The sequence below is a fragment of the Carex rostrata genome, chromosome 19 (assembly GCF_964058835.1).
Source record: "Carex rostrata chromosome 19, lpCarRost1.2, whole genome shotgun sequence".
Taxonomy (NCBI): domain Eukaryota; kingdom Viridiplantae; phylum Streptophyta; class Magnoliopsida; order Poales; family Cyperaceae; genus Carex; species Carex rostrata.
The window spans coordinates 9341363-9411081 of NC_135936.1; the positions used below are offsets into that span (position 1 = coordinate 9341363).

The following is a 69719-nucleotide window of genomic DNA, read 5'->3' on the forward strand; positions in this document are numbered from 1 at the left end:
AATACGAATTTTCATGTATATTTTCAGTAGAAAAATAAAAAAAATTTAAAATTTTCTGTTTTAAAAAAAAGTAAAAAAAGTAAAAAAATAAAAAAATAAAAAAAAAATTTGGGTTCGGTTAACGGTTCAGCGAACCAACGAATCCGGTTAACCGTTAACCGGACCCATGGTTTGGGTCCGGTTAACGGTTAACCGAACCATTTCAAAGGGTCCGGTTAACCGTTAACCGGAAATTTGGTCCGGTTAACGGTTAGCCGGTTTGGGTAGATTTAAAATTTGACAGCCGGTTCGGTTAGTTTTTGAAATTTAATTTAATTTTTGGATATAAATAAAAAAATCGGGGGAAAATTTGTACTCTAAATAAAAATATAAAAAAATGTTTGGTAATCATCCTTTATAAAAAAATTCGTTATTAATTTCAAAAACTTTTCGAATCAGTATTTTTTTTAAAAATTAAATTATAAATCATATACTTTAATACTTTATCGGACCAAAGACAAGATAACAATAAAAAATATTATATTTATGAGATTGTAAGTATTATAAAAAATATTATATTTGCATAACCATTAATCAAATTTTTTTTCCTCTGGATAAAAGAATTCACTATTCTGATAGTTTTTTTTTTTTTTTCTGTCGGTTATTTTTATAAGCCAAACACAACACTCCCGGCCATTCAAGTATTATCTTATTCATGTTTAAAGATACAATAAAAATTGTTTTGCAAAGTTTTCACAAAAAAAAGAGGTTAATAATAAGGCTGTGTTTAAGTGAGAACTGACATTCATACAAATGTCTAACAGTAATGACAATGCGACATTCTCTTTGTCACTGTAGAAACTTATGATTCAATTTGAACATAATTTAAGCTGAATTTAATTTTGGGAAGATGGGTGTAGTGTCACACATGCACATTTGATATTTGTATTTAAAAAAAAGAAAAAAAAAGAGAGAAAAAAGTCTGATATGTTCCAATTAATTGTTAATATATACAGGCCTTGAGATCCGGGGATGGGCATGAAGGCATGAAGGCATGAAGGCATGATTGATGCACACCCTAATTAATTATTCACTAGATTTAGGCATCTGATTAATTAGTTAGCTAGTTAGCCATCTGATCTTGGGATGTTACATGGGAAAACAAATTTGCCCAGTAACATTAATTAATTAATTAATTAAATCTGTTCATGGATGCATTAATTTCTGAAACACATTTAATATCCTATTCAGACTGATGTTCGCTCAGAGTCGTTTGATTCACTTCAAGATTCGTGCGGATCAAGTGTTTCGGAATCTGACGGTTCTGAGCAGGCATATGAAGGATTTTGGATGCGCTCCACTTCCCAAGTACCGAGCTCCGCTAAATAAAATAAACACCTATATATATTGTCTCTAATTGAGATTCGTGCATGCAAGAATTTTATTTTATTGTGACATTCCAACTAATTTTATGAGCAAGCAATTGCTCTATCCATCTAACTTGCTAGGCAACATTTATTAATTAATTTGGAACTTTTGACTTAAAAAGTGGAAAATGGAAATTAAATGCACTGATATTTTTCTCCATTGAATTTGAACCCATATATATTGGAAATGTTTAATGTAATTAAGACTTGTGAAGGAAGCGCATTAGTACGGTTCTATCTATACTTTATTTTGTGGGCCTGTTTGGATGTAATTCCGAAAATACTGGTCACGTGGGAAAAAAAAAATTCACTTAGACTGAATTTTTTTTTCCCACGTAAACAGTAAATTTTAGTTCAAACTTTTTTTATTTCCGTTTCTATTCCCATTGCCACTGTGCAGCCGAACAGGGCCTGTGTGTCCTTCAAGTTTGGGTACATGAAAGGGACTCCCTCTTTTGTTTTCTTTCATCAAATTTGTAAATCTGAGGCAAATTAGGAACTGTGAAAAAGCTAGCTAGCTAGCTAGGTGAAGAACATAACATACATACATACATACATACATACATGCATACATATATTGAATTGTCATTTTCATGGAAGGCCTACAGCGACTGTGATCGACGTCATCTATAATGAATAACATCAAATAGCTAGTACAAGAAAAAGGATATTGAATAAGACATGTATTCAATTAATAATGATGATAACTAGTGAGGTTCCCATTTAATATTAATATGGTAAAATTCTGTATTTATTTTATTTTATTTTATATATAAGGTTTAATTGTATAGATAAAGGCAATATAAAGCTGTAATTTAAACACCTTGTACATCCAAGCAAATTAAGCACCAGTATGAGTATGTGCTGTATTAGACTTTTATTACATCTTAACTGAGCTCATGAAAAAGACTTGTCACTCTTGTTTCAGTTTTCAATTTTTGCAAAATGTGAAAAGTATTTTTTTGGTGGTCGATTAATTATATATGACGCGCGCTTGGGAGCTTTGCATGATATTTCAGACTGTCGGTTTAAAAGATGCTCAAGTTATTCAATTAAACAAGGAAAGAGGAGAATTGGATTGAATTCTAATTCTGCCGTGATTTGCGCATAGGTTACATCAATAAGGTTCTCAACTTGACTAAGATTTTTTTAATAAAAAGGACTTTCTTTTTTTCTCATGCTTGCAAGTGCATGAGATGTATTTATTTATTTAGAACTAACTATTCATCAATTTCACGTCAGAATCAGCGGTCATGGTCACATGGATTAAAATAAAAAAAGAAAAAAAAAAGAATTATAAAATCATTGGTAAAATCTTACTCAGTTTGGGTACATTACAATATTACATTATTGAAAACAACCAAAACCATCACCAGCTGGCTTTGATAATGACAATTAATTGGACAATTGGTGATTCTGGCTTTTTAACCTTATTTGAACCTAGCTACTAATGTTTTAATGTTATATGTGCAAGAGAGAGGTCGCATGTTCCATACTCAGCTGGAAATTATGTTCTCAATAATAATAATAATAATAACATAGTTATGAAGATGTCAAATTTAGAGCTCCTAACTTAACTTGATGTTCAATCTATGTTTTTTATCCTCCAGTTCAGAAATCATAACCAATTATTTTGTTTTGATGCTATGAAAGGACATTCAATATGAACCTTTTTCTACATTCTGTTGAGTTTCCAAGTTTTGTTCAAGTGTCAATTTTCTGTTAAGGTGTCAGTTTCCAATACGCTGATTCATGGAACGTCTGCTTTCTGTTTGTTTTTTTTACCAAACAATTGTACTCAAATTGCAACACACATTCACATTTCACATTTCACATTTCACAGTTTCAGTTTCTTTTTTTTTGAAAATCTTAGTAGAAGCTACTAAGTACACAGTTTCAGTTTCACACACAAAAATTGAATGAATAGTCGAACAATAAGGGGGCCCAAATCGTGATATTTATAAGCCCGTCGGAAAAGATTTGTAATATTTGGGCTCAAACTGCAGCCGTTTATTTTTCATTTTTCTCTATCCGACCCGACCCGGCCCATTTTTGTTGAAATTCCTTGGAACTAGTTCATGTAATCAAGTAAATATACAGTTTTATAGTCTTCTAATCAACGACCAGAGCCTTAACCTTCTCAGCCCACTTTTGATCCACCTATCTAACGGCATGTTGTAATTTTGTATGAGTGACCAGGCCGGGATTTGCTATCGGAGTTGTTTGAGGTTTCAAGTAGTTGGGCTGGATATCGGGTTCTATATATCCGGCCCAATATAAACCAAACCCCGCACCTACTACAACTCTACAAGTGAGGTCGCATCATTCCTCGTACCCTATTAACCTCCCTACTTAGCCTACCAACTTTTATAATCGAAAAGACGAATTTGCCCTTATCGAAGATATTTAATCCTCCTCCATTTATAGAGGATATCCCCATGAAAATTTCATTGGAATTTTTTTTTTTTTTTTTGGGGTCTTGTCCTGTTAAGAAAACAACCGTCAAATAAAAAGGTACAACTTCAAATCTACACGTTAAAAATAGTTTTTTTTATTGGTCTTATTGTTTCTTAAAAAATGCATAAAGCAACAATTTTGATATGATAATTCGAAATCTTCAAGTAATTAAACAAATAGAGGTACTCTATAAGAGGTATATTGTACAAGGATTTCATTCAAGTAGATTGGATTTTAATTTTAGAAATTCAACAATAACAAATTTTTCTAGTATCAGAAATCGGCACTTCAAGATTACGAAAATCGAACTGTTAATTTAGGTATAGAAAAATTTAGTATAGAATTTGGCTAAGTAAATTTTTTAATTTTTTTTAATAAAATTATCGTTGAATTAGCTTCATATGATAGTTTTGACCTGTTTCTCATGATTCACTTGTGGTACCAAACATTTACCTCAATTTTTTTATTATTTGAAAAAATAAATTGTATAAGAACAAGAGGTTGAAACTTTTTGAAAAAAATGGATGTCCTACACCTCAGGTATTGTGTTTCTGGAATCGCCATGGCGATCCAAGCCCTCTCGCCCTCCATTACCCCACTCCATACACATCTCCTTTTTATCTATTTTCTCTATCTGAATCAGTGCTTCTGTCTGATGAATCTAGCTACCGTTCTCGGTGTTTCCGCCTAGTAGATCTGGCCACTGCCCATTACTCCGTCGTTGTTTGAGCCAGTGCTTCTATCTAGCGAATCTGGCCACCGTTTCTTGGTGCTTCTGCTTCGTAGATATGGTCATTGCTCTTCGCATCATTCTTTTGAGGATTTTATTCTCCAAAACAAGCAGTTTGTTTTTTTCTTAGATTCTCCTGAGTTTTTCTTCCCTCTTTGATAATGGAAGAGTGGGTGTAACAAGTTGTACATATAGCTACTTACTTTATATAATGTTTGTGCTGGAGTTTGTTTATGTGCTCTCTTTCTTCTCCTCTTTTTCTCCCTCTCTCTTTTGCTTTCTACAATGGCGGCTCTTCATTGGGACTTCTGAGTGGTGACTGTCCCGGTCTAGTTAATTCAGTTCCTAGTTTGATTTGATTCAGTGTCTCCATTGGGACTTCTAAGTGGTGACTGTCCTGGCCCAGTTGATTTAGTTCTTGATCTGGGTTGATTCAGTGTCTTCTACGATGAAGTCTGTTAGCAGGATAAATATGTACACATATGAAAACCATCACTAGATTCATATTATTTCCATTAAGCAAGAATGACTAAAATTGTGTCTACATGATGCACATACTATTGTGTGTTTTTAGTTTGTTTACAATTGAGTGTTTTCTAAGATATTTTTTGTTTAATCTTATAAAACAGCTAATTTGTAACTCTTTAAATTAATAAAATCGCCTACGAATTTTACTGTAAAAAAAGAAAAGAAAACTTTTTGAAAAATGAAGCCTCCAAGAGTAATTTGTTATTTAACCTTTTGATTTCATGCAGAATGGACTTTGAAAAAAAAATATACAAAATGTAATGTTTGGATTGCAAGTAGATCAAAACGAACTAATTAAATTTGTAACCTGATTTGATCCGACCAAATTTAAAATTAGAATTATTAATTTCTATAAAGAGCTTATGTTTATTTAAACTAGATCAAAATAAATTAGTTAAATATATTATTTAATATTAACTAGACGAAATCTAAAACATTTGCGAACTTCTATAATGAGATGAAATTCATTTTAATTTTTGACATTGTGAGTTCTGTTTATTCCTGTACTGAAAAAAATACTTGACAGTATTAGAGGAGAATACTGATCGATACGGAGAGATAGTGGTAAAATCATATTTGTATTTGCTTTTAGTTTTCGGATACATATTAGGTATTAGAAGAATACAAATAAAATCAGATACTTATTAAAAAAATATATAAATATTATTAAAAATATTAAAGTTCATTATATTTATCTAATTTAATGATGAATAATATAATTTTTTTATAATATATATTAAACACGGTATATATTTACTATATAGAAAATATAATTAAAACTTAAAATCATATTGGTATCCGTACAAATATATAAATATTAAATATCTATATTTAATTTTTAATATAAATAAAATACGGATCGGATTATCTTTTATTCTGTGGGAGAAATTATGGGATAGGGACAGTTTTGTAATTTAAGAAAGTAGGCCATTTTAATTATAGGCTAAGAGACTATAGCTTCTACATCTCTGAAACTCTTGGAGTTTCTAAATAACTGTTAACTAATTTTTAGAAATTTTGTTTATGAAAGTTTCTAAACTCCAACATTCCTGAAATTAAAATTAGAGTTTCTTAATTGCCACATCAGCAAATAAATTACAAGAGAAAATAATTTTGGCGAATTATTTGGCCATGTCAGAGTTTATAAACGATTTCTTATTAAGAAACTTTGGAGTAAAGTTGCTAAATAAGAAATCCATCTGCATCCCTGAAATTGGTTTAGAAACTGCCACATCAGATTAGAAACTCCACGAGTTTCAGGGATGTAGGTCATTTTTGTCATCGATAGCATACAAATACAACATAAGCAAAATATAATCGTGGATGTGCATGGCGGCGAAAAAGAACGATTCAGATCTATGGGTCCCGGAGGAGTTCATTTTAACTAAAATTTTGACCTTGAATAATAATCATTGAGTTAGTCTACGGTATTATGCATATTACGATTTGTTACCGTGCTATGGCTCTATATTCGAGTTTTCAAATCCTAATGGTCGATCCGAACCGTTCATCTTGTTCTCCATATTAATATGTGTTTGGAGACCAAATTTTACATTTTTTGAAATTTTTTTACTATTTTTTTAGATTTATTGAAAATCACTGTTTTTGGATGGTCCAGAATTTTCAGATCAAGTGATTTTCTAAATATCTAAAAAAATAGTAAAAAAATTTCAAAAAATGTAAAATTTGGTCTCCAAACACATATTAATATGAAGAACAAGATGAACGGTTCGGATCGACAGTTAGGATTTGAAAACTCGAATATAGAGCCGTAGCACAGTAACAACCCGTGATATGCATAGTACGATAGACTCACTCATAATCATTATAGAGATTGAGTACATGATTGTTTTCTGTATATGTTATCATTTGTTAAGTAGGTGATTGCAGAATTGCGGAAGAGTGGTTTTCTAGTTATTATAAATATTTTTAAATTTTTATAGTCATTCTACATTACGCACATCTATATTCGTCTAATTGTGTTTTTCTCTAATCATGTATGATGTATCCTATTTGATGGATATGTATTTTCATACTCCTCTTAAATAGAGAGGATATATGTTTGACCTGTCTAAATCACACTTTAAAAAAAAATATATATATTCTTTCATATTTTCTGCAAAAAAAATTAACATATTTGTCGTGTTGTTTTTCTTTACATGTATTTAGTATTTTAAAAGAGATACTTATTTGTGTCTAAAATTTAATAAAACCAATTTTTATTTATAGAAATTATTTATTTAAAAAAAGAATTTTTTCTATAATAGAATGTTTTCTTTCCAAAGCAAAGTCTAGAAAAGGAGAATTAATTTTTAGCCACACTCTCAATAGTCAATATATATATATATATCTAATTTCTAAAATTTATACATTATTTTCAACCGGATTGAGCTCTCTATATATTTCCATTTTAAATCACAAAACAGTAAACTCTAGTATATTAATATCATGAAACATAAACCATAATGGTAATGTAGTAAATGATGTTGCCATCTCTAATTATAAATTATAAAGATGGATCGAAATGAACGACCCGAAAAAGTATGAGGGTGCAAACTGCAAAGGCAGACTTTGGTAGAATAAAATAAAAAACCCTTGGAAACTCCGTCACCTTTCCTTTTATATTTTCTTACTTCATGAATCTATGTTGCGTTTGGTGGTGCATCACACCACTGCACCTGAGAGGCTGAGACCTGACTAGTGACTACGACCGTTTTGTAACTTGACCCGTTACATATAGTACTTTTGAACTAGGTCGCAGAGAATCAGATAATCGCTGAAAGCGTACATAGTTTCAGTTCAGAGTTGAGACGCTAATAAAAGCTGCAAAAGGTCTCCTTTAAATTAAAATTGTCAGGAGAGAAACAGAGACATCAGATCAGATCAAAACTCTAATTCCAAACAAAAAAAAAAGGATCATAAAAAGAAAACAATGGCGGCGACGCTGAAACTTACCCCGACCAGCCAGTGGCTCTCAGGCGGCGCAGGGAGATCATCGGATTTCCAGCGATCCTCTGTTCGCACGCCTGTCCGGAGATCCACCGCCGTCGCTCCGATCCGCGCCTCTGCTTACTCCGACGAACTCGTTCAGACCGCGGTATGGTTTTTTCTCATTCTCTCAGCCAAATTCTGGCAAATCGGTCACTTGTTCTTCGTCTATTCTCTGATCTGGTTTTCGTTCAATGATAAACTGAAGAATTATTAAGTGAAAAGGTGTGACGAATTATCTAGTCATATTATTTCTCTAGATTACGAACTAATTATTTAAGATAGGGGTTGGTTGGGGTTTTGTTTGAAAGTATGAATAAAAATCTTTTATTTTACACAATTTTTCCAGGTTTGATGGATGGAATACGAGTGTATTAGTTCAGTAATTCTATAATATTTTTTATGACTATTTCTTATTTTCTTAATTTTTTTTAAGTCTACCTAACTTATTGCCACCTACCCACTACAAAGAAAGTGACTACTGGTCTATGGAAAACACATTTTGTGATGATCAAACTGCGATATTAAATTTCAGTGAAACAGGTCCCCCTCAGGCTCAGCTGTTCTTCCTTCAAACACGAACTACTAACAATAGAATAAAGTCGATTAGAAATAAAGAAATGAATAATATAGCAGAACCCATCAAAAGTCTGAGTAATGTTTTGGTTTCTTAAACAATGTACGTTTCTTGTCTTATTTTTCATTCGCCTACTCGTGGGGTTTGTCTTATTTTCATTCTACAAGTGCATCATATTCATATTTCTCTTAACAGTTTAATAAATCCTGTCTGAACGTTACATTTTTTTTTTTACTTTCTATAGAAATCAATTGCCTCTCCTGGCCGTGGCATCCTGGCCATTGATGAGTCAAATGCGACATGCGGTAAGAGGCTTGCCTCAATTGGGCTAGAAAACACAGAACCAAACCGCCAGGCATACAGGCAACTTCTTCTGACGACACCTGGACTTGGCGAGTTCATCTCTGGTGCCATTCTCTTTGAGGAGACCCTGTATCAGTCTACCACTGACGGCAAGAAAATGGTTGATTGCTTGCGGGATGCGAAGATCATGCCTGGTATTAAGGTCGACAAGGTAATTCCATTTCACTCATCCTTAGAAGTGGACATTATTTTTTCTTTGTTCACACCAAAAATTTACATAATTTCCAAAGTAGCACTAGAATTTGCATTGTTTGCAACTAATACTCGTTTTGACCTAACAACTGGGTTCCATTTTCAACCATTGGAGAAATATTGGGTGTCATATCCATGGAATAAAATATAAGGATGGGGGGCTATGATTTAGAAATATTGGATAGATATAGTTTTCTCTTCTAATTTTAAATTTTCGGAATGCAAGGGCTTGGTGCCATTGCCGGGGTCAAACAATGAGTCATGGTGCCAAGGATTGGACGGGTTGGCTTCAAGATGTGCTGAGTACTACAAGCAAGGTGCTCGCTTTGCCAAGTGGTTAGTTTGCATCACTAGTCTATTTTGTTTTCTTAATTGATGGACTAGTTACTGGATGGGTCTATCATGTAATTTCTATTGCTAATGGATAGCACCACTTTTTTTAATAATACAGGAGGACAGTGGTGAGCATCCCTTGTGGACCCTCTGCTCTAGCTGTCAAGGAGGCTGCATGGGGCCTTGCTCGTTATGCTTCCATTGCTCAGGTACATATTATTGTTGTTATAATCATTGTTAACCTTTTTTTTGTGGTCAAACTTGCATGATAAGTTGTGTAAAACATTGTTTTAGGATAATGGCTTGGTGCCAATAGTGGAACCTGAGATCCTGTTGGATGGGGACCACACGATAGAGCGGACCTTTGAGGTGGCACAGAAGGTGTGGGCTGAGGTGTTCTTCTACCTGTCCCAGAACAATGTTTTGCTAGAGGGCACTCTTTTGAAACCCAGCATGGTCACCCCTGGTGCCGACCACAAGACTAAGTCATCACCTGAAACCATTGCTAAATTCACCCTCAAGATGCTCAAAAGGACCGTACCACCTGCTGTGCCTGGCATCATGGTATTTGTCGATTTTTTTTTTTTTTTTTTTTTTATATAAAACTTGATTTCTTTTCCCTCCCATGATGTGATCTTAACTATGAAATATAGGATTGTGACGTTTCCTTCTGTATCACTAAAATTTGATCATAACTACCTAGAACATGTTTCAAATAAAACATGGCTTATTTCATTTTTAACCGGTGCCTGGTTTTAAGTGGCACGAGGCCAAATGTGATTGATAAGATTGTAACATTATGAATTTCCAGCAAATTAATTAAAATGAAATACAAAAACCTCACATGAACTAGTTAAAATTGTGTGATATTAACTTTACAACATCTGAAATCAAAGTCGTGGTTATTCTTATGCAGTTCCTTTCGGGAGGCCAATCCGAGATGGAGGCAACACTCAACCTGAATGCAATGAACCAGTCATTGAATCCATGGCATGTCTCTTTCTCTTACGCGAGGGCCCTACAGAACAGCGTTCTCAAAACATGGCAAGGTCGTCCAGAGAATTTGGAGGCGGCTCAGAAGGCTCTTTTGGCGCGTGCAAAGGCCAACTCTCTAGCTCAGCTGGGCCGCTACACCAGTGAAGGTGAGAGCGATGAGTCTAAGGCTGGAATGTTCCAGAAGGGGTACACCTATTAAGAGAGCTTGAGCTGGTTAATTTTTGTTTGGTTAGTTGCTAAGAGGAGAAGTTTTTTTATTGCTGGTGTTCACTTAATGTTATATTTTTTATGATAATATAATGACTTGAATAAGTATCAGTTGAGAAAAGTGTGCTTGCCAAAAGAAAGACTAGATCTTTTCATTATTATTTAGATTTGCTAGCCGTGAGAAATTACGTCCTATATAGCCTCCTTATAGAGTATAGACTGTAGTCTCGATTTTGGAATAAGGGAATTTTTTTTTTCCAACATTGATACCAACCTTGTTTTACATTAATATGCGTGCATGGTAGAAATTAGCACTGAAGAAATATAAAAGAATGAATCTATCGAGCTTATTGCAACATAATAGTTAACTTTTGCTGCTATGATATTATCAAACTAGCTCTGAAGTTCACAACTTTAAATGCACATGTGCATTAGCTTACAATGCCATTTTGGCATGTCGGATATTTGAAAAGCAAATTTGGATGCTACTTGGTATAAGATTAAATCTAATTTGAGGAAAAAATGCGATTGAAATGCACTACATTAAAAGTTGAGAACATTTCGCGATCAAATCCGCATCCAAATAACATGAAAATTTGCAACTTCGCTTTAGTAACACAATTTTGAGTGTCTCTATGGTAATACGCATATTACGGTCTTAGGTGTAATACGAAATCTGAGCTCTTGGATTTTTGTCAAAATTCGTGCTGTGAACTTCGCTGGATCAAGCACTAACAGAGCGATTTCGTTGAAGTTTGAAATGGTTCGTCTTCTTATTTGTCTCTAGCGCGAAAAACCCTTCCTCGACCTTTCTCCCTCATAATGGAATTGCGTCGTCACGCTCTCTCACGCGCGTTCAACTTGAATCTCACCGACGCTCCCTCACCGAATCTGTTCCGACAGCCGAGATCCCGAGGTCCGCGACGGCTCCCTTTCTTTCTCACTCCCTCTGTCGAAAGGCTGCTCGACCGGCTACAGCCTCCTCATCTTGCACGTTCCGATCTGGTAATTGCTATCAATCCCTCTTTACCTTTCTCACTCTATCGCTGAAAACTATTAATTTTGGGAGAAAGTTTGATTTTGCCACAAAAATCTCAAATGTAGAGATATAACCCTAGATTCTATCATTATTTCGTTTCAGTTTTTTAACCATCATTTTCTATAATTTATGTAAATATTTTCTATAGTTTCATAACCAGTGGATTTATGAAGATACCCAGAGAATTATGTAATTAAGCATTTTATACCTTTTCACTAATTCTCTTGAAGTTTAGTGTTAATGTAGAATCTGGAATCTGAAATTGAGTAGCCATGGTGGATACATCTGGGGTTTAGTATAATTTAGAGTATGGTGTCATTTAATTTTTTTAAGGTTTAAGTCTTGAATTGTTGGTACTTGGTACTGGGTTAAATGAATGAGTACTGGGTTGAAGGAATGTGTAAGGTGAAGAGTGAAGACCCTTTATGGGATGGTGTGTCACGGTCTTATAGAGAGACTATTTGTGCATTTCTTGTGTATTTTCAAAACAATTTTTCTTATTTGTTGATTGTTTATTCAAATTCTTGTCTCTAATTGAGTTTTCTACCTTTCCTAAATTTTATTGGTTGCCTAGGTTATCTGAATCTCTTGCGACAAGGGACTTCTCGGCCAATGCAAGATCATCACGAGTAGGTGATTGTGATTCCAGGTTTGATGATGATCGAGTGGATGAGGTCGAATCAGCTCTTAGAGATACCGTATCACTCATAATTGAGGTACCTGATCATGCTTGTGCACCTTTTATATTTTGGGGATTCTCTTAGCAAATAAGACAAAGTTTATGAATTTTGCATATTAAAGTTAGTCTTGTAAAAGTAGTATATCTAATTAAATATTGACGTTTCTGCCTCTAATGTATGAGCTCTTTCTATAATATCAAACTGAAAAATAAACTTAACTGGTGTTACTGTGATAGTTGTAAGGGTTGCAGTTTGTTTGTGCTAAATACTAAAAAAATCCACACAAATTGGTTCAGTTTTTACTTAAAACTAAGGAAAAAAAATACAGGGCTAAATTAGTCATGTTTGTTTCACTTTAAGTTCTTAATGATGGTGTGGTACTTAACTGCTATTTGCTTCATCTTAAGTTCTCCTTTGGCAAATAACCTGAAGATTTTTTTTTTTTTTATATATATGTTGAATGATTTTGCAATAAAACATAGAATATAAAGATTTCTTTTGCATATTGTTGAATATTGTTCATGAATAAACCAAATAATTTTGGGCGTTTTAATTGTTTTTACATGATTCTAAAATAAAGCTATATATTGAGCTATAAGTGAATTTTCATTTCCATAAATTATTAAATGCTAATGGTACATGCAAGTATTAGTGTCTAATTGAATTATACTGTAATTTTAATTAATTGTGCAAGATTTTATATTTTTCATATATATTCAAAGATCAATCCAGTATTTGAGTTGGTGTACTTGACAATGCATTACTGGGGCATTTTGGTTAATGATTAGTGCACAGTTAGATATAGTGTCATTTGGATTTCTTGTATTTTTTATTTATTTGCAACTTATGTTAAAAGAATATCACTGTAAAGACTTCCATCTCAGATTTTTATATGCAGTTCTATGGAGATGCCACGGCAAGAGCGATATCAAGATCAGCAGCTCAAGTTTCAACACGGAGAATACAACAAGGATCATAAATGAAAGAGGGTGTCAGTGAAGCTTGTTTGCTATCAAGAAATGGTTTGACATCTGTAAAACTTGTTTACTCGAAAGAAGGGTTTTCTACGTGTCGAATAGCTGAATAGAAACGAGGGAGTGAGAGTTCAAAAAGTGTGAAGACACCTGAGAGGAGGGATGTCTCAAATTAGATTGTGTGGTTCTGTTTATAATATATTTTGTTGTAATTTAAATTGCTTATTTTCTCTTTGATTTTGGACATTTGATGGATATATATATACAAGCTATTTTAGTTGTGAATTACAAATGGAGATTTTTTCTAACTTAGAAATATTTATTTGTTAGGATATTTGCTTATATTTTTGTTTCCAATGTGTATATATTTTTTTTTTCAGTGTAATTTTGGAACTTCTTTTACTGTTTTACAGTGTATAGCCTTGTTAGTGATGTTATTAAAAGTGAGAACTTATTTTTGTATGAGGTGTACAACTTTTAAAATGAATATAATTTTGAACATTGATGTCATTTTGGACTTTTGAGGACAAAAGAAAATTACGAGCAATCAAAACATTATAATAGCTCATTGTGTAGTACGGCATATTGTATTTTGAAACTGTTTTGGAATCCATTTATTCGAACCATACACGACGTGGATTATGCATCACATTTGGTACCCTTACTACATGAATCATCATAAGAGTTGAAAACATTTACACAATTCATAAATATTGCTCCACATATATATTTTCACAGAATCACACCTATATATCAGACTTTATAACTCTACAAAAAAAAAAAAAAAAATTTGGTTCTTACATTAGATCATAGGCCCTTTTACAAATCATCCACCAGTTAACACATGTTGTATAAAACCATTCCTATCCTAACATTGTAATCTACCCTTATAAGTAAGTGCATAAGCAATCTTGATCCCCTTATCCTATCTGTTGCAGTAGACGCCTTTCAGACCATTCATCTCTCTTAGCATTTTCCAAACTTGAGAAATTTCATTGTATGCTCTCCAATCTTGAATATTTGGGTGGTCGGTCATGACATAATCCACAATTTCTTTTGAATTTGATATCACTACTCCCTATCCCATTTGCATGTTTACGCATCAGAGCACACCATTCAACAAAAACTCTTGCTTTGCTTGACTAGCACTGACATTCTTAGAGACCGATTCAATTATCTCCCTTTTTTAACTAGGTACAATCCCATACGCGCTTCACCCATTACTGACCACGAACCATCAATAAAACACTGAAATGTGTTATCAGATATGCACAATTTAGCATTACAAACAAGAACCCTCACAAATGCTTGGGTGTTAACAAAAAAATAACCACGACAGTATCTACATTATCACTAAACTCCAACAAGCAAGTTGCGCTGTCATATTTACTCTGATCGTGCTTTCAAAAGATGCTAAAAGATATAATCAGTCAAGACAATTAGTGAAAAGATATAAAATGCTTAATTACATAATTCTCCTGGTATCTTCAATTTTGCTCATAAAAAATTGTTATTTCACCTTCTTTTTTTCACCGGTACGGTTATAAATCCACCGGTTAGGAGCCTAGTGCTGCTAATGGGATAAAATTTAAATAAAAAACGGATGGTTCAAAACTGAAACAAAACAAGGATAGAATCTAGGGTTATATCTCTACAAAGTTAAGATTTTGTGGCAAACGAGATTCAAGTCGAGCGTGTGCGAGAGATTGCCTCCGATGCGATTCCATTCTGGGAGAAAGGTAGAGGAAGGTTTTACTGTGATAGAGAGAGAAATAATAGACGGAGGTTTTCAAAAGTTCAACAGAGTTGCTCCATTAATGCTTGATGAAGTTCACAGCACGAATTTTGACGAAAATTCAAGAGCTAATCTGAATGACAGTTGAAAGTGTAATACGCGTGTATTACCATAGACTCGCTTCACAATTTTTGTGCATCGATCGATAGACAATTGGATTAGCTAAACACTAAACAACTAACATCACCTCAATGGCAATGGACGTGAAGTCAATCGGGGAATCCCAGAGTTGCGTAGAGCCTGTATAGAGACGCAGCTCTAATTTTGCAACATAGTTAAATTGAAGTATCAAGGGCTAATTCTGCAAGATAGCATATGCGAGTATCGCATATGCTAATTTGCAATCATATGATTTAACGAGGCCAAGCATATCATCACTAGAGATGATTGAAGGTGCCTTATATTCAAGACATTGATGCAAAATCCAAATAATATAAGCAAGTCAATACTAAAAAAGTATATAATCCAAACAAAAAAAACCCCGTAGGCCAAAACATACATTAGTAACACAAAAGACCAACCAAGATAGATACCCAACACAACTAGTTTCAAAAAGTGCCCCTAAAAATCCAAAATGAGCAAACCCCTAAAATCAACAACTGTTTTCATCGAACTGTCACGATATCATCAATCTTCAAAATCATCCTCACGCACTCGGTGGCAAGTGTAATGGCACTGGTACTAACAAGCAACGGCTGAACCACATTCTCTTCTAAAATATTGGTAATCTGACCCTTCCTGACATTGATGCCAGCATACGTCTCGCCACGTGCATGGCGGTTGCGGAGCTCAGTGACAATGACAACCGGATTTAGACCTGCATTCTCAGCCAGGGTGTATGGAATCACTTCAAGTGACTCAGCAAATTCCTTGATGCAATAGCTCTCCATGCCCTGAAGCTCTTTGGCCCATGCCGCAAGTTGAAGTGACATTTCTATTTCAGGTGCACCTCCGCCGGCTATTAGATATTTCTCGTTAATCAAGCACCTAAGAAAAAAGTACCATAAAAAATAAAACCGAGTGCTTTTTCTGGCAAATGACGCCTGATTTATTGCTCAAATTAACTGAAACTATAATATTGCCTTACTGAAATGTTGAATCAGGCAAAACACACAAAATCACAAAGAAGTGGCTCATATTATAGTTGGAACGAACAACCTGATCAAATTTGTATTAACTAAACCCTAAATCCTCATCTAAATAACCAATTCGTACTAACTTGGAATAAACAGCCTGATCAAATTGATTTCATTTTAGGCTTTTAGCTTTAGTTTGAGCTCCAGCAGAGAAGTGGCTCATCTCATCTCAGGAGTGGGGCTATTACTCAACACTCAACAGTTACAGTATAAAATATTTCTTACTCCCTACTGATCCATTGATAATAACGGGAATTTGGCTGTTGCAAGTAAAAGAAAACAAAATCACTTCACAAAACTAACCTGACAACACAAAGAGCATCATGCAAACTTCTCTCAGCCTCATCAATAACAAGCTGGTTTGATCCCCTGACAACAACGGTAGAGGTACGTCCCATGTTCTTAATACCAGTAACCCGAACCACCTTGCTCTCCCCAACTGACACCTCCTCCACTACATCAGCAAATCCCAGCTTATCCTCCCTAAAGTGCTCTATGTTTGCAATCGGCAAACAATTCAAGGTCTTGGTAATAAACTCGATATCATCCCTCTCTATATCCTTCACCACCAAAATCTTTGCCTTTGCAAGATAATGCAATGACAACTCAGTAACAGCATCACGAAGTATACTTTTTTGGATCAGAAGGACGTTACATCCGGTGGCTTTAATCTTTTTAACCATACCGAGTATATAGTTCCTCTCCTCACGCAAAATCCTATCCATCTGTGTGTAATCTGACACTACAACACTCTGTTCAATATCAGTCTTTGGTGGAGAAATCTGGAATTGAATAACTGCAATCTTGGCATTTTCAACCCGAGTTGGCCCACCAGCGACATGACTGGCCTTTTTATCGAACACTAGCCCCTTGATGAGTTCGGTATCATCAACTGTACCACCCGGCTTTTTGATTACTTTAATATCCCTAAGGTCGACGAGCGAAGGGTTATTCGGGTCGAGGATGGAAAGAACGGAATCGACGGCAAGAGGAGAGAGAAGGGAGGAGTAGTTTGATACGACCTTGGAGTTTAAGGCGGTTGAGGCAGATTTAATCAAAGTGTCACGGTCAGAGAGGTCAACTGGGATGGAGATAGATCGAAGGATGGAGACAGCTTTTTGAGCAAGCTTGTGAAGGGAGTCAGCAACAGCAGTGGGGTGAGCAGCTGCATTGGAAAGGAGGTGCTGGGACTGGCGCAGGAGGGCACCAGCGAGTACGACGACTGAAGTGGTGCCATCACCAGCTGCGGCATCTTGGGAGCGGGAGAGATCAGCTAGCATGCGTGCAGCAGGTTGGAGTGGCGCCATCTGTGAGAGAATTGTCGCACCATCATTTGTGATGATGACCTGGATTTTGGAATCAGGAAAGGCAGTTAATGTTTGAAACACAAACAAATGCTTCAGAATAAACAATTGCTTCTGTATTGGGTTTATTGTGGGGGGTTTCATAATGCTTAAAATTCTTTGAATAAAGGGTGGAAAGACAAACAGGATAAAGGAAATTCTAGATGTACTTTTTAGCCTCATCAGTATGAGTTCATGTACTATAACAAGCTTGAACATGTGAACACCTATGCTGCAGTTGCACTATTCATATCAGAACCTGACCACAGTATCATTTCTACTAAAACTTTGATAAACAGATTACAACATTTAGCCTCCAGCAATAAATTCAGCCCCAAAGTTGTAGTCAGTTTTAAGTCCAGAGACGAAAGCTTTTTCCAAATTTATCTTGGTTTCGATCTATATCATCATCTCGCACAGATCCAGGTCATCGCTGTACCAGATCAATTCAACAAAAACAACACTGTGAAATTGAAAGAGTTGGAGCATACCTCGTTCGAACTGGGGGTTATTATCATCTTATCCATGCCTCTGGGGCCAAGGGATGTACGGACGGCGTCGGCCACGGAGCGCGCCGCCGAGATGTTGGCATGGCGCACATCGTCACGGCGCTTAGTGTCAGTGAAGGTCTCAGTTTTAGACGAGTGAGCGCGGGCTGCGGGAGGAGCGGAGACAACGGCCGCCATTGATGAAGAGATGTGCAAAACCCTAGAGAAAGCTCGATCGATCGAGAGAAAGGAGGAGATCACTCTTCTGGTCTGGCCTCTGGGGGTTGTAGGAAACTAGGAATGAATGAAAGGGTGGAAGTCTCTGGATTTCAAATGTCAGTCTAAAATTAGCGTCCGTCTAAAATGGGCCGGATGGATCAATCTTTCGGCCCATTTAGAGCCGGATTAAGGTACCATTTTTATTTTCTTGACTCAATAGAATACTGAATAGCGCCTACGGGCTTCTCACCAAAAAAAAAAAAAAAAAAAAAAATAGAATACTGAATACCACATGGTCCACATTTCCTCTGGATTTTTTTCTTCATTTTTTAATGTTCCTAAACTGGCACATTTTTTATACAACTGAATACAAAATTGCGACCTTTTGGTTGGTTTTGGTTTATTAACTAGCAACTCAAAAGAGGAAATCACAAGACAAGATATATTAATTGAACATGTCAGAGTGAAAAAAGTTAGCTTGGTTGTAGTAGGTTTTAGAGAGGAGCAGGATTTCAATCAAGTTCACTTTTGCTTATTAGCACTTTACATGAAGAGAGACAACTGTAAATTGCTATGCTGTGCAATTGATATTTCAGGAAAATATAAAAAGATAAACATATTAATTCAGGATTGATCTGATTACACTTTTGACTTTTAAAGTGATTCTTCAGATCAAATAGAAACAAATAATTGATGAAGAGAAACACAAAAAAAGATTGAAAATGAAGCTATAAATAATCTACTCTTCGTTAAATAGCAGCTGATATGTCCAAAAGCTGCTGCTACTCCACATTTTGTGCTTCTCTACACACTTCATGCTATATATGTGGAAGCACTTCAGTCGTGGTGAATAAAAGCTTCTACATTTTAATCAAGGGATGTTTTGGTCATTGGAATTCTCCTTGGAAGAGTTTTCTTGGCTAAGGAGATGTCTTCTCAAATCTTCTTTTGTTATTTCCTGGTGTGATTTATCTTTTTTCTCCTCTCTCTTACCCCATATAACAAAGTATAGTCCAATTACAATTAAAACGGAACCAATAATCCTGCAAAACAGAATAAAAATATTGTTTATGTTCAACCAATCTTCATTTTACATTTTTGTCAGATTTATCTAATTTAATTTTCATACCCTCCACTGTATAACTGGTCACCAAGTATAAGAGCAGCCATAATAGCAACCATGACAGTTTGAACAGGCTGAAACACAGCTGTGAAGAGAGCCCCCCCTTTCTCAATGCACCATATTTGCAGAGACAGTGATAATCCTGATGCTACTAATCCCTATAGGACAAAAATCCCACAGGTACCAGTTAAAACTTTGAAACTTCTAACAATAAATTGTTCAATCTATGAGGGTAAAGTGGCTTAAGAGTTTATTACAGCATAGAGAATAGTGAATAATTCTCCACCGGATCGAACTTTCCATCTCTCAACGTCATTCTCCAAAAATGAAGCAATTATGAGGAATTGAATAAGACCAAACAACATCGTTAGGGAAAGTGATGAGAGCTTGGCCGGGTACCGCTTTAGGACTGGTACCTGTAATTCCAAATTATTTCACCATAGGTTTCAGTGTAAGTATCAGCAAAGGACACTGAAAAGATCATGTAAAATTCACAGGGTATAAATGAAAAAGTGACATGTGGCTGACCTGTAGGACCATCCAGGCAGACCAAGCAACACAATTTCCTATGATAAAGATACAACCCAAAGTCCAGTTCAAAGTTGGGTTTGAAGAAGCAAAAATTGATCCCAAGATCTTGTTGTGAGGTAATTGATAATTTAGTAGAGGTAGCCCTTTGTAGAAAGTAATAGTAGTAGCTCCTCCTATGCTAACTATTGTGCCAATCACCTTTGCTACTCCATATACCTTGCTTATGTCAACTTCTTCAAGCCTATAATAAAAGAACAAATTGGGTTACACTATTATGCCCAACATTGCAAAAAATTACCAAGCTTATTTTAACTGCAGTTAGCTGTACTAGTACTGCAGTCTCAGAATCATTTTTGTCTTGAATTTTGTATGCAAATGCAATAATACGGTGGTGTTAGTTGAAGTACTAATACATGTCGATCGTTACAGACTCAACAGGCTTTCAATTTAAATAGAACTCAATCGCACCATTGAAAGTTCTGTTATATTACCTAAGAGCAGCAGCCAAGGCGAAGGTGATGGCAGGGACGGTGTTTTGAATTGCTGATGCATATGTTGGAGACAGATAGTACAATCCTAGTAGATAAAACCCTTGGTTTGCAGTTATCCTAAAGATCATAACAAAATTACAACAAAGTTAAGAGGTTAATTCACCATAATTGAGTTTATGTACATTAATGTTATCATGAACAAAACCAGTAAATTACTACATACCCTATAAATGCCAGAAGAAAGAATTGAATCAACAGGGTGAAGGTAAGGGGTGGCCTGTCTTTCCTGTAAATAAAATATATGTATGGATGTTAGATATATATAATAACAGAACCCAAGTTTTGCATATGAAAATACTCAAAAGTTCTACATAGAAGCTAAGTAATTAACAGCAGGATATCTATTTTCTATTTACCATACTGCTAAGTAAGATCATGGTCACTTAATATCATAATCTAAATCTAAAAGACTGAAGCCTCAAAAAATTTCTTTCCATTTTAAAGTGCACTTAACATTTCCTGATAAATAAATGTCAATGCATTGCTTGTGGGGGGACCAAAAAGGAGGGAAAGTGTAAACTTACTTCTCAAGGAAATAGGCAAATGGAGAAATCAAGGCAAGAGCAATTATGTTTCTATATACTGGAAATACAATATTGCTAACACCCATATCGAGTGCAGTTCTCGAGACTATATGAAATCCAGCTAGACATAGTTGCAAGAGTAACACTGCTATTAGAAGTTTCAATTTGGAGAAGGTTGTTTCTCTTTCCATGTCTTCTTCCTTTTGAAGTACAGGGAAATTGAAGATGATGGACTTTGAGGTTAGTTAATGCATGAAAGAGCAACCTCTTGTGTTATATACTGCGTGTAGTAAGTATTTAGTGCAATAAACAAATCATAGTTTCAATTGTTTGTTTGCAACTACCACACTTCATGCAATTATGTTGTTAGTTAGTTTGAAAAACTGTCTGGGAATATACATCAATAACGATCATTATTCCAAGCTACTTATAATTAGATTTTTTATTTTTTTTTTCTCATCAATATATATCCATTCAATCATTAATCAATTAATTAATTTGTACAAAACTGCGTTTCCTGATTGCCAAATATAATACATTTTAATTGGTGTCTTAATTTTATTAAGATGTGGTTCAGGATAATATAATTTTTGCTCATGATCCTACAAAATTAAGGTGCCATTAATTAGTTGGTGTGCGTTTATACAGCAGATAGTGTGTGCATCTAATTGTATCTGGAAATGTTTTGTATGTTATTCAATTTTATTTAATAAGAATGTAATGGATTCACTTCAAGCTAAATGGCGAATTACTACTGTGATATTAGTTCATCTTTCTGATTCTTCTGAAACTAATTAATTTCATGCATCAGAGATGCATTATATTTTCTGAATGGCACCATTCACTTAAGAAATAGTACCTAGCTACTAAAATATTTCTGGCTTATTAATTTCACCTCTATTTAATTTGAGCCACATAATCTGTTCATGTTGACACTGCATCACTGTCATGTATCCCATATCGTGATTTCTTTTTTGGTGCAATAATTTCATTTGACAAAACATGAAAAAATCCCGGCATCTTGTTGAATGATAAAGCAATGCCCATATGCACCAAAAGTAAATTTGGAGTATTAGTTAGAATATTTGGCATGTATACTGTCCATATAACAGAAAATTAAAATAATAATCTTAATATAGTATATGCAAAATCATTAGACACCACAAATTGGCGATTGGTGAAGGGACAAAAGACACAAAAAGGGAATCAATGCCATGTGTCCTGAATGTATAGTGTTGGCCAGCATCTTGACCAACGCAAGTTTTCCTTAATTTTGATATATAATTAAATAGAAAGCAAAAGTTGGGTAGATTGCACATGGTTTGGACCTAATCTTGTTCTTTCCTTTATGTTATTATTGCAAGTAAGATATAATTAATTATTCATGAAATGTTAATCCAATGAACCTAGCTAATAATATGCCCTTTCTTAATTACATGCATTTTGTTTAATCAACTATATATTGTGTCCCCAGTTAAAATATTACCTAAAACGCTCATTAATTTAGTATGTGTGATAAATCTTCCATATGCATGTATCTACCAAATCGAAATAAAGATTTAACCTTCTCTTATCGGCTGGCTTCACTCTTCAATAGTAATAATATATTATAGATAGAAAAATGAAACAGGGGACATGGTAACTCAAAGCAATCTAAAAATATAATTATACTTCTTCTTGTCGTGCCCAGAATGATTTACACCGCAATAACAGTAGCTTAATTAACATGGCCAATTGGCTCCTATTTAATGATCAACCAATAACATAATATATAGGGAATATTATTCATGTTGTCTGTTTGATTTGTATATTTCTTCTTATCATTTGTTTTGATTGAATGACTAATGTGTCATTCTTCTAACTCTTCATTCAAAAATACAACACCTTCCAAATTATATTAAAAATAGCAAGATAAATAATTATGAAGTAATTTCTCTCCAAAAACTATAAAGTGCTTTATGCCCCTATGACCGGAGGTTTTATTAATTCTTTGAACAAAGAGAGGAAGTGCTTAACATTCATATATCTTCATGGCAACATGACCAATTGCCCAACTGTCACCTAGTGGCATAAGATTTCTCTTGATTGAAACCCCATATGATGTTATATATATATGGTCCGGGTACAAATTAAAACCTCATAACGCACTAGCCACTAGCTAGCTAGGTCACATGTGGTTAGTAGGAGACAATGTGGCCAAGTGGAGAAAACATTTTCAGATACAAATATTTGCAAACGATCTGCTATGTGTACAATTAATAGAGATTTGCATGCTCCCAATTATTTCTCCTTGTTCATTGCTGTAAATTAAAATAAGAAATATCCTCCTACAACCGGAAAAAAAAAGAAAGAGAAATGTTCATGTACCCCGAGCCATCAAATCTGAGCTCGTCCCCGAACTGGTTTAACTGGATTTAACCGTCCGCTAATAACGGTAATTTATTAATTTGCCATTAATTAACGAATTGCTGTTTTAATGCATTGCAGTTTTAATTTGATTGTTTTAAACGTTAGCTTTACATGCTTTTGTACTGTGTTTTAATTTCGTAGACAGTTTGTTAGGAACAGTTGTAATCACCAATTCCCGAATTAGTCCCCCAGATTGTTAACGGTCCTCTAATCCTTTTCTAACTAATTAAGTACTTTAACTAGTTATAAGTACTTTAGTGTACTTTAAAGTACAATTTAAACCCAGTTAGCTCGGGGACGCGGTGGGGAATTTGTTCTAATTTTAATTATGCAAATTAACAGTTTTTGATATTTAATAACTAAAAAAAATAATTTTCATTTTGAACAATTAATCTATTAAATGAAGATTTTTCAATGTTTGTAAACATAAGTTTATATGCTTAAAAATGTGTTTGAAGAATAAGCTTTAAAATGTGTTTGTAAATACAGGTTTATATGTTTGTAAACACAGGTTTATATGTTTTAAAATGTATTTGTAAACACATGTTTATACGCACATGTTAATTTTAATTATGCAAATTAACAGCTTTTGATATTTAATAACTAAAAAAATAGTCTTCGTTTTGAACAATTAAACTATTAAATGAAAATTTTTCAATGTTTGTAAACACAGGTTTGAAGAATAAGCTTTAAAATGTGTTTGTAAATACAAGTTTATATGTTTGTAAACACAGATTTTTCAATGTTTGTAAACACAGGTTTATATGCTTTAAAATGTGTTTATAAACACATGTTTATATGCACAAATTTTCAATGTTTTGTTTATGTTGTTTGTTTGCCAATACATATGGGTTTACATGCTTTACTTGTTCACAGGTATTGTTCCTGGCACATTCTGCACAAATGAAAAAAAAATGTGCTAGGGAATGCCCTCGGGGATTAGTACAAATTTAGAGTTGTAAATTTCATGCTCGGGGACGCGCTTGGGGATTGGTTCAAATTTAGAACTGTAAATTTTTGCTCGGGGACGAATTCGGCGATTCGTTTTTGTTTTAAAAAATGAAAAATTAACTTATTTACAATGAAAGTTAAACACTTGAATGCAGTTGATTAAACGTTTTTTTTTATATGTTTAAATTATACAATTGTTTCGCTGCATTTGGCTGTGCTTTTGTTAAATTTTTTTAACATAGCGTTTTTCTTTTCATGCAGCGAAATTCTGTACAATAAAGAAAGATTAATACTGTTATTGTGCTGTATGAAGTAAAACCTGATCTTTTTGTCGCCAACATTCTAAAAAGTTGAGGGACACAAACATATACTTTGTTTGAGGTACAATTATTAGCTTCCAAAAAAAAAAAGCTAACAAAATACGTACACTCTTTTCCCCTCACCCCCAATTTAAGAAGGATGATTTTGAGCCTATACAGGAACTAATATTATAGTTATTGGAAAATAGAAATAATTGAAAATGCTAACGGTATAAGATTATTTATTTTATTTTATTGCTATGTGAGAAACATTTTGTTAGAAATATTATAACAAGAAACATATTTCTAAGGTACGTATAACAATACTAGTATCATACCCGTGCGTTGCAACGGGGACATATTATAAAAAACAAATATATCAATGAAAATAATAATTATCTAAAAATTAAAACACATGTTAATAGAAAATTTATATGATTCTGTATTTTTAATTAACTTTAATCGTGATCTCTAATAACAATTTGATGATATGATGATTTTTTATTTTTAAGTACCAATGATATCAAATAATAGCTCGATTCAAATCTAATATCAAATATCATACAACAATTCAAAATCAACATATAATATGATATCAAAAAACATAAATAAAAAGTGTTATTGTGTGTATGTATAGGATATACACACACACACACACACACACACACATTATAAGAAAAATATATATTCACACACACGTTCCAATTTATATTCTTCTTTGTTTCCAATTTAGAACACACACACACACATTGATATATTATATATCGGAAATATATTCTAAATTGCCCACACCAATATGTATAGAAACAAAGAAAGAGAAATAAGAAAATAAAAAAAATGATTTCCATTGTGATCCGTATAGAAACGAAGAAGTAAGAAAACAATAAATAAGAAAATGGAAGGTGGAGTCTTCTCAATTGAAGAGGAGAAATATGTAAACAAAAAAATAGGGAAACAGATAAATATATCGCTAAATTTCAGAATTTATTCAATTTTAATTGTAATGTATCGTGTGACAGCATATGTGGTGGATATGTTTTTAACTAAATTTAGACTTCTATACATAAAACAGATGAATTTAATCAAAATAAGACAAAATATGTAATTAAAGAGCTGAGATCAAATCCGAAGTTTCATCTCTCAATCGTAGCCGTTGGCGGATCGGACATCCAACGTGCTTAATAATAGAATAGAGATACAAATATATATACAATTAATTGCAAAATCTATATATATGAAGACCATACACATTGTATTCCGATTTTTTTATTTATATCCAAAAACGCAGTTAAATTACAAAAAATAACCACTGCGTTGTTGAAATTTGAAAATTACCCAATCCGGTTATGCAGTAACCGGATTTTAATTTTTTTTCCGGTTACCCAATTCCCGGATTACTGAAATGGGTCCGGTTATTGGTTAACCGGAAATGTGAAATGGGTCCGGTTATTGGTTAACCGGAAAGGAGGGAAATGCTTGATATGTATATGTCCGGTTAATGGTGCACCGGTTTTGGGGTTTTTTTTTTTTTTTTTTTTTTTTTTTTTTTTTTTTTTTTTTTTTTTTGTATTAAAATATTAGAAATGTTGAATATATTTCTTTGAAAATAGATGAAATACAATATAATTTGTTTTATTAGAAAGATTGCAACAAATAACCCGGATCAATATTTTTCAGATCGGATTTTTCGCGGCTGTAAGAAAAATTAATATATTTCTTTATGTGTTATTGGAAAAAAATAAAAATGCTTAGATTCCGAGTTATTGATCCCGGTTCAAAAGTCACTTCTAGGTAATCTAGAAAATATTATGATATTTCTAGTACATTTAATTTATTAAAAATTGTATCTATTTTGAGAATTATTTTTGAATAACAATCATTAAATAAATTAAAGTTTTTATTTTTTTTTCAAAATAGATACAACTTTTAATAAATTAAATCTATTAGAAAGATCATAATATTTTCTAGATTACTTAGAAGTGACTTTTGAACCGGGATCAATAACTCGGAATCTAAGCATTTTTATTTTTTTCCAATAATACATAAAGAAATATATTAATTTTTCTTACAGCCGCGAAAAATCTGATCTGAAAAATATTGATCCGGGTTATTTGTTGCAGTCTTTCTAATAAAACAAATTATATTGTATTTCATCTATTTTCAAAGAAATATATTCAACATTTCTAATATTTTAATACAAAAAATAAAAAATTATAAAAAATTTCTGTTAAAAAAAAAAAAAAAAAAAAAAAAAAAAAAAAAAAAAAAAACCACAAAACCGGTGCACCATTAACCGGACATATACATATCAAGCATTTCCCTCCTTTCCGGTTAACCAATAACCGGACCCATTTCACATTTCCGGTTAACCAATAACCGGACCCATTTCACTAATTCGGGAATTGGGTAACCGGAAAAAATTAAAATCCGGTTACTGGATAACCGGATTGGGTAATTTTCAAATTTCAACAATGCAGTGGTTATTTTTTGTAATTTAATTTATTTTTTGGATATAAATAAAAAAATCGGCATTGTATTAGCTAGCTAGCTAGGATTGATTGGGCTCTAGATCAGATCTGTTAAGTGATCGACAACTCATATATATATATATATATATATATAGTACGTCCATTTTCATTTCTTCGCAATCCTCAAATAATATAATTAAGCCCATCTCATTGAGCCCTCCCCTCCCTCCGTAACCGTAAGGTAAGGCCTCTTCAGTTAAAATTAATTAAAATTTAAAACTAAAAGGGTTGACAAGCTAGCGGCGCCTCTTACAAGTTAATTACAAGCTGGCCGGGTTCCACAATTAATTAAAGCCTTGTAAGATTAATTCGTCAAATTAATGTCGATCTCTCTTTGTTATTTATATATGTTCGATAACCGTTTCAAACTCCAAATTTAGGTATATACTTAATAATCATGATATATATGTGATACATACTAATTATAAGTTATTTATTTACGTACCAAATAGCTCGGAAAAGAAGAAGATCAGCATGCATATATATATATATGTACGTAAGAGATAACTAACACATAGCTAACATTTGTCACAGTACTGGAAGTAACCTATATATATATAGCAGGTGTCAAATATAATTAAGCCAAAAGCTAGGACAAAATCAACAAAATCACATCCAACCTTTGATCCAAGGAGAGAGGAAGTCCCCTCTCATTGTTAAAATTTCAGCTCTTATCTCCGAGATGCTTTAGAATTAGACAATATTCCTCTCTTCGATCCTTTCTTTTTTTTTATTTCATGTTAATTAAGCAAGCAAACAAATATTGAATATATATGGACTGAGATTAACTACCATTAAAATATGACTATATATATATGGAACCACATGCATCCATGGTTCCTGAAAAACATAGGTTTAAACAGCAGTATTACACTGAGATTATTAATACTATCAGGAAAGGTTTCTGATAAGCGCTATAGTTCTTGCACGAATCAATCAAATGCATTGATGCTCTAAATAATACTGTACAGCCTAGGGGTGAAAACTATATGGATAATATCGATCCGACCCATATTTGAAAAATGAGATGTGGATATCCGATATCCGAATATCCGTGTGGATATAGATACTAATATGGTTTTACATTTCAATTATCCATATCCGATAGTAGATATAACTTGTACCAATGAAATAAAAAAACTTGGAAGGAATGTAGAAATTAAGCAGAATGATTATTTGCTCTGTTAAGTGCAGAGATTAATACAGATAATTAATAATTGATCAACCAAATTAAGCAGAATGACCATGTAGTATGTGCCCTTTACCAATTCCCAATAATTAATTACTGTAATTACATGTCATTGATAACTTAAGCCAATCCATCCAATTAAAACTCTTTTATTAAAATGAATATATATGGATCTGATCTGATCTGATCTGATCATCTGAACAGAATGAATTTTTAAGAGCGTCCTCGTTTGACCCACTTTTATTAAAAATAAATATGAATCAGATCGATTGGGGATCATGTGACCTCCTCCTCCGCATTAAAAAGAGGAAATATATATATATATATATAGTAATTCTTTCTTCGGTCAAAATTAATTAATAATTAATTAAGCCTCTCGCCTCGAGCTGTGAATTAAGGTTATAAAAGGTCAACCATGACATAATTAATGCGAGCCTTGCGTTACTCTCACGTTACTTTTCAATTATCTATCCCTTTTCAACCATCGAAAACCTTAAAAAAAAAAAACAAATTTGTATGTGGGCCCTATAGAAATCTCTTGAACCCCCCAGTTCAGGAACCCACCACACGGGAATATACATATTCCATCCAAATAATTGGTTTTTTGTTCCCTAGCTACTGAGCCAGTGAGCTATCTCTGAAAGTCGTCCCTAATTAACTAAATCATAAGAGTGTAATTAATTAAGAGCTGAGCTTCTTGATTTCATACATAGAAGATAAGTCAGAGATAAGATTTGGCAAAGTGGATGCACAGAGATGAAGTTGTCCAAGGATTTGGGGAAAGAGAATTGCTTCTATCTGCTGCTTTTTGTTGGCAGCTTCTTGCTCTTTGCTATGTTTTATTCATCGCCTCAAGCTTCCTGGCTTCAAAACCTAAGATGTGAGTACGTTATTTGAAAAGAAACAACTCGATCTGTAATACACATTAATTTGTTTTCCTCTTTATCATGACATCACAGTGACATTGTCGATATGCTTTTGTTAGGGAATACGATCCAACAAGCAATCCCGCATGCAAACAATTTCATGGCTCCTACAAATGCTGATATTCATCCTGAGGAACGAAGTAACACGAATTCAACATTTGGTATTTTCTCTTTTCTTTCTTTTGCCATTTTCTCTACAAATGCTTATAGGATTTCCTTTTGTTTTACTTGTATTGTAATGGTGGTTCCATCCTGGCCCTCAATTTAAATGTAAGTAATCCTGTTCATTTAGCAGGGATGCTGCATATAAACACACTATTACTGATATTTCTGATTGTTTTCTCATTTCTGCCTGAACACATTGAATGCTGCTCAGATATTTAACTAATACAAATTGTAAAAATTTTATTGCCTTTATTTGTACCACAACAACCCAATTTGCTGATGTTGGTGTTGGAAAACAATATATTTAGTTTTTCTCCTCCATATACACTGAACTGAACTATTTCTGACCTTTAGGAGTCAGATATGCAACAGCTAAGTACAGACCAAATCAGTACTAATTATCTCTTCATAACCAATATGCTGAGGAGTGAGGAGGCTTCAACAAATGCTATACCCTCAGCATATTTGAAAGCTTCTCTTTATTTTGTATTCTTCTATATATTTTCCTTCTAATTCCCTCAAGTAGTCCATTGGCCAATTTCCATTTCTCAAATTGTTTGCTAAAATGCGATACATACAGATTTCTGATGAAGCAATGAATGACATCATGCAAATAACATTTTGTGTTATTAAATGGTTCATTACTTACCATCCAATTTCCATTGGGTGATCCTGCTTAAAAAACAGGGGAGCTGCATATACAAGGACTTATTACTCAGTAATCAGCAGTTCTATTTCTTTTTGTTATTTTTGTCTTTCTTCAAATATGATTGAAGGTGTTTATACAATCAAATCATAGTTATGTACATCAAAACTTTTAAACAAAATCTCTAAAAAATACGGTGTCGTTGATTGGAAATATATTTTTTATTTTTTTTATTTTGGTTTTAGTTTAGCAATTCAATTTGCAGAGTATATTCATATTGCAAATTTATCACATCCTAGTAATTAAGTTAAAATTGTGTTCCTCCACATATACTAGAACCGCAGTCCGTAGATCCAACAGACAAATACAGGCCCAAGTAGTTTAAATTCCACCCCGGCAAACGTAAAGGAAGAGAGCTCAAGAAATTTAAATGATCATAACCTCTCTTTATTTTACATTCTTTTCCCTTGCAGCCGAATAACATGCATGATCAACTGAAAAATACTATTTGCAATTTACCCATACATAAATACATTCTCCTACAACAACAACAAAATGCAAACAAAAATAGAACAATAGATGTATATCTACCATAGATAAAAATAACAGCACACATAATATTTTTTTTTTACCACGGTGTCCTTTTTTCTTGTTAGATAAAACAATAAGAGATGTCTTCTATCATAGCGACATTATTGACAGAAAAGCTATTTTATTTGCAGATGGTACTGGAGAAAAATTTGAAGAGGAAACCACAGCTAATAAGCCAATATGCGATTTCTCAGATCAGCGGAGCAACATTTGCAACATGACGGGTGATGTTAGAACCCAAGGATACAACAGTTCTACAGTCTTCTTTGTTCCTCCCGCAAACACATTTGTCCCAAAGGAGCAGCAATGGAGTGTGAATGCTTATTCTGCGAAAATGTTCAATTACTTCACTAAAAGTGTGACGGTAAAACAGTTGCGTGGCCCACAGAATGCACCTCTCTGCACAGTTGACCAAAGCAATACTCCAGCCATTTTGATTTCCTTTGGCGGTCCAACAGGAAACATATGGCATGACTTTACTGATGTGATTATCCCTCTTTTCCTCGCATCAAAACCACTTAATCGAGATGTACGGTTTCTTATAATAAATTACCAACAATATTTCTTGGACAAATTTAGTTTGATATTAAAGGATCTTTCTCGGTATGAGATTATAAATTTTGATGAAGATAAGGAAGTGCGATGCTACCAGCACTTGTCGGTTGGTCTTCTGAACCATAAGGATTTTGGCATTGATCCCAAAAGAGCTTTTGATGGGTTCAACATGTTTAAATTCAGAATGTACATCCGATCAATCTACTCTCTGCCAATGGATGCTGATATACCATATAAGATGGATCAGCATCCCGATAAGAAGCCTAGGCTTATGCTTGTGGCAAGATCTAAAAGTAGAAGGTTTCTCAATCAAGAGGAGATAGCTGAGGTTATCAAGAAGAATGGCTTTGAGGTATGCCTATCAAATAATAAATAGATAGAAACAGATAAACACCTTTCTGATAGTACTTACTTGTCCAGGAAAAACTTTCTGGTCCTTTGTTTACTCAGCTCAACATTTTGCATTTTCTGGTCATTGTGTGCCGTATTCCTAACAATTTATTGGTTTTTGTAAGTTGATCATCAATTCAGATAATTTCTTGAAAACAAAAAGAAAATGCCTCCCAAAATATAATCTGAAGTTCCGATAGAACCTGTTAACACAGCTTTCTTTCTGACAGCTTGTGCAGATGGAGCCCCAAAAAAACGACAATCTGACAGAGATGTCAAAGGTAGTCGACTCATGTGATGTGCTGATGGGTGTACACGGTGCTGCTCTGACAAACATCTTATTCCTTAGAACAAATGCATTGATGGTTCAGGTGATACCACTGGGTGGCAGTGGCATGAATTTCTCTGCAAATTTGTGTTATGGCGAACCTGCTGACGAAATGAGAGTAAGAAAAATGGACTACCATATAAGCCCAGGAGAGAGCTCATTGGTAGACAAGTATGGATGGGATGATCCTATTGTTAATGATCCAGAGGCAATAATTAGGAAAGGATGGACTTATAAGCAGAAATACTATTGGAATGAGCAAGATGTAAGGCTTAATGTCACTAGGTTTGAACCGGTGCTTGTAAAGGCTCTGGAGCTTCTCAAGGCATGATGAACCGGTGCTTTTTTTCTTGTTTTGAAAAAGAAGATAATTAAATAGATTATATGTAATTTTGTTTATGTAGTTTTTTTTATGTCCATGTTAATTAAGATAACTGGAGCAATACTGAATATGAGAAAAAACGCAAGTGTAGTGCAACAATATATTTGAACAGCCAATGCATGTTTGTTGATAGCCAAGAACAATTAATAGCCTTGGGAAGTTTTGCCAAGAATGGAGGTTAGATATATTGACCATGATTCCTTGTCTTCTCTTAATTGACATGTTTGTTGCTGCTAATTACATGAAATGAAATCTGGGCCGGAAAAAAGAAAAGAAAGAAGAATATATATAATGATTTTAGAGGGATATATTGTTTGAAAATAAGAAACACTATAGATCAAACTTTGAGATATCTGAGAGGATGCGAATTAATTCCATTACGGTACGGTGGTGTTAGGCGTGTGTTGACATGCGCATTCATATTGGTACTTTTAACTTTGCAGTTGAACAAATAATGGTATTTGGTACAGTAAGAACCTCTTCGGTTAGTAGGGAATTTAATAGGGATTAATTAAGAAGCCTCTTACAAGGATTGGATGAAATTTGTTTGCTTTTGAGATTTTTCCCCGGCCCTAGCTCGGGTATATATAGATTTGCTTGCTAAATTTGATTATTAATTAATTTGTTCCACACTTTCTTATATAGCTGTAATATTAATTAGTTAGTACGTACGTATGCAGTAATGCAGATGTATTCCAATTTGTGCACAAAAGGTGTTTGACAAAATGTGTGAGAGACAGTTTTGTCGGTGTTTGGGTTCATGGGCACCTGTTAGTACTTAATTACTAGTTCCACAATTAATTAATTAAGCCTTGTAAGATTCGTCAAATTGTATCTCTATCTCTTTATTATTTACGTTCCATAACCGTTTCGAACAACAATTTAGGTATATATATATATATAATTAATTAGAGGAGCTAGTGATACACAATTAATAATCATGATATATATATATATGTGATACTATTAATTTACAAGTTATTTATTTATTTATCTACGGAATAGCTCGGAAAAGATGAAGAGCACGTACGTATAGGAGAGAACTAACACATATATATATAGCTAACATTTGTCAACTGAAAGTAACCTATATATACCTTCTGTTACAAACCTTATATATATATATATATATATGTAACTAGGATTAAAACATAAAAGTATGGGTGGGTCCACCCTGTCAGGTACTATTGGTATAAAGAAGACGTACGTACGGATCGAATGATTAATTGTGACGAGCTTAATTTCAACCGGTGCTTGTCAAAGGCTCAATCAAAGCCCTTGAATAAGAATAGTTTTTTTTTCATTTTTCTTTGAAGAAGATATGAGGAAACATTTATTATCCAACTTACTCTGATCGATAATGAAAGAGGTACGGCTTAAGCCTTCAGGTAACCAAATTTGAACCGGTACAGCTTGTAAAAGCCCTAACAGAATTGAAGTATATATTTTGAAATTGAGATATTGTTGAAAATAAATAGAATAAGTGTTGAAAATAATAAATAGGATTAGATAGGATTAGGGACTCGATTAGCCTCAGCGGACTCTTTTTTAGGGTATAATCATCATAGGCTAAATTAAAGCAATAAAGGGAGCAACTAATTATAAAGTTACTCAACTTTTTTTCCTTTACAAAAAAGTTACCGTTACTTTTCTTTCCAACAGTCATTTTTTACTTTTGACCATATAAATACCCATTGTAACAACTCAGCCAAATAATAATACACATAATTTTTCTCTCAATTCTACTATCTCAGAATTCCTGAAAAACATCATGGTATCAGAGCAGGATTAAAATCCCGACTCAAGAATCAGCAACAGCACAAGCAGTTGTAAATCAAAATTTCCGAAATCAAAATTCTCGCAACAGCACAAGCAGCTGTAAAACAATACCAGTAACAGCACCAGTAGCTGTAAACCGAAAATCACAATGTCACAAAGTCACGAGAAACTCACAGGGGTAATGCTAGATGGCAGAAATTACCATGTGTGGGCAAGGCAAGTAATTTTCTCCTTAAGTGGCCGAGAAAAGAGTGAGCATATAGATCCTGAGAACAAGGCTCCTAAACAATCAAATCCCCCAACTGAACCCGAAAAGAGAGCACTAGCAAGATGGAAAGTGAGCGATCATACTGTCATCACTTGGTTACTGGCAACAATGGAACCGAAGGTATCTGAGTTGCTCTCGTTTAAAGATACGGCATTAGAGATATGGCAAAGAGCCGAACAATTGTATGGCCATAGGAAAAATTACTCACACATTTATCAAATCCAACGTGATTACCAACAAGCAAAACAGCAACAAGGACAACCAACAATGGAATTATACGGTTACCTTCAAAAGAAGAAAGATGAACTTAGGGTATATCAACCCCCCACAACTGATCTCGCTGAAATTCAAAAGCGAGAAGAGCAAGATGACATTTTTCAGTTTTTAGCAAGCCTCGATTCCACATATGAGGCCGTGAGATCTCAGATACTGTTACTAGCCGAGTTACCAACCCTAGATGAGGTGGCAGCCATGGTTGACAGGGAAGAAACGAGGAGGGCTGTCATGGTGGTACAATCTCCCGAAAAAACTGAAACCAAGGCATTCTCAGTAACGGCGAGGCCTAACCCTACCTACAGGCCGGAGGTGAGAGGAGACCAAGCTGGTGTAAAGTGCGATCACTGTAGGAGAGAGGGGCATCGCAAGGACCAGTGCTGGTTCCTCCATCCTCACCTCTGACCCAAATGGCACAAGAGAGGCGGAGCCGGTGATCGAAAGGGAGAGAAAGGCGGCTGGGAACGACCCAGAGGCGAAATTGAAAAGAGGGGTTTTTTTGCGGAAGGAGAAGGGGGCGCTAGATCTGAGCTGTCCGCTACTATAAACGCTGGGGCCTCCTCATCAACAATTTCGCTGGATCCCATGAGGCAGCTTCTCCAACAGCTTACCGTGTTGCTAGACCAAAAACAGGAAAATCAGAAGACATCTGGTATGATTTGTATTGCAAATTTATCTTGTTTTTTAAATAATTCTAGATGGATATTGGATTCGGGTGCCATTGATCATATGACTGGAAATAGAAATTTATTAACCTCTTTTAGGAAATACGAAACCAACAAATTTGTCACTGTGGCAAACGGTGATAAAATGGAAATTATTGGAGAAGGTTCAATAATTATTTTCTCAAAAATAATTCCAAATGTCTTGTATTTAAAAAATTGCTCATCCAATTTATTATCCATTAGTAAAATCACAAATGAGTTGAATTGTGAACTCATATTTTTGACAAAAAATGTGATTTTTCAGGATCGGATAACCAAGATTATGATTGGTGAAGGATTTCTAGAAAATGGGCTTTATTATTTGAATGAAGAAAAATTCAATCTCAATACTACCAAAAAGGAAGAATTAAGCGTACTTTGGCATAGAAGAATTGGGCATCCTTCCGACAAGATTTTAAAGAATATTTTTAATTTTTCAAAAATGGATAATAGCAATTGTGAAACTTGTAAGCTAGGAAAGCATACTAGATTGCCTTTTAAATTATCAAGTTGTAAAAGCGGGAAACCATTTGATTTAGTCCACTCGGATGTATGGGGACCCGCTCCGATTAACTCTTATAATGGATACAAATATTTTGTCATATTTATTGATGATTTCTCTAAAATAACTTGGTTATATTTATTAAAAGATAAAAGTGAAGTGTTCTCACAATTCTTAGATTTTTATAAATTCATAGAAAATCAATATGAAGCAAAACTTAAGATTTTTAGATCCGATAATGGAACGGAATTTGTAAATCAAAATTTTTCAAAATTCTTTAAAGAAAAAGGAATTTCACATCAAACAACATGCGTTTACACACCTCAACAAAATGGTGTTTCCGAGAGAAAAAATAGACATTTACTTGAAATGACTAGAGTACTCTTATTTCAAAATAATGTTCCAAAAACTTATTGGTCGGATGCCGTTCTTACCGCTACATATTTAATAAATAGATTGCCAAGTGTTAACTTAGAATACAAAAGCCCATTAGAAATTCTTTACCAAAGAAAACTTAATATTGAGCATTTAAAATTTTTTGGTTGTACATGCTATGTACATAAAAATAATAAACAAGACAAGTTGGATCACACTTCAATCAAGACTATTTTTTTGGGTTATTCATCACAAAAAAAAGGGATACAAATGCTATGACCCTAAGAACAAAAAATTATACATTTCAAGAGATGTAACTTTCATAGAAAATGAGTCATATTACAAAGAAAAAATACATGAGGAGCCTATTATAGAGTCTTTGGAAAAGAATATTTTACCCCAATCCAATCCATTGATAGAAGAGGTAAGACCAATTGAAATTGGAACCACAACCACAAATGAAAATGAAAATGAAAGTGAAAGTGAAAATGAGGAGGAATTAGAAGAAATTTCATCAAGTGAAGAAGGTCAAAATATAGAAGAAACACCTTTGAGAAGGTCCGTCCGAACAAAGAATCCTCCAACAAGGCTAAGAGATTTTGTAACATACAAGGTACAATACCCTATACAAAATTTTATTTCGTATGGTAATGTCTCCTCCAACCATAAAGCCTTCTTGACCTCAATTGAAAAAGAACAAGAACCAAATGATTATCTTGAAGCCATTAATAACCCGGTTTGGATCAAAGCTATGAAAGAAGAGCTAAAAGCTCTTGAAAAAAATGAAACATGGGTAATCATACAATTACCACAAAATAAAAAACCCGTAGGGTGTAAATGGGTATATAAAATTAAATATAATAGTAATGGTACCATAGAACGGTACAAGGCTCGCTTGGTGGCCAAAGGATACACACAAACGTACGGTATAGATTACTATGAGACGTTTGCACCCGTTGCCAAAATGAATACCGTACGAATTTTATTCTCAATTGCGGTAAATCAAAATTGGAAACTATACCAAATGGATGTCAAGAATGCCTTTCTTCAAGGAACTCTTGAAGAAGAGGTATACATGAATTTACCACCCGGCCATGGAAAAGGAGATGATAAGAGCTTGGTTTGCAAGTTAAACAAGTCAATTTATGGATTAAAACAATCTCCAAGGGCATGGTATGGAAAACTAAGCTCCTATTTAATTTCTTGTAATTTTAAGATGAGTAATGCCGATCATTCCTTATTTGTTAAAATTATAGGTACTAACACTACTATTGTACTAGTATATGTTGACGACCTTATAATCACCGGAAATAATCAAGAAGAAATTAAAAGAATAAAATTGCAATTAAAAGAAAAATTTGACATCAAAGATTTAGGTTATTTAAAATATTTTTTGGGAATAGAAATAACATATTCAATTCAAGGGCTATTTATCTCGCAAAGGAAATACACCTTAGATTTGTTAGAAGAAACCGATAAATTGGGTAGTAAACCGGCCTCCATACCAATAGATGGCAAATACAAACTAAATACCGAGGATGGTGAACCATTAGAAGACATAAACCAATTCCAACGACTTGTAGGAAAATTAATTTATCTTACGGTAACTCGTCCGGATATTTCATATTCCGTAAGTCAAATTAGCAAATTCATGCATAATCCAAGAACACCACACTTAGAGGCCATTGATAGAATATTAAAATATTTAAAAGGAACCCCCGGCAAGGGAATTTTTATGAAATGCAATAATTCTAATGAAGTGTGTGGCTATTCCGATGCAGATTGGGCCGGAAGCTTCGATAGAAAATCGACAACCGGTTTTTGCACCTTTGTATTCGGAAATTTAGTCACATGGAAAAGCAAGAAGCAAAATGTGGTGGCAAGATCAAGTGCCGAAGCGGAATATCGTGCCATGACATCTACCGCAAGTGAATTAACATGGATCAAACAATTACTTTCGGATATTGGGATTCAAGCTCAATTGCCAATGCAAATGTTTTGTGACAATCAATCGGCTCGGCATATTGCATCCAACCCGGTGTTTCATGAGAGAACTAAACACATTGAAGTTGATTGCCATTTTATTAGAGAGAAGATTCAATCAAAAGAAATTGAGACTCCATTTGTAAGAAGTGGAGACCAATTAGCGGATGTCTTTACAAAGGGTTTAGATCCTAAACCATTTCAACAAAATATAGACAAGTTAGGGTTAATTGATATTTATACGCCTAACTTGAGGGGGGGTGTTGAAAATAAATAGAATAAGTGTTGAAAATAATAAATAGGATTAGATAGGATTAGGGACTCGATTAGCCTCAACGGACCCTTTTTTAGGGTATAATCATCATAGGCTAAATTAAGGCAATAAAGGGAGCAACTAATTATAAAGTTACTCAACCTTTTTTCTTTTACAAAAAAGTTACCGTTACTTTTCTTTCCAACAGTCATTTTTTACTGTTGATCATATAAATACCCATTGTAACAACTCAGCCAAATAATAATACACATAATTTTTCTCTCAATTCTACTATCTCAGAATTCCTGAAAAACATCAGATATATAATTGAGGAAACATAAATTACCCAACCAATATATATATATTTTCTTCGGGATGCACATCCTATCCAATAATAATGAACTCATTAAATACTTTTCACAATATTTTTTAAATCAAATCACAAAAGTTTTAAAAGGAATAATAACATTTGTGAATACCTAGATATATAGACTATGTTATTTTCATTTGCGCAACAAATTAAATATGCTTTTCTTTTGTTACTTGAGTAAACCAATACATCGTTGAATTTCTGCATTCAGGGGCTACATATGAAATTTCGAGCATTAAATTTTTTAAGGTCATTTAATGCAATAAATATCAAAGTAAGGTTAAATTGTCTCATTAGTTTTGTGCCCAATCATGCTCCAACATTATTATCTCTATTTTCAAATTTTAAATAATCGGTCCGAACTGTTCAACATGATCATCATACTAAAATGTGCTTGGATAACAAATTTTATAGTATTTAAGAATTCTTTTACTAATTGTTTAGAGAGGTACAAAATTACTATTTTTGAATGGTTCATAACCTTCTAAAAACAATGATTTTGTATTTATCTTAAAAAATAGCAAAAAAGTTAAAAAAAATAATATAAAATTGTGTATCCAAGTATATTTTAATATGAAGATCATATTGAGCAATTCGAATTGACTGTTTAAATTTTGAAAATAGAAATAATAATATTGAGACATAATTAATGAAGTATTTTAACTCTACGTACTCTAAATCTCATTATATTCTATATATGTGCATCCTGTATCTGTATATGCTAATTGATTCGGATCACCCAGGTAGTACTGGGACTGTTTGAGTTAATCTGAGCTAATATGAGCTGAGAGGCAGAGAGGCACTGTTTGAGTTATTCTGAGCTGTCCGTTTCAATTTTGCTTGAGTCAGGTAGTACTGGCCTACTGGGACTGGGAGGATAAGGATTCAATAATTACTTAATTACTTACTTGTCAGTTGTCAATTGTCATTGATCGATAAACCAATTCAAAACTCGATCGATCTTTTAAAATGAATATGGATATGATTATATGAATCTGAAAAGTTGTGCCGCTAGCAGTCCCTACAAAATAAAATTTATAAGAGCGTCCTCGTTTGACCTACCCTTTAAAATTAAATTTATATTTATAATTAATTAAGAGCGTCCTCGTTTGACCGACCCTTTATAATTAAAATTAAATATATATGGATCAACCTGTGACCTGAGACCTGACCTCCTTCCTTGCATTGGAATTTGGAAAGAGGAACACATGCAGTAATTATTTCCTTGCATTGGAAATTGGAATGGTGTCCCTTACGTTTACTTTTCAATTGACTCTTTTTGTTTGACAAGTTTGGTTTAATTTATCCACAATAAATTAAATTACTATGATAACTTTAATAATTATTGAAAACATTTACAATTTCAAATCTTATTATTGAATTGTTATATTTATATCATGTACATAAAAATAGAGAATTAACGTACGTAATGCAAGTTTTATATATTGTTTAATTATTAAACTACTTGAAACTTAATTACAATGATCTATATATATTTAATTATTATTGATAAAATATGAAATAGTATGAAATTAATTATGTAAATAATTAATAAGGCTTAATTACCATATGTTATGTTTACAAATATTTTTTTATTCGTTAATTTTTTTATAGCTTAATTAAGTTGAAAATATATTACCAAGATCGATCTATATAATTATTTTTCAGAGATTCCAACCTCGATCTTACAAATTAATGTGTTCGAAAATATATACTAATAGAAAATCATTCCCAACAATTTATGACACAAGTATTAATTGTTTAGTATGTAATTAGACTAAGTGATTACATTGTCGGCATAATTTTGTAATATTTTTTTTAACTAGTTATATTTACAAATATCTTACAGTAAGTACGCATACAAGGGCAATAACTTTAATTGTATTGTTTTCCAAGTGATTGATATGGATGGGTTCCATTCCATATTTCCATGGGAATATATATATATATATATATATATATAGAGTCCGTCGAAATACAGTTGAGGAGCCAGTGAGCTGATCTGAAAGTTGTCATCCCTAATTAACTAAAACACAATATATATATATATATATATAGTGTTAAGAAGAGATATATAGCTAGTATATATATATAGGATTGGCAATTAAATTAAGTGGATGCACAGCACAGAGATGAAGTTATCCAGCAAGGATTTGGGGAAAGATAATTCCTTCTATCTGCTGCTTTTTGTTGGCAGCTCCTTGCTCTTGGTTATGTTTTATTTATCGCCTCAAGCTTCCTCGCTTCATAACCTAAGATGTGAGTGTTATTTGAAACGAAACAACTCTGTAATTAATTAATAGACATTTAATTTAATTTGTTTTCCTTAATTGGTCTTTTAATTTCCTCTTTATGAATTAATTATCATGTACGTCGACATGCTTTAATTTGTTAGGGAACAAGTTCCAACACGCAAACCCGCTTGCAAACAATAACAATTTCATGGATGCTCCTCCTACAAATGCTGATATTCATCCTGAGGAATGGAGTCAAAGTAAAATGAATTCAACATTTGGTATTTTCTCATTTCTTTAATTTCTTTAATTTCTTTCTTTTTTCCTTTTCCAACTTTTTCATTTTGTTTTATTTAATTGTTCATTTTTCTGCAAGTAGCTAGCTAGCTAGTTCGCTGGACATTTTTCATTTCTGAACACTTAATTCTCTGTTGGAATGAATATATGTGATATATATATATGTACAGAGTCTGGTACTGGTACACATGAAAAGCCAATGTCCTGCTGATAAAGCTTATAAAAAAGTACGAGTGAGGCTATGCTACTTCATAGTTCATATATTGTAAACTATTGTAAAAGAATTAACACAAGTCTCCCATGAAATCTCCCTCCCACCCAATTTTATTTAACTGGTAAAAACCCTTTGATTACAATCAATTATGCCTTTATTCTTAGGCGTTATACAAGTCAGAGGAGAAAGGGATTAATATAGCAGTAAGAAAGAAGAGCAATAATCTATCCTACTATATTTTACATATCTCATACTAAACATACAATATCAAATATAGAATAATCTTAATAGTGCAGCTGTAAGAGGTAGAGCTCCTGTCAGTCAGAATCTTCCCTGATATGAGTAAGATTTGATAAATCCAAGTGCCTACACTTGGTGTTGCATACGCCAATACTCCCCCTCAAGTTGGTATGTACAAGTTTGTCATGCCTAACTTGTCAAGTGCAGCTGTGAACTCTTTACTTCCAACAGCTTTAGTAAGAATGTCAGCCAATTGCTCTTCAGATCGGACATGTGGAATCTGAATCATGTTAGACTCAATCTTCTCCTTGATAAAATGTCTATCTACCTCCACATGTTTAGTTCGATCATGTTGAACAGGATTGTGAGAGATATCAATTGCCGCCTTGTTGTCACAAAAAAGCTTCATTGGTTCAGCCAGTCCAAACCCTAGCTCTACCATTAACTTCTTTAGCCATAATAACTCACACAACCCTTTGGTAATCCCTCTGAATTCTGCCTCTGCACTGGATAAAGCCACCACATTCTGCTTCTTGCTTCTCCATGTGACAAGATTTCCCCCGACAAAAGTAAAGTACCCAGAGGTGGATCTTCTGTCAGATATGCTACCTGCCCAATCTGCATCTGTAAAACCTGAAATACCCAGGTGCCCGTTTTTCTTGAAGCATAATCCTCTTCCTGGTGAACCTTTTAAATACTTCAAGATGCGAATTACAGCATCCATGTGATCTTCACTTGGATTATGCATGAATTGACTCACCAAACTTACAGAATATGCAATATCGGGCCTTGTATGTGACAAGTAGATTAGTTTTCCCACCAACCGTTGGTACCTATTTTTATTTGTAGGTATTTGATCAGGAAATTCTCCTAACTTTGTGTTCTGGGCTACTGGTGTGTCAACAGGTTTACAATCTAGCAATCCAACTTCAGCCAACAAGTCTAGGATATACTTTCTTTGTGATAAATTAATACCTTGCTTTGATCGGGTTACTTCAATTCCCAGAAAATATTTCAAGCCTCCTAGATTCTTCATCTCAAATTCCTGTGTCAAGTTCTCCTCAAGTTTCTTGATTTCAGCTAGGTCATCCCCTGTAATCACCATGTCATCTACATAAATTATTAGAATAGTTATTTTTCCATTTTTCCTCTTGTAAAAAAGTGTGTGATCAGAGTCACCCTGCTTAAATCCATACTTCTTCATAGCTTGGGAAAAACGACCAAACCATGCTCGAGGGGACTGTTTCAAACCGTAAAGAGCCTTTTTTAACTTGCACACTAAGGATCCCGATCCCATGCTTTCATATCCGGGTGGAATTTCCATGAAGATATCTTCCTCCAGATCTCCATGTAAAAAGGCATTTTTCACGTCAAATTGGTGCAATGGCCAATCTAGATTTGCTGCAAGAGATAATAACACTCTAATTGTGTTTAGTTTAGCTACAGGAGAAAAGGTTTCTTGGAAATCTATGCCATAAGTTTGTGTATATCCTTTAGCAACAAGTCTAGCCTTATACCTTTCAATCTTACCATTCGCATCAAATTTAATAGAGAAAATCCACCTACAGCCTACCGGTTTTTTATCTTTGGGCAATTCAGTTAATGTCCAAGTACCATTTTTGTTTAGTGCTTCCATTTCAACCTTCATGGCCTGAACCCATCTTGGGTCCCGTCTTGCTTCTTCAACATTGCTTGGTATCGATACCGAGTTTAGTTGGTCATTAAACATTCTTATAGGTTCTGGTAAATGTTTTGCAGACACATAATTAGCAATTTGGTACTCAGAACTTGTTCCATCTTCTGGAATATACCGTTTAGGTGGTTTTCCTCTATTGTTTCTTGGTGGTAATTGATATTGAGAGTCAAGTGAACTTACCATGGGACGTTCCTCAGGAGATCTCGGGCTTTGTGGTGCTCGGTCAGTTTGTATCATTTCGTCAGTATTTCCATTTATCTCAGTCCAGACAGATATGTCATTCTGTTGTTCTTCTCTATTTGTGGTGACTCCGAAAATGGACCTGGTTTTGTTTCTGGTGTACACCTGAAATTGTGTTGGACTGTCAGGTGGTGGGCTAAAGGGAACTCTTTCTAGATTGTTTATCTTTGGAGACCCATCTTCTTCTCTCTCTTCTAGTGTGTGTATCGGCCCAGATTCTTCAACTACTAATGGCTCGAACAGTGGTTCAGAGTCTATCCGATCCCCAACTTCTTTGTCTACCACCAGCGGGTCAGACCAGCATTCTGACTCACTTCTACTCTCCCCCTGAGGCGAATACTGGTTATTACGAAAGAACGGCTCATTTTCCACGAAGGTAACATCCATAGTTGTATACCATTTTCGTTCAGTTGGTTCATAACACTTATACCCTTTTTGATTCAGACCGATACCAAGGGATACACATCGAATTGCACAGGGATCAATTTTTGACCTTTGGGTTCTTTGAACATGGACATATGCTACACAACCAAAGGTTTTTGGAGGAAGGTTAAGAACTGATGGAATTGTCACAAAGGTAGAAAGAGTTTTTAGAGGAGTTTAAAAATTGTTGATTTTAGAGGGTAGTCTATTAATAACATACACAGCCATGATAACTGCACTATCCCAAAAATTTTGTGGTACAGAATGTTCAATTAGCAAGGCTCGAGTGGTTTCTAGGATATGTCTATTCTTTCTTTCAGCCACTCCGTTTTGTTGTGGCGTTCCAACACAAGAGGTTTCATGAATTATTCCTTTATGGATGAAAAAATCTTTTAATGCTTTATTAACAAACTCACCTCCATTGTCACTCCTAAAAACTTTAATGTTTTGCCCATACTGATTTTGAATAAGAGTGTGAAAAGTTTTAAAAACATCGACAACTTCATCCTTTTTCTTTAAAAGATAAACCCACGTCATCCGTGTACAATCATCAATAAAGAGAACAAACCATTTATAACCACCAATTGAACACACCGGGGAAGGACCCCATACATCCGAATGAATCAAATCAAAAGGAGATTGACATTTATTCAAACTAGGTTTATACGATACACGATGGCTTTTTGCCTTAATGCAAGTATCACAATTTAATCTAGATATATCAATAGTAGAAAATAACTTAGGCAAGAGTTTTTGTAAGTAACCAAAGGAGGGATGCCCTAATCGCCGATGCCACTCCCAAATTTTAGCCTCTGATCTAGAGCACCCTTTTGTCAAATTTGTCTCCCCACACTTCAAATCTTCTAAATGATACAAACGACCTTTCTTAATACCACGCCCAATGATCTCCTTCGTAGGAATGTCCTGAAAAACACAACAATTAGGATACATTAGCACCATGCAATTCAATTCTTCAGCGAGTTGTCCAACAGAGATCAATTTGGAGGATAAAGAAGGAACCACAAGCGTGTTAGATAATGTGAGAGAAGGTGACAAATGAACATCCCCTGCACCCGACACAGGATATGACACACCATTGGCATTAAGAATTTCTGTTTTTCTCGGTTCTGTTTTATTGGTCACATCATTTGGTGAAAAAGTCATGTGGTCAGTTGCACCTGAATCGATGATCCATGTATTATTTTTATCAGATGCACAGGAAGTATAAAAATTCATACCTTCGTCGGAATCATTTTCTGTCTTACCAGTCACTACCAGATTAGCCTTTGCCTTGCCAGTTGCTGTTTTTTTCTTCTTTTTTTGCAATTCGAACCACCAATCAGGATACCCAATTACTTCAAAGCATTGATCTACAGTGTGCCTTCTGTTACCACATTTAGTGCACTTGAGATTATTTTTATCTTGGTTTGAACTTCCTTGCTGTTTTGCTGCAAAATGAGCAACGCCACCTGGTTGTTCATTTCCTTCCTTCTGCATAGAGTTTGAACCCGATGCCAGGTTCATCCCTCCTGAGTATTGGCCGAATTTTGCTGCTGCCGGCATGTGTGGTATCATGTGTGCCGCTGGTCCCTGTGAGATACCCGGTCCAGAGTACCATGTTGAATGCATCTGGCCTGTTTTGTCTCCATAAAACTGCCCCTGGAACTGCTCATGTGCATCAGGTATATTTCTTACAAAGTTCAAGTTAGAGACTCCATTACCTTGAGCAATCATAGCCATTGGGTTCACACCTTCATCTCTTCCCGTCATAATGGATTGTCTCACATCTTCCCTTCGTACTTTTGCAAAAGCCTCCTCAACAGTGGGAAGTGGTTGATATCGCAAAATTTCAGCCCGTATGTTGTCTAGGTGTCGATCCAGACCACCCAGAAAGATATAGAGCCGCTCCTCCTGAACTTCCTGGTTTCGGTTTGCAATATCAGTAGCACACACGTTTTTGTTAGGTTTTCGAAGGTCAATCTCACGCCACAGTCTTTGAAGGGTATTAAAGTATTCTTCCAGACTCCCTCCTGACTGTGTACAGCCACGTACTCTCATTTGTAATTCATAAATTCGAGTACCATCGCTACCATCAAAGAAAGCAGTTTTGATCGCATCCCAAACCTCCTTTGCAGTAGGGAAAAATAGGAAATTACCTAGCAGACTCGGGTCCAGTGAATTTAGAAGCCATGCCTTTACTGTGTTGTCATCAATCTCCCACTGTTTATACTCAGGATCTTCTTGTCGAGGAGCAGTTCGGCTTCCCGACACATGACCGAGTTTGTTCTTCGATCTGAGATGTACCTCCACCATTTGAGACCACATCCCATAGTTTCTTCCATCAAATTTCACAGTAATTGGTGAATTTGACCCATCCGCCACAGCAGGAGCACTCGAATGTTGTTTATTCTGATTCTGTGCAAACACCTCAGCCATAGTAACCGCCAATTGTTTAATGAAATGTGGAGTGATATACTCATCTCCGCCACTTTTGTCTGATTTTTCAATTTCAGACATTTTTTTTTTTTTCAGCCAAGGACAAGAGATCTATGGGAAAAACAATACAAATAGAAATTGGGCTCAATTCGCCTTAGTCAGATAGTAAAGAGAACCATAGGGATTTTTTTTTTTTTAATGAGAAGAGTAGAAGAAATTAGGTTCCTCTCGACTATACAACAAGAATCGAACTTTGCTCTGATACCATGTAAACTATTGTAAAAGAATTAACACAAGTCTCCCATGAAATCTCCCTCCCACCCAATTTTATTTAACTGGTAAAAACCCTTTGATTACAATCAATTATGCCTTTATTCTTAGGCGTTATACAAGTCAGAGGAGAAAGGGATTAATATAGCAGTAAGAAAGAAGAGCAATAATCTATCCTACTATATTTTACATATCTCATACTAAACATACAATATCAAATATAGAATAATCTTAATAGTGCAGCTGTAAGAGGTAGAGCTCCTGTCAGTCAGAATCTTCCCTGATATGAGTAAGATTTGATAAATCCAAGTGCCTACACTTGGTGTTGCATACGCCAATATATATATATCCTCAAGTATTTCTGACCTTTAGAATCAGAGATGCAACAGCCAAACACAGACCAAATCAGTACTAATCTCATCATAACCAATAATTAAGTTGAGGAGGAGGCTTCAACAAATGCTACGCTCAGCATATTTCATAGCTTCTCTTTATTTTGTATTATTCTATTTTTCCTTGTAATTCCCTCAAGTAGTCCATTGGCCAATTTCCATTTATCAAAGTTTTTGCTAAAATGCAATGAATAACATCATGCAAATCACAATTTGTATTATTTAATGGTTCACTACTTACCATTCAATTTCTATGGGGTGACCCTGATTGAATAAGAGGGGAGCTGCATATACGTACACAGACTCAGTAATCAGTAGTTCTATTTGTCTTTGTTAGGTGATCTTTCTTCAAATGTGATTGAAGGTGTTTATGTATATAATCTAAAGATATTTAACTACATCAAAACTTGTAGACAAAATTTCGTTTGCTCTTTATGTTTATTCTAAATGGTTGATCTTTTGAAGATAGTCTGCACATGCAGTATAATTGTATCGTTTTAGTAACAAAATCTATTTTATTTGCAGATGGTACTGGAGAAAAGTTTGAAGAGAAAATGACAAGTAAACTAATATGCGATTTCTCAGATTGGCGGAGCAACATTTGCAACATGACAGGTGATGTTAGAACCCAAGGATACAACAGCTCTACAGTCTTCTTTGTTCCTCCCCAGAACACATTTCTTGCAAAGGAGCAGCAATGGAGTGTGAATGCCTATTCTCAGAAAATGTACAATTACAATTCCAAAAATGTGGCAGTGAAACAGTTGAGTGGCCCACAGAAAGCACCTCTCTGCACAGTTGACGAAAGCAACACTGCAGCCATTTTAATTTCCTTTGGCGGCCCAACAGGAAACATATGGCATGACTTCACTGATGTCATTATCCCTCTTTTCCTCGCATCAAAACCACTTAAACAAGATGTACAGTTTCTTATAATAAATTACCAACAATATTTCTTGGACAAATTTAGTTTGATATTAAAGGATCTTTCTCGGTATGAGATTATAAATTTTGATGAAGATAAGGAAGTGCGATGCTACCAGCACTTGTCGGTTGGTCTTCTGAACCATAAGGATTTTGGCATTGATCCCAAAAGAGCTTTTGATGGGTTCAACATGTTTAAATTCAGAACGTACATCCGATCAATCTACTCCCTGCCAATGGATGCTGATATACCATATAAGATGGATCGGCATCCTGATAAGAAGCCTAGGCTTATGCTTATGGTGAGATCTAAGACTAGAAGGTTTCTCAATCAAGAGGAGATAGCTGAGGTTATCAAGAAGAATGGCTTTGAGGTATGCCTAGCTATCAACAATCAATTTCTTAAAATATATATAATTAATCTGAAGTTCAGAGAGAACGCATATATGATATATGCATAAATTAACAAGTAGCTTTTAATTAATTCTTTCTGACATATATATATGCAGCTTGTTCAGATGGAGCCGAAAAAAAGGGACAATCTGACAGAGATGTCAAAGCTTGTTGATTCATGTGATGTGGTGATGGGCGTACATGGTGCTGCGCTGACAAACATCCTATTCCTTAGAACAAATGCATTGATGCTCCAGGTGTTACCACTGGGTGGCAGTGACATGGATCACTTTGCAAATTCGTGCTATGACGAACCAGCAGATGAGATGCGACTCAGAAGAATTGATTACCATATAACCCCAGAAGAGAGCTCATTGCTAGACAAGTATGGATGGGATGATCCTGTCATTAGCGATCCTGAGTCGATACTTAGGAAAGGCTGGAATTATAGGCAGAAATACTATTGGAATGAACAAGATGTAAGGCTTAATGTCACTAGGTTTCAACCGCTGCTTGCAAAGGCTCTGGACCTTCTTAAGGCGTGAGCATTAAATCATTCATGTTTATTGTTTATTGTTTCGATAATTAAATTCTGGAAATGTACCAAAAATATTTTGAACCGTTTATTTCTTCACGATCGTACGGTTCAGATAATTAATTTGCAAGGATCAATCGGTTCAACCCCTGATTTTTTAATTACTTATATATTTACAATATATATTGTACAAATAAATATGTTTTTATATAGTGAAGAAAAACATACATATTTAATAATAATTATAAATTTGTAGATTAATTAAAATTTTATCCCCAAAATATAATCAAATTACTTCTTTTATCAACAAATGACAGAGTATTATATTTTTTTTTTGGGAAAAATATAACGTCCCACTATTTTAAATTTGTGTATGATAAGTTTACTAAGTTATAAAGACATGAATGTATAATTTTCAGTACTAAATTTCATAAAAATGTAATTAATAAAATAATACTAATTATTGTTTTAAGATGTGTATATAAATAATTGTAGTGGAGTAGAACTAGGATGTTCTTAAGTTCACTAAGTTTTTTGGTGAACTAAAGTCTAAAACCTATCAAATCGTCTTCAAACGACGAATTCGAACCGTTGAAATCTGCCTACCTTATGAGTGATGTGTCTACATGTGAAAATTTTAAACTTTCGAATTAATTTAGTATAAAGTCAAGCGGTCAAAATTAGAAGATTCATAAATTAATTTTAATGCATTCATTTTTTTATGTTTTTTCAGCACTTGACTTTATGCTAAATTACTTTTAAAATTAAAAATTTTTGTAGATAGACGCATCACTCGTAAGATAGATGGGTTTCAACGATTTAGATTTGTCGTTTGAAGCCGATTCGATGAGTTTTAGACTTGAGTTCACAAAGATCTTGGTGAACTTAAGAACACCCTAGTTCTACTCAATTGTAGTGTATACTATGCTTGATTGACTTATTTATAATATCTAAAATATAAGGGTATTTTATAAAAACTATATGAGATAAAAAGTAGTACCAGTGACACATGATAAAAGGTCATACCCTATTAACCTAGGGGTCCGGATCCCCTAAAGTAATTCAATTTTTGGGTTTTGGATCAGGACCATCTAATTCGAATCTGTTGCTTGACATCAATTTGGGATTCAGATTCGTTACTTGAGATGTGTGCACTCCACTTCAGATGGATTATCACAGATTAGAATCAGACGGTCTAGATCTGAAACCCAAAAGTTGGGTTACTTCATTGGATCTCAACTCGTTAACTTAGAGGGTCTGTTGCGCTCTCTCTTCTCATTATGTGCGAAAAAGGTGAAACAGACGTAATTGGTTCACGGTTTTTGAATAAAAATTGGTTAATTAATCCGATTTTTCCGGTTCAACTGCAGAAGTGATATTTCAACCGAATTAAACTAGACAAGTGATCGGTTCCGATTTTTTCTAGTTCAACTGCAGAATAATTCACGAATTTGTAACTATGCCACAAACTTATAACTACAGTGCCACTACTACAGAAATGGTCATTGTACACTGCACATTGTACACGGATTTGATAATTTTATATAAAAACTGTGTATAAATTGTAATTTTTTGGAAGCCTAAAATATCTGTGGGATTTCTACATGGATATTTATTAAAGAATCAGTGTAGAAAGCCTTGAGAGAGCTACACGGACGTTTATTAGGAATTGTACACGGCTTATTGTTTAAATAACAATGTAGAAATCCTTGAGAGAGCTACACAGATATTTATTAAAGAACCGTGTAGAAAGGTAGGAATTGTACACGGATGTTTGTTTAAATAACAGTGTAGATAGCTTGAGAGAGCTATACGGACGTTTAATAAAGAGCCGTGTAGAAATGCTATTTTAGGGTTTTGGTTTTGTATAAAAGGCTTTCTCTTTCTAGCGCCGTTTTGATCAATTAACAATTGGGTGGAGATTTATGTTATCAATTATTTCGGATCGCAAATCTATCAAGATGAGCTACTATTTTTGGAGCTCATATATGAAGATGAGCGGTCTGATATAATTGATAACCTACATCTCAAATTCCCATGTGAATTGCTTCATCTCTCCAATTAATTGGTCTGATTTCTGCGCATAAGGAGGCTGGATCTGAGATCTTGGAAGTTAATTTGTATTTCTCCTCTCTTGCTAAAGTGATTAGTTTAGTATTATCAGCAGATGGACACAAGACTACTTAGGTTAATGTAACTAAACAAAAGTCTGATTAATTAATCAGACTTTTGTTTAGTTACATTAACCTAAGTAGTCTTTTGGTTAGTTCCTTGCACGTCCATCTGCTGATAATACTAAACTAAACACCTTAGCAAGATCTAGAGAAGAACAAGGAAGATTCTGACATGAGTTAAAAGTGCCAAGAGAGTTTACAGTGGGTAATATGAAGAAAATACATGCATTTTATTAATAACAATTGATATTTTTACCCTGTAATCCCTACTGGCACTTTTCATTTTATTAATAGCAATTGATATTTTCATATTGTGCTTACTCTGTTTTGTTATCTGAAAACATAGAAATACTGGCAAGCAAAAATGGAGGCTAGCCAAATTTGTTTTATTAGTTACATTGTTATAATTACAATATTTATTTTTATAAAGCAAAACAGAGATGTAGTTGCTATATTGTATTTTTATAACTTATATATTTTGAATTTTTGTAGTATAGATCAAAACAAAGGAGTTACTCCAAGGAGCAGATAGATTATTTTAGATGTATATAGGCAAGGTGGTTTCAACATGAATTTTGTAAACCACAATATGGATCTGTATAATTTTGTATAATTTAGTGTACATGAATTTTGTATAATTTTGTTTAGGGGTTTTGGTAAAATTCTCTATTTTGGAATTGATATGATTTTAAATGACTAGCAAACTGGAGGCTAGACAAAAAAAAAAATTGAAAAAAAATAAGACCATTCTACACGGATATTTAACTAAAGTCTGTGTAGAAATGTATTTAAAGAGTAAATAAAAATATAAGAGAGCTAGACGGCTGTTTATGTCATAATCCGTGTAGAAATAGTTATTGTACACGGATATTTAGCTAGACGTCCATGTAGAAAGAGTGATTGTACACGGCTGTTTATGTAAAACTCCGTGTAGTTCTCCAGGAATTGTACACGGTTGTTTATGTAATAATTCGTGTACAAATAGTAATTGTACATGGATATTAAGCTAAACGTCCGTGTAGACAGAGTAATTGTACACGACTGTTTATGTAATAATCTGTACAGCTCGGTAATGGAGAGCGCCACTGGCAAGGAATTGTACAGGGCTGCTTATGTAATAATCCGTGTAGAATAGTAATTGCATGTACACGTATATTTATCTAAACGTCTGTGTAAAAATTGTATTCATACACAGCTGTTTATGTAATAATTCGTGTACACTAATCACACATAGGTAAATATCCGTGTATATTTATTCAGGGATTTTTACACCCTCACACTCCACACGACAGAAAATCCGTATAGCTTCTCTGTTTATGTCCGTGTGCAATCTCTTTTTCTGTAGTAGTGTGCCATGTATGTAAAACAAAGCAAATTAGAAAAAACAGATTTGATGGGACTTCTCTTTTAACAGTTTGTTAACTTCTACTCCTTTATTAGCCAGGAGCCTTGCATCCATTCCCTGAGACCTGAATACGATTGCGTTTCTATTTTTCCAAATTTGTCAAGCTACACACATAAAACGAGAAGCCCAATCTTTCTTACTCATTCCACCAAAAATGTTGTCAGCCGAAAAATGGCACCATTGAAATTAACTAATGTAAAATGTTGTCAGCCAAAAATTCAACCTTTGCATATAAATCTCTCATTGAAATTGCTAGAGTATCAAATTTGATTGTAATTAAGAGTTAGCCACTCATATATATATCAACAACCATTGTTAAATTTAAATTGTTGAACAATGATAGCAGCTAGCTTCTGATCAATATGCGTTAAAATATCTTACTGAAAAACAAGTTCCTTAATTTATATTATGAGAGAAATTGTATTAATTAATTTATTGTTCATTTTATATGGAATGGTGCCATTTTTTATAATACCAGGGATAACCACATTAATTTGAGTTGTGCATGGACGTAGGTTGCTGTCATTTGGTTGTGCATTACTCTAGCTCTAGCTCTAGCTCTAGCTCTAGCTCTATCTAGGTCTAGGAATACTTACTTGGTCAATGGAACAATTTGTGCTCCTACTTTCCTGCGCTCACAATTACAGAATAGACAATTCATCCTCGTCTAAAGTCTAAACATTATCTATCACTTATTTGATTTGATTTGGGCCGATTAATTGCTGCCTCCAATTAAAGCAATTCAACGGAGTGAAATTAATGGTCCCCATATTTTATAACAAATTGTATTTTTTATTTATTTTCTAACTCTGATCAGTTAATTAAATTTATAAAAGTCAATATGTATTTTCATTATTTTATATAGACTAAACCCTAAACCATAAATTCTAAATCTTAAACATTTAGATGCATCAAAGATCATGTTTTGAATTAGGGGTGGGATCCAATTTTTTTTATCCGTCTATTCTATTTAACGAATCGGAGAGTAGAACTAGGATGTTCTTAAGTTCACCAAATTCTTTGTGAACTCAAGTCTAAAACTCATTGGATTGACTTTGAACGATAAATCCGAACCGTTGAAATTTATCTATTTTACGAGTGATGTGTCTACTTGCAAAAAATTAAAATTTGTAAACTAATTTTGTATAGAGTCAAGTGGTCAAAAAATATAAAAAAATGAATGCATAAAAATTAATTTATTAACCTTTTTAATTTTGACCACTTGACTTTATACTAAATTAATTCGAAAGTTTAAAATTTTCACATGTAGACACATCACTCATAAAGTAGGCAAATTTTAACGATTCAGATTCGTCGTTTGAAGACAATTTCATGTGTTTTAGTCTTGAGTACATCAAGAAACTTGGTGAACTTAAGAACACCCTAGTTCTACTCTATATATCAGTATCTTTATTTTTAAAGTTCAAATAGTTGATATAAATCATTCAATATGATATCCACTTGAAAATTTACTTGTAAATTAAATTTTATATATTTTATAAATATGTAGAAAAAATCACTACTTTTAAATGGTCTAAAATCTTTAGATCAAGTGATTTTCTACCCATCTAAAAAATAGAAAAAAAACTAAAAAAAGTACAACTGGATTTACAAGTACATTTTCATATGAAGATTGCGTTGAACGATTCAGATCGACTGTTTAGACTTTAAAAATTGAAATATAATCTATAGTACAGACCAATCCAGGCTATGCATAGTACCACCGAACCTCACTCACATTTTATATATACATTTTTTAATTAGTAATTTATGATAAATTAATTTAAAAATATTAATTCTGACAAAAGAGATTTTATCAAACTGCCCAGGAGCGAGGTGGTCAGCTACAATATTTTTTTTTTTTAGAGATGTTAATGAGAAATGAAATTACGTGATATATATACGTGATACATGTAGGTTTTGAAGCAATCAAATTAATAAAATTACTCACTGAATCTTTAAGATTTCCAAATTGAATCTAATACATAAGATGATTTTTTTTTTTCAAGATCCATATGTGGTTCTATTAAATAATCGGACATACCTTTAAGATCTTGAATTCATTCATGCAGATTGGGATCCAACTATTGAATTATGAATGTCTATTGACAATCCTATTCAAATATAAAACTCAGACCTCTAAATGTAATCTGAAGCAGTAAATATTTTGTCATTGAAAAGTTGGACAAGTAAATAATGGAATTGTTCTAAATGGGGTTTTACACGAAATGTATTGTACTATAAAAATAAATAAATTATGAGTATTTTCTATGGAAGAAACATATAATATATTTTCTTTAATTTGTTTTCATTTCTTAAATTCCTACTGATTACAGAGTAAGTGATCCTCATTTTTAAGTATGCTACAGCTATATATATATATATATATATATATATATATATATATATTCTTTGTTATTTGAAATATAACGATCGATATGATTAAACAAGTTGATTAATTTGTTTGACCAGTAAAACCAATGATGAAACATATAATATATTATATTAAGTTTATCCCACTTATTACACATTGTTTCTTCCTCTGCTACCACCAAATCTTAATTAATGTCCCTGCCATACTCTTTGTATAACAAGGAGGTAACAAAAGAGTAGTACCATTTATCTGGTTTTTACAAACCTCCAAATGAGTTCAATTTATAGTATATCTTTCAAGGATCGATATATATATTAGCATCCAAATTTAATACCACAAGTCCTAGTTTACTCCTTAACAGATGAACAATTAAATATAAAATCATTAGGAGCTGCTATCTAACTCCATATCTATATATGACTAGTGACGATCCAATCATCGATCCAAGATATACTGTGGGGGCCCACAGAAATTAGGTAATATAATATAATTATCCCCTATATATGCTATAAACGATCGAGGTGGTCCGGCCACTACCAAAACCAATCTCCCTCCCTCTAAAGGCATATAAAGACTAAAGAGAGAGAGAGAAAGAGAGAGAGAGACTAGCACTGTAGCACAGTAGCACTAGCTTCTAATTAAGTAAAGTAACTGAGTTTTGGTTGTGTTAGACTTAATTAGACATATATAGAGATGAAGTTATCATCTGATTCTGCGTTCCATCTCATGCTACTTGTAGGCATCTGCTTCCTATTTGCTATCTTCTACTCATCGCCTCAATCTTTCACTCTCCGAAACCTAAATTGTGAGTACTATTTAATTAATTAATTAATTAATTAAAGCATATAGTACAATTAGGCCAAGTTTGCCAATTTTTTCTAGCTTTCTACTTTTCTTTACTTGTATGAACTTCAATTTTAATTAATTAATTTGAGTGTTCTTTTTCCTATTTCTAGGGAAGATGAAAGAACCAAGCACGCACCATTATGATCCAACGATATTTACACAGAGTAACATTGATACTGACAGCAACAGTACAACCCACGCAATCTTTGGTATTTTTATAATTAATAACCTCTCTTTCTTTTTCTTTTCGTTTTCTAATTCCTTTGCACGACTCGCTTATTTTATGTCGAATTTTTGTACTATTTTTTTTTTTAATACATTATATGTTGCTACTATTTGTGTTTACACGCGCGCGAGCACACACACACCTAAATATATCACTTATTCAGATGCAAAATCCAAACCCTATATTACCAAGTTTAATTTGCGCTGGTCTGATTAATAATCAACTGAAACTTGCCTCAAGCAGAGTCTAGATGGAAATTAAGTTGTTCTGTTTTCAAACATAAATGGCAATTGAAGGTGCAAATCATGGATATATTGTAGCCCATGACGGTCTCAGAAGTTTCAATTTGTTTGCCCATACATATTTTGTGTGGCATAAATCATTTTTATTTTCTGTGTCATAAATGTTAAAAAAAATTAAAAAAAAAATCTGGTCCTTTTAGGAAGAATGGTGGAGCAGACAAATATAGGAAATTAAATTAGTATGCTGATAATGATCAGCCAACAAATGTGAATTGATTTTTATATTAGCTGTCCTTTTTCTTTCTTTTTAATCAATCAAGAAATTGACTACATTTGATTGTGTGTTTTACACGCGTTTGCTAAAGGAGCTGCATGTTGCCAAACCAAAAAGATAACTCAGCACCTGTCCAAATCAATTAATACAGAATCACAAAAAGAGAAAACAAGTGACGGCACTCAAATTATAAAATTTGGTCTTTTCCCCCTTTTAATTTTAAAGTAAATTCTAGTTAGTACGCTTTTCAATTATTCCTAACAAGTTTGTCAAAAATAGGTATATTAATTGCTCTCAAGTAAAATTAATGGATGGTGTATATATATATATATATATATACATTTAGGCCTTACTTCCACATCGTATTGTACTTGTCATATAGATAATGCTAGTGACAAAGATGAAGAGGCACTTCCATCAAAACCAATTTGTGACTATTCTGATTGGCGCAGCGACATTTGCAGCATGACCGGTGATATTCGAACGAAAGGAAATAATAGCTCCACCGTCTTCTTCATTCCTTTTGCGCACACACTTGTTCCAAATGAACAAGAATGGAGATTAAACCCTTATTCGCAAAAGATGTACTCGTACCTGATCAATTTTGTGACAGTGAAGCAGCTGAGGGACCCACAGGATGCACCTTCTTGCACTGCCCACAGGAACACCCCTGCTATTTTGATGTCTATGGGCGGTCCGTCAGCAAATGGTAACATCTGGCATTCCTTCACTGATGTCTTGATCCCGCTTTTCCTTGCTTCAAAACCTTTTAACGGAGAGGTCCAGTTTCTGATAAGCAGCTATAATCAGGGACTCATTAACAAGCACAGTTTGATATTAAAGGATCTTACCCGGTATGAAATCATAAACTTTGATGAAGATACCGAAGTCCGTTGCTACCGTAAAATGATGGTCGGTCTTCTAAACCATCGCGACTTTTCAATTGATCCGGATAGAGCTTTTGATAGGTTTGACATGTTTCAGTTCAGATTGTATGTTCGAAACGTCTATTCACTGCCAATGAATGTAGACATACCATATAAGATGGATCCCCAGCCAGATAAGAAACCGAGGCTAATGCTTATATTGAGATCTAAAACTAGAACTCTTCTTAATCAAGAAGAGGTAGCGGAGGTTATCATGAAGAACGGCTTTGAGGTACACCAATTAATATTATGTTGCTCTCTGCAAAATACCTTAATTTCTTATGGCATACTTGCTCAATATATAGCTATTTCTTTTTGACAGCTTGTGCAAATGGAGCTGAAAAAGAGCGACAACCAGTCTGAACTTTCAAAATTAATCGACTCATGCGATGTGGTAATGGGTGTGCATGGTGCTGGGCTAACGAATATGTTGTTCCTTAGGACAAACGCAGTGATGATTCAGGTGATACCGTTAGGAGGGAGCCACATGAGCGGTGCAGCGCACGGCTATTATGACCGACCAGCAGAAGAGATGAAGCTGAGGACACTAGACTACACTATTACCGTTAATGAGAGCTCGTTGTTAGATAAGTACGGGTGGGACCACCCTGCTGTAAAAGATCCTGAAGCAGTTGCTGCAGCAGGATGGCAGGATAGACAAAAGTACTATTGGTTTGAGCAACATGTGAGGCTTAATGTGACTAGGTTTGAACCGGTACTTGTCAAAGCTCTTGAGCTTCTCAAGGGAAAAATGTAGAGGGTTTTATGTAGTTAATTTTTCATTTTCAATTCATTAAATTTATTTGTATTAGTATTCACACTAGCTATTCAATCTGACGTTGCTATATATATAGAGTTTGTTAGAAAACGAGCGGAAATATATAGATTGGTTCCCTTAGCTACCTCCCTTTCCCTGATTGTGAGAAGTGAGAACTCCTTTCCTTGGTCTTGGTCTTGGGTCTTTTGGGAGCTATAGTTGGCCCAAAAATGTCCAGTCCAAACGAGCTTTAATTTATGCGATTTAAACATTATATAATATGAGATGGACTTGGTGAGACGCGGAGCACCACGCGTTTGTACTTCATGTCATATTTTCATTTTGAAAGTCCAAACAATTGATACGAACTGTTAGATGTGATCTCCATATTGAAATGTGCTTGGAGACCAAATTTTACATTTTTTGAAATTTTTTTACTATTTATTAAGTCACTTTGAAAATCTGAAAATCCGGATGAACAGTAAAAAACAGTAAAAATTTCTGGACCACCGGATCAGCGACTTTCAAAGTGGCTTAATAAATAGTAAAAAAATTCCAAAAAATGCAAAATTTGGTCTCCAAGCACATTTCAATATGGAGATCGTGTTGAGCGGTTCGGATCGGTTGTTTGAATTTTCAAAATGGCTAAAATGTACCATGGAGCACCAAACGCGTATACTCCGCATCTCACCCAAGTCCATCTCATATAATATAATATAATATAATATAAGATAATAAAGGACTTGGCTACGGTGCTATGGGTAGCTAAGAGGCTTCCCGTGCTACGGCTCAATATTCGACTTTTCAAAATTCGAACGGTCGATCCGAACCGTTCATCTTATTCTCCATATTAATATGTGCTTGGAGACCAAATTTTACATTTTTTGGAAATTTTTTACTATTTTTTTAGATTTATTGAAAATCGCTGTTTTTCAGACAAATCTGGACCATAAAAAACAGCGATATTTAATAAATCTAAAAAAATAGTAAAATTTTTCCAAAAAATGTAAAATTTGGTCTCCAAACACATATTAATATGGAGAACAAGATGAACGGTTCGGATCGACCGTTAGGATTTTGAAAAGTCAAATATTGAGCCGTAGCACGGGAGGCCTCTTAGCTACCCATAGCATATTAGTAATAAATACGCCTCTTTCAGTTTCAGTATATATAGTACGCCGGAGTAGAAGGGAGCCCTGCCGCAGCCTTCGTCCTTTAATTAATCCTTTTTCCGTTCAGTGATTGAACATTGAAGGGTATTAGACGGTCCTCAGTCTAAGTCTAAGAGGCTGTAGGACCATTTAACGGTCCAGATAGACATGAAATTCCCCGTTCTTTTAAGTTAGCACGAATCCCAAAGTCGGATACTCTGATCTGATCGGGGCAAGAAGGAGAAACATAATTGACGCTCCTCGCCTGATCTGGGATGTAAGTGATAAATCTGGACCGTGTTTTAAACTTACACGACTCTCAAAGGGCAAAGGCCTACACTGCTGACTGCTCGTCTGATCGGGTGAGAAACACAACACTCCTCTCCTCTCCTCTCCTGAATTCATCGGGAAAGGATAGGAGGTTATGTATCTATCGCGCAAACGAGAAACAGAATTGGCTAGAATTGGCGCGATTTAGAGGCGTCGAAATCGCCAAGGGAAGCCAACCTAAAAGCAAGAGATTTCGCTAGAATTAATTGCTACCTCTTTCTGCTCCTACTCCTACTCCTACTCCTACTCCCGAGAGAGAGAGAGAGAGAGAGAGGAGGCGGAGCTACAACAAGGTCAGATTCTTCTCCTCCTCCCCTTTCTCCTTTCTTTTTCTTTTTACCTATCCATCTTCATCGCTGTCCCTTTTCTCTTGCATAATTTCTCCAAACCCTAGATGATGGCATTTCAGTAATTTTAGACAATATCTTTTTTTTTTTTTAATTCTTTCATTGTATCACCAGATTCTGATCAACAAAATTCAATTCACAATCCATTCTTTTTTATCTCTTTTCTATTGATTTCTTTTATTTTATCTCTTTTAGGGTTTAGGGTTTTGGGTGATATTCTGATCAACGCACTCTCTCATATACAACAACATCTTTGCTTTGCTCCATGAGATAGTATAACATGTAATATGTGTGCCCACTTAAAAGTTGGACCATTAGATTGTATATGCTCAATTTTCATAATGCTTTCATGAGATGCACATCATTTATATCTGAAACAGTATGGATGGACTGCTTTCACACCATTACGTTTTCTTTTTGTTGTTGATTTGTTGCCATTTCCTATATTTCCTATCATCAACTCGTAAAATTCATCACAATTACCACTGACGTAACAAAGCGAGGCATTCCTCTAGTGTATATATATTAAGTTATTAACAGATATGATTCTGCTCTTGTTTCATCCAATTTGATTTAATTAGGGAAAATAATACAGGGCAAGTAGCATGAGATTACTCTTATACCTTATGAATTTTCCAGAAAAGTTAATTTAGTCTTGACATTAATTCATGTGACAATTTTGTTCTTTGCACTGCTGTTCTGCTTTACAGGAAATTTAGCTGTTGATTCTTCTGTTTATTAAAAAGATCAATGGAAGCTCTGCCTGAACCAAGTAGGAGACGGAGCAAACGAGAGTATGAAGAAGGGGGGGAGACCAGAGCAGAGTATGAGGATGGCCCAGATCGCAGAAGAAGCCGCTCAAGCAAATCCAGAAAGCATGGAAGCGGTTACTCTGATGAGGCTGAAGGCCCTGATGAGGGACGACACCGCTCCAGTCAAATGGATGACCATGATGCCAGCAGGAGGGAGTCATCATCCTCATACCGTCGCTCTTTGAAGGACTCCAGGAGAAGCCCTGAGGAAGAGTGGGACCCACCTGGTGGCAGGGTCAAGGAGAGAAGCAAGGAGAGGGAAGAATCCTCCAGGAAAGAGAGGACGTATGATTCGAGGGTTGCAAAATCGAGATCAGATGGGGATAAGAGTAAGGAGCAGGTGAGAGTAGAAATTGAAGAAACCAGATCTGATGTGGCTCCACCTACTGAGAGGAGTGGTAAATATTATGGTGAGACTGAGGAGCGGGGACGGGTTTACACGGACTCTGACATCGAGAGGAATGCTGGTCCAAAGGATAAGGAAAGGGATGAAGCGTACAAGGGGAGGGAGACGGGTGGCAGATGGAATGAGAGAAGCAGGGGGGAGCAGGAAAGTTCTAGAGAATATTTGAGAAACAAGAGCCAAGGGGGGAGGCAAGACGGTCCCCAGGAGTGGATGGATAGTGCTGCCAGTGGCATTGGTATTCATTCAAGAGGTGGTGGTTATAGGAAAGACTCAAGAGGAGTTAGATCTGAAAGTGTGAAAGGCGGCATGTCTGGGTTTGGTAATAGAAATGATAGTTCTGATTCAATAGAGATCAGACCAGTCAGAAATCTGGATTTCACAAGAGAAGGCTCTGATATGGATGGTAATGACGGTTTGGCTGATCAGAGAGGGAGGATGCAAAGAGCAGGTATGAATTCTAACCAACCTGGGCCTGGTCAAGGTATTAGCAGTCCATTATCATCAGGCCCAGGTGCAGGTCCATTTGGACCGAATGGAGGAGGAAGGGGAGTTAGGGGAGGAAGAGGGAGGCCGAATGGCAGAGATAACACCCCCCAACGGATGGGAATGTCGAACTTACAGATGCCAATGATGGGTCCACCATTCGGTCCTTTAGGTTTACCACCTGGACCCATCCAACTAATTGGGCCCAACATCGGTCCCAATTTAGGACCGAACTTGTCCCAACCAGGTCCACCTATTGGCCCTGGTGTATTCATACCTAATTTTCCTGGACCGCATGTTTGGCCTGGTGGCAGGGGCATAGATGTTAATTTGCTCTCTGGGGTTCCACCTAACCTTCCCCCTATCCCACCTCCAGTTCCGGGCGCTCCTCGATTTGGCTCTAGTGTTGCACCCAGCCCGAGTCATTCCTTGAATCAACCAGGTACTGGTAGAGCAGCCCAAAATGTGCATGGACCTGGCCCAATGGCGACACCTAACCGGGAGATGACCCCACATGAGAAACCTTCGAACACATGGATACCACCCAGGAACAGTGGTGGGCCCATGGGCAAAGCCCCTTCAAGAGGTGAACAGAATGATTACTCTCAGAACTTTGTGGACACTGGTATGCGTCCCCAGAATTTTATACGTGAACTAGAGCTGACGAGTGTGGTAGAGGATTACCCAAAGCTGAGAGAGCTTATTCAAAGGAAAGATGAGATTGTGTCCAACTCAGCCTCCCCACCCATGTATTACAAATGTGATTTACGGGAGCATGTGTTATCTCCAGAGTTCTTTGGTACTAAGTTTGATGTGATACTTGTGGACCCACCGTGGGAAGAATATGTACACCGGGCCCCGGGCATCACTGACCATATAGAGAACTGGAATGTTGATGAGATTATGAACTTGAAGATTGAGGTAGCTTTTAAACTTCTATGTTTCTATGTTTTTTGTGGTTTAGATAGCCATTGTTTTCTTCAGTTCTCACTGGGTTTTTCTTTGGTTTACTTAGGCTATAGCTGATACTCCATCCTTTATCTTCCTTTGGGTCGGTGATGGTGTTGGTCTTGAACAAGGCCGTGCATGCTTGAAGAAGGTTAGTTATCCTTAAGTATGCCTCTACTATACAAGAATTATCTCTTCTAATGCATGGTACAAAGAACAATTATATATGCGCCTGCAAAATCCATATGCCTTGCATACCATGAACAATTGATGGTACATTTCATTTGTACCACAGTTCTAAAATATTTCAAAAAGGTTTTGTAAGTTTCTTAATATTTCATGGTCTATAGATGTTATTTCCTATGTATTGCGGAGCATATGTTATATTAATCTTAAGCAGGATTGCATTTCGTATTTCTCAGGGTTAATGATGTTACTGAACTTTCTGTTTTAATCTATAATTAGTTATCTTTGTCTTTTCATCAAAAGCTAAGAATAATGGTCATCTGATTTTTTTTCTGCTGCAGTGGGGTTTTAGGAGATGTGAGGATATTTGCTGGGTTAAGACCAACAAAAAAAATGCCGGGCGTGGTAGTTTACGGCATGATTCTCACACATTGTTTCAGCATTCAAAGGTTGGTGCCTTGTATATTTTTCATACTTCATTGTTATTTGATCTTTCCTCAATTATTGTTTTATTAAACATGGGCGGCTGGTACTTGACTTGCCAGGAACATTGCTTGATGGGTATTAAAGGGACAGTTCGTCGTAGCACAGACGGGCATATAATTCATGCAAACATTGACACTGATATCATCATAGCTGAAGAGCCTAGTGATGGTTACTGACTTATCTTTCTCTATCTGTCAATGTTATTTTATTCTGTCAATGCTTGAATTTAAATTCCCTTGAAAACAAGCAGGTTCTACAAAGAAGCCAGAGGACATGTACAGAATCATTGAACACTTTGCATTGGGGAAGAGGCGGCTTGAGTTGTTTGGGGAAGACCATAACATCCGCCCTGGTTGGTTAACTCTCGGCAGAGGATTATCCTCTTCCAATTTTAACAAGGAGGTAAGTGAATTTCTCGAGCCCCATATACTGTTAGATATGTACTGCTGCTTTGCAATTGTTAATATATTTGGATTTGTGGATTCAAAATCTGAGGATCTGATCTCGTTCATGTTTCGGGGTTTTCCCTTGTTGTTTCCTTTGGGAAGTAATTTAAAATTGTGGTCGGCGCCCCCCAATACCTCTTAATGGTTTTCTGGTTAATGATCAAATAAGGTACTTTCACGTGCAAGCAACATTTTTATAAGGCATACATTAGCTGTCCCATAACCCAGTCATTTTAATATTTGGCCTTAGTTTGAAGTGTAGTCTCTGGACCGTATTAGACTTAACCTCAAACCTTCTATTAGTGTGATTAGAATCATACGATTCACAATTTGTACTGCTCGATTTGGTTTGATTCTCACCCTAGTCAATGCATCTCATGCCTAATAATCACTGGGCCACCGAACCATAGGAATGGTGTGTGATTCAGTACAAGTCGTTAGATTTCCTCGATTTACTTTTACTGGGTTTGGATCTGCTAGTTAGTCATCTACACTTCTGCACTTGGTTGCAACTATCTTCTTGCCTTTTCTTACCAAAACATTTGAGCGAAGGAATGAAAGGAGAGGTGAGGGAACAACAGCGACTTCTTCGTGCTTATGTATTGGCTTGCGACCGATTTTTGCTTTCCTTTTTTTCACACAGATGCGACGAAGTCTATCGGAATTTCTTTATGAAGAAATGGTGGCTGGGTTGGGAAAGGAGGGGAACTTACCCTATACCAAATTTTAATAGACCTGGTTACACCTTTTGTACTGTAAATGATCACCTGTCGACTGGCCACATTGAAGAACTTTACAATGATAATAATAATGTAGGTTGTAATAATTATATCCATCGTTATATAATACTATAGTTATGTAGGATGTAATAATTATATTCATTGTAATATCATTATTATTATGTAGTGTGTATTGTTTGTAATTCATGCTTAATAGCGTGCATCTTATTGATATAAAATGACTCTTAATATGAATTTTGATTTGACAAAATTAGTTGTAACAGCATGGTTATTTCAGTTTGTTGTTTTGAGAGCTAAATTAGCTAAATGAACATTATGAAAATATATGATGTCATGCTTAATCACAAAAACATATATGTAGTTTACTTAAACTGCATTTTGTTGTCTGTAAATTGATTTTTAAAAACCTGTTTTGATTTAACCTGGTACACCATAATATATAGGTTTATTTACTTTGCCTTTGTAATTTTAGTTCACAAATTTATTTAGTTCAGTTTAGATTCCAATTATCCGAGCAAAAATAAGCTTGGATTGATCAATCCTGGTGTGTTTTGAACCGAAGAGACTGAATATTAAGTCATCCCCTTTTTTCCCACATAAATTTATTATAGATGAGTAAACACTAAAATAATAATCTGATTGCTGCCACTTTTATTTTGAACTGACATATCTTGAATTATAGGGGTACCTCAAGAGCTTTGCAGACAAGGATGGAAAAGTGTGGCAGGGAGGTGGGGGACGCAATCCACCCCCAGAAGCTTCGCATTTGGTGGTCACAACGCCAGAGATTGAGGCTCTTCGTCCAAAATCACCACCTCATAAGAACCAGCAACAACCAATGCCACCTCTTGGATTAGGCAATTCTGGCAACAACAGGAGAAATTCTACCAATTCACCGCAGAATTCTCTGCCAGTTATGGGCTCTGAAACAAACACACCAGCACACTGGAACTCCTCTCCCATGGTCGGTTTCGGGATGACAGATGCTGGGATGGCGGGTCCAGAGGGAGGCAGCATGTTTGATGGGTTTGGGTTTGTTATGCCATTCCCCAAAGGTGGTGAGGGAGGCAACATGTTTCGATCCTACTCATAGAATGACCCATTTGTTATAGTAGTGATGCTGTTGGATTGTAATTAATAACCTTCTTTTATTTATTTGATGTTGTTTTCATTTATTGATTTTAGTTAAACTATTAAGCATTAATTCAGAAATTTTGTTTTCCCATGATAAAAGTAATCATGGCTGGTTGTATGGAAGCATGGATATACGAAAGACACTTGAGTAGTCCAAGAAATTTTTTCCTTCCCTAGCTAGCGAAGGATAATTTGTTCCGTGTCTGTAGCTCGAATTCTTTTATTATTTGTTGCTTGGATTTTCTGCCTTTTCTTAATAAAGGGGTTTTCATTTGTTGGTAATGTATTACATTATTTGTTAAAACCTCCATTGTTGGCAATATAAATGCCTATTGAAAATTTTGGTTTTCTATTTTGAAACGATGGAGTATGATCACCTCCGTGCAAACCTGTTACAGAGATTTGTAATGTAGGATTAGGCTATTGATCTTGTATAGACTTGTTAGTTACTTGAAACTGCTATTAGTATCATACAGAAGACCTCTTTCGCGAAGGTCTTTGTTTTGCAGTTTTTTTTGAGGAAAAACCCGTAGGTATTTTATTGAATCTTAAAGGTGCATTATATGGGAAAATAAATTAAAAAACCTAGTAAGCGAAAAATTACCACCACCAAAAAACCAGGAAATCCTAGGAATTTAAAAAACCGTGCTGTAAATTTAGATCTAACTTATCTATTCCTATTTATGTAACTGCTAAAACTTGTGGGGTCTTTTTTGCAAATAAACCTCTCCTGACAATCTTGTGCTTTTTCCGGTGGTTCTGAATTATCCTTCGTCTCCTTGTTTCAACTCAGAATTTACCAGCTTTGTTTTGCAGTTGGTGTGTTTGTAGTCGTAGATGATTGCCATTGGTGCTCCCAAGTACAAGTTATCTACATCAATGACCACTTTTAGGTGCTCCCAAGTACAAGATATCTACATCAATGACCACTTTTAGTTTTACCAGTAAGTTAATTGATACTAGTTCCAATGTTAATTGTTAATCCACTACAGAAACAAAATGGTACGATTGTGTCCATATATCTACTTCCTCTTTTGAGACAATTTGTTGAGACAATTTTCAACATTTAAAGAATAACATTTTTTTTATTATTAAACTCATATTATATTCAAATCATTGGTTTAGATCTTATCGTATTATTTTTATATTCCACCTTAATTTCTGACCGTACCATATCGGATGCTAAAAATATATAAAATTGATTCAGTCTTATTACTGGGCCGTCTACTCTGCTCCAAACGGCCCAAAGAGTAGTTGCGTACAAGAAAACACAATTGTTCAGTCTTATAATTGCTAATTAAGCTATCATAAATTGAAAACATAAGAGAGCTAAAAGAAAAACAAAAAACAAAAAAGAGGAGGGATAAGGGGCAAGCACAGAGATATGAAGCAATCAATGGACTTGGGAAAAAAGCATGGATTCCTTTTGTTGCTTCTTGTCGGCAGTTGTTTACTCCTACTCCTAGCTATGTTTTATTCACAGCCCCAATCTTTCTGGCTTCGTAACCTAAACTGTGAGTCTTTTTAAACGAACCAACTATGCTCGTGCAACACTATCAGTATCTCTCTTTATTTTTCTTGTTTTCGCTTTCTATCTTTTTGAGAGAGTTCTGAATACTGGTACATGCATATATAGTTGTATGTATCTTAATTGGATATATATATATATATATATATTGTAGGGACGAAGATGGAACAACCATATATGCTGCAAAATGTTACGATGACTGTTCCTAGATATACCAACACTGATCCCACAAACGAGAGTAGAACAGATGTAACACTTGGTATATTCTCAATCTACTCCTTTTTTTTCCTTTTTCTTTTATATAGCATGAATTTTTCTTTCATATTTCAATACTCCAGTTACAATAACATGTAAAATCAATTTTTTTTTTAAGTTAATATTTGCAAGATTGGAAAAAAAAAAAAAAAAACCCTCTGTAGCTGCCAAATGAGGATGAATAATTATCACTACTCACTACTCAGTATTAATTTCTACATTATACGTTGTTTATCGTTTTTTTTTCTTCTAATTAATTTATGGGAGGATGGTTTAATTTTATACTTATAAAAGTTGCTGAAAAAAAAAAAATCTATCATCACAAGTAAAATATAACTGTACACCAAGATAAATATAAAATATGTTTTCAATAATGTAATACTTAAAATTCGTTCAAAACCAATTTTGTTGTTGAGACTTGAGAATGATGGGCCAACTGATGTAAAACGTGGCAGTTTCTGATCAAACTTAATTATTTTTAGCTCATCTTAATTTATATTGTCATTTTCGGTTATTGTTGTATCATTCAAGCAATTGACTAAAATACTGCATATTTATTCATCTGCAAGGGACGGAGCAACTATATATATATTTAACCAAAGTAGTATAGTTCCTGACGAAAGCAACATTGAAACAAAGAAAGTGATTACTGATACGAAAGAAACGTTCGGTACAATTTATTTGTCCTATTCTTTAATTTGTTTTCTTTGGGAAGAAATTATAGTTGCTTTTATCATAAGAGGAGGGATCCACTTACAATATTTGTAAGTTACAACATCGATCTTACAACAATTTGATTTTGTGGTTTTCAATGGTAGAAAGGTCCTAATTACAGCTAGCATTTTGCACAAACTCAACACATTTTCAGTAATTAAAATTTAAAAGTGTTATAGCGACGACATCTGTTGTTTGCAGATGACACTGGTGGAAGAGTTGAAGAGGCCATAGAAACTAAGCCAATATGCGATTTCTCAGATTGGCGAAGCGACATTTGCAACATGACGGGTGATGTTAGAACCCAAGGATACAACAGTTCTACAGTCTTCTTTGTCCCTCCCCCAAACACATTTCTTTCAAAGGAGCAGCAATGGAGTGTGAATGCTTATTCTCAGAAAATGTACATGTACAATTCCAAAAACGTGATAGTTAAACAGTTGAGTGGCCCGCAGAATGCACCTCTCTGCACAGTTGACCAAAGCAACACAACAGCAATTTTGATTTCCTTTGGGGGCCCAACAGGAAACATATGGCATGACTTTACTGATGTCATTATCCCCCTTTTCCTTGCATCGAGACCACTTAATCGAGATGTACGATTTCTTATAATAAACTACCAACAATATTTCTTGGACAAATTTAGTTTGATATTAAAGGATCTTTCTCGGTATGAGATTATAAATTTTGATGAAGATAAGGAAGTGCGATGCTATCGGCACTTGTCGGTTGGTCTTCTAAACCATAAGGATTTTAGCATTGATCCCAAAAGAGCTTTTGATGGGTTCAACATGTTTAAATTCAGAATGTACATCCGATCTATATATTCCCTGGCAATGGATGTAGATATACCATACAAGATGGATCAGCATCCCTATAAGAAGCCTAGGCTTATGCTTATGGTGAGATCTAAAACTAGAAGGTTTCTCAACCAAGAGGAGATAACTGAGGTTATCAAGAAGAGTGGCTTTGAGGTATGTGTCAAATAATAAATTGGCAGAGGCAGATAAACCATTTCTGATAGTACTTTCCAGAAAAAAAAAAAAATAAGAAAAATGAAACTTTCTGGTCCTTTATGTACTCAGTTGACAATTCCACATTTTGCATTTTTCTGGTCATACATAGTTCTATGATAAAATGGTCATTGTATGCCTTATTTCTAACAGTTAGATTTTTAAAAGTCAATCAT

General features: G+C 34.6%; 9 protein-coding genes and 2 long non-coding RNA genes across 15 annotated transcripts in view; 8 read left to right on the top strand and 3 right to left on the bottom strand.

Moving 5' to 3' along the window:
• The first annotated feature begins 7972 nt into the window (after nucleotides 1-7972).
• On the top strand, nucleotides 7973-11044 carry LOC144571367 (fructose-bisphosphate aldolase 1, chloroplastic-like). Of its 3 annotated transcripts, none has more exons than XR_013517497.1 (7): nucleotides 7973-8218; nucleotides 8931-9200; nucleotides 9468-9577; nucleotides 9693-9783; nucleotides 9869-10138; nucleotides 10491-10966; nucleotides 11003-11044. XR_013517497.1 is itself a non-coding variant. In XM_078320640.1 (6 exons), the coding sequence occupies exons 1-6, from the start codon at nucleotides 8054-8056 to the stop codon at nucleotides 10767-10769; spliced, it is 1185 nt and encodes a 394-aa protein (XP_078176766.1). In that variant the 5' UTR covers nucleotides 7973-8053; the 3' UTR covers nucleotides 10770-11044. The 3 variants fall into 3 exon arrangements, 1 of the variants encoding a protein (XP_078176766.1); XR_013517498.1 differs by having other exon boundaries at nucleotides 10491-10954; nucleotides 10991-11044; XM_078320640.1 differs by having other exon boundaries at nucleotides 10491-11044.
• LOC144571370 (uncharacterized) lies at nucleotides 10011-10473 on the bottom strand. Its single transcript, XR_013517499.1, has 2 exons — nucleotides 10281-10473; nucleotides 10011-10244 (listed from the first exon to the last, which is right to left on the bottom strand). It is a non-coding gene; the product is annotated as an uncharacterized LOC144571370 (long non-coding RNA).
• A 525-nt stretch (nucleotides 11045-11569) lies between the features above and the next one.
• On the top strand, nucleotides 11570-13908 carry LOC144571753 (uncharacterized). Of its 2 annotated transcripts, none has more exons than XR_013517569.1 (3): nucleotides 11570-11782; nucleotides 12391-12532; nucleotides 13395-13907. It is a non-coding gene; the product is annotated as an uncharacterized LOC144571753 (long non-coding RNA). The 2 variants fall into 2 exon arrangements; XR_013517570.1 differs by lacking the exon at nucleotides 11570-11782 and adding an exon at nucleotides 12065-12279 and having other exon boundaries at nucleotides 13395-13908.
• A 1766-nt stretch (nucleotides 13909-15674) lies between these two features.
• LOC144571276 (TCP-1/cpn60 chaperonin family protein) lies at nucleotides 15675-18523 on the bottom strand. Its single transcript, XM_078320509.1, has 3 exons — nucleotides 18236-18523; nucleotides 16705-17747; nucleotides 15675-16252 (listed from the first exon to the last, which is right to left on the bottom strand). Exons 1-3 carry the CDS (start codon nucleotides 18428-18430, stop codon nucleotides 15871-15873), a joined length of 1620 nt encoding a protein of 539 aa, XP_078176635.1. The 5' UTR covers nucleotides 18431-18523; the 3' UTR covers nucleotides 15675-15870.
• Nucleotides 18524-19046: 523 nt separating this feature from the next.
• On the bottom strand, nucleotides 19047-21421 carry LOC144571708 (WAT1-related protein At3g18200-like). The gene is made up of 7 exons (XM_078321069.1): nucleotides 21181-21421; nucleotides 20820-20882; nucleotides 20597-20713; nucleotides 20103-20346; nucleotides 19832-19990; nucleotides 19581-19732; nucleotides 19047-19494 (listed from the first exon to the last, which is right to left on the bottom strand). Exons 1-7 carry the CDS (start codon nucleotides 21369-21371, stop codon nucleotides 19323-19325), a joined length of 1098 nt encoding a protein of 365 aa, XP_078177195.1. The 5' UTR covers nucleotides 21372-21421; the 3' UTR covers nucleotides 19047-19322.
• A 7830-nt stretch (nucleotides 21422-29251) lies between these two features.
• LOC144571323 (alpha-1,3-arabinosyltransferase XAT2-like) lies at nucleotides 29252-32639 on the top strand. Its single transcript, XM_078320575.1, has 4 exons — nucleotides 29252-29436; nucleotides 29542-29643; nucleotides 31016-31791; nucleotides 32060-32639. The coding sequence occupies exons 1-4, from the start codon at nucleotides 29313-29315 to the stop codon at nucleotides 32486-32488; spliced, it is 1431 nt and encodes a 476-aa protein (XP_078176701.1). The 5' UTR covers nucleotides 29252-29312; the 3' UTR covers nucleotides 32489-32639.
• Nucleotides 32640-34466: 1827 nt separating this feature from the next.
• LOC144571425 (uncharacterized) lies at nucleotides 34467-35264 on the top strand. Its single transcript, XM_078320708.1, has one exon. The coding sequence runs from the start codon at nucleotides 34467-34469 to the stop codon at nucleotides 35262-35264; it is 798 nt and encodes a 265-aa protein (XP_078176834.1).
• A 12766-nt stretch (nucleotides 35265-48030) lies between these two features.
• Nucleotides 48031-49364, top strand: LOC144571325 (alpha-1,3-arabinosyltransferase XAT3-like). Its single transcript, XM_078320578.1, has 2 exons — nucleotides 48031-48786; nucleotides 48922-49364. The coding sequence occupies exons 1-2, from the start codon at nucleotides 48043-48045 to the stop codon at nucleotides 49348-49350; spliced, it is 1173 nt and encodes a 390-aa protein (XP_078176704.1). The 5' UTR covers nucleotides 48031-48042; the 3' UTR covers nucleotides 49351-49364.
• Nucleotides 49365-55963: 6599 nt separating this feature from the next.
• On the top strand, nucleotides 55964-58615 carry LOC144571324 (alpha-1,3-arabinosyltransferase XAT2-like). The gene is made up of 4 exons (XM_078320577.1): nucleotides 55964-56098; nucleotides 56250-56348; nucleotides 57264-58039; nucleotides 58130-58615. The coding sequence occupies exons 1-4, from the start codon at nucleotides 55987-55989 to the stop codon at nucleotides 58562-58564; spliced, it is 1422 nt and encodes a 473-aa protein (XP_078176703.1). The 5' UTR covers nucleotides 55964-55986; the 3' UTR covers nucleotides 58565-58615.
• Nucleotides 58616-60159: 1544 nt separating this feature from the next.
• LOC144571326 (uncharacterized) lies at nucleotides 60160-66149 on the top strand. 2 transcript variants are annotated; one of them, XM_078320580.1, is made up of 7 exons: nucleotides 60160-60338; nucleotides 61103-63014; nucleotides 63109-63192; nucleotides 63569-63676; nucleotides 63773-63881; nucleotides 63964-64115; nucleotides 64803-65534. In XM_078320580.1, the coding sequence occupies exons 2-7, from the start codon at nucleotides 61143-61145 to the stop codon at nucleotides 64887-64889; spliced, it is 2412 nt and encodes an 803-aa protein (XP_078176706.1). In that variant the 5' UTR covers nucleotides 60160-60338; nucleotides 61103-61142; the 3' UTR covers nucleotides 64890-65534. The 2 variants fall into 2 exon arrangements, with proteins under 2 accessions (XP_078176706.1, XP_078176705.1); XM_078320579.1 differs by lacking the exon at nucleotides 64803-65534 and adding an exon at nucleotides 65582-66149 and having other exon boundaries at nucleotides 60168-60338.
• Nucleotides 66150-67347: 1198 nt separating this feature from the next.
• LOC144571329 (alpha-1,3-arabinosyltransferase XAT3-like) overlaps nucleotides 67348-69719 on the top strand; it is a 2944-nt gene continuing 572 nt past the window's right edge. Inside the window, exons 1-3 of the mRNA XM_078320587.1 lie at nucleotides 67348-67547; nucleotides 67716-67820; nucleotides 68732-69504. Coding sequence (XP_078176713.1) covers nucleotides 67418-67547; nucleotides 67716-67820; nucleotides 68732-69504 — 1008 coding nt within the window. The 5' untranslated portion in view covers nucleotides 67348-67417. The remainder of the gene's footprint in view (nucleotides 67548-67715; nucleotides 67821-68731; nucleotides 69505-69719) is intronic.

What these genes read in the sequence shown, in the direction of transcription:
- LOC144571708 (XM_078321069.1), bottom strand. Translation starts at nt 21,371, where the DNA reads ATGGAAAGAGAAACAACCTTCTCCAAATTGAAACTTCTAATAGCAGTG. An exon ending in TATTCACTATTCTCTATGCT is followed by an intron (nt 19,733 to 19,831) that starts GTAATAAACTCT and finishes TTTGTCCTATAG; the next exon opens with GGATTAGTAGCATCAGGATT. An exon ending in GACCAGTTATACAGTGGAGG is followed by an intron (nt 19,495 to 19,580) that starts GTATGAAAATTA and finishes TCTGTTTTGCAG; the next exon opens with GATTATTGGTTCCGTTTTAA.
- LOC144571276 (XM_078320509.1), bottom strand. Translation starts at nt 18,430, where the DNA reads ATGGCGGCCGTTGTCTCCGCTCCTCCCGCAGCCCGCGCTCACTCGTCT. An exon ending in TAACCCCCAGTTCGAACGAG is followed by an intron (nt 17,748 to 18,235) that starts GTATGCTCCAAC and finishes TCCAAAATCCAG; the next exon opens with GTCATCATCACAAATGATGG. An exon ending in GATGCTCTTTGTGTTGTCAG is followed by an intron (nt 16,253 to 16,704) that starts GTTAGTTTTGTG and finishes CTTTTTTCTTAG; the next exon opens with GTGCTTGATTAACGAGAAAT.
- LOC144571326 (XM_078320579.1), top strand. Translation starts at nt 61,143, where the DNA reads ATGGAAGCTCTGCCTGAACCAAGTAGGAGACGGAGCAAACGAGAGTAT. An exon ending in GCCGTGCATGCTTGAAGAAG is followed by an intron (nt 63,193 to 63,568) that starts GTTAGTTATCCT and finishes TTTCTGCTGCAG; the next exon opens with TGGGGTTTTAGGAGATGTGA. An exon ending in CATTGTTTCAGCATTCAAAG is followed by an intron (nt 63,677 to 63,772) that starts GTTGGTGCCTTG and finishes TTGACTTGCCAG; the next exon opens with GAACATTGCTTGATGGGTAT.
- LOC144571367 (XM_078320640.1), top strand. Translation starts at nt 8,054, where the DNA reads ATGGCGGCGACGCTGAAACTTACCCCGACCAGCCAGTGGCTCTCAGGC. An exon ending in ACGAACTCGTTCAGACCGCG is followed by an intron (nt 8,219 to 8,930) that starts GTATGGTTTTTT and finishes TACTTTCTATAG; the next exon opens with AAATCAATTGCCTCTCCTGG. An exon ending in GTTATGCTTCCATTGCTCAG is followed by an intron (nt 9,784 to 9,868) that starts GTACATATTATT and finishes ACATTGTTTTAG; the next exon opens with GATAATGGCTTGGTGCCAAT.
- LOC144571324 (XM_078320577.1), top strand. Translation starts at nt 55,987, where the DNA reads ATGAAGTTATCATCTGATTCTGCGTTCCATCTCATGCTACTTGTAGGC. An exon ending in CACTCTCCGAAACCTAAATT is followed by an intron (nt 56,099 to 56,249) that starts GTGAGTACTATT and finishes TCCTATTTCTAG; the next exon opens with GGAAGATGAAAGAACCAAGC. An exon ending in TCATGAAGAACGGCTTTGAG is followed by an intron (nt 58,040 to 58,129) that starts GTACACCAATTA and finishes TCTTTTTGACAG; the next exon opens with CTTGTGCAAATGGAGCTGAA.
- LOC144571323 (XM_078320575.1), top strand. Translation starts at nt 29,313, where the DNA reads ATGAAGTTGTCCAAGGATTTGGGGAAAGAGAATTGCTTCTATCTGCTG. An exon ending in CTGGCTTCAAAACCTAAGAT is followed by an intron (nt 29,437 to 29,541) that starts GTGAGTACGTTA and finishes TGCTTTTGTTAG; the next exon opens with GGAATACGATCCAACAAGCA. An exon ending in TCAAGAAGAATGGCTTTGAG is followed by an intron (nt 31,792 to 32,059) that starts GTATGCCTATCA and finishes TCTTTCTGACAG; the next exon opens with CTTGTGCAGATGGAGCCCCA.
- LOC144571325 (XM_078320578.1), top strand. Translation starts at nt 48,043, where the DNA reads ATGACAAGTAAACTAATATGCGATTTCTCAGATTGGCGGAGCAACATT. An exon ending in TCAAGAAGAATGGCTTTGAG is followed by an intron (nt 48,787 to 48,921) that starts GTATGCCTAGCT and finishes ATATATATGCAG; the next exon opens with CTTGTTCAGATGGAGCCGAA.
- LOC144571425 (XM_078320708.1), top strand. Translation starts at nt 34,467, where the DNA reads ATGTCACAAAGTCACGAGAAACTCACAGGGGTAATGCTAGATGGCAGA.